Below are 72,089 nucleotides of genomic sequence, written 5' to 3'. Positions count from 1 at the left end.
AAACAACCTCACAACTGTCACAAGTTTGAGTCCAAGGTTGCTAAATCCCGATTGGTGCAAAGCAGTATGTGACATCAGAGTTTTCCAACAGAGCCCCGCCCACTCATTTTCACTGAGGAAAGCACTGAGAAAAACACAAATAAAGAAATCTGTCGTGAAATAACCACAACTGCTTTACCTTTGGCAGAATATTGTGTGTTCATGTTGGACCACATTGCTAATAGAGAAATGCTTTGAGGGGTATTTAATCAAGTCCTCTACTTAAACTTGTAGAAGATTATTTCTAAAGTGTGATATTTATGACAAACACTGTCCAAACTGTAGATGTATGAGTGCGTGTATGTGATCACACCTCCTGTGTAAAGCCTCTGTTTCCTCAGGGTTTCCATTGTGTTGACTTTATCCATTATCCAATATCAAAAGAGAGCGTTCTGACAGTCCAATTACAAGTAATCAATAGTCATTGAAAGTGTGTCAAGGTGGCAATGAGCCTCTCTGAGTTATCAATCAATTTATAGCAGAGTGCAACAATTATGCAATCATACATTTATTTGCTCTCTGAGATTTTTCATTTTCGTGTGCCACCGGAGCCCTCCGAGCGGCTGCACGGCTCAGTCAAGAGCGCAGTGATTGCAGAGCTGTCACTCGATTTGGATTTGTAAATTGTCTGCTCACACCTGTCATTTCAGGTTCACTTGCTTGTTAAAAGAAAAAAAAAAAAACCCAATCAACAGTTTTGCAATACCATAATTTGTCAACAGGCTTGAGTGCAGGCTTGCTTTGACACCAGAGGCCACTCCGATTGTTCGGCTTGACGAAAACCAGCAATTTGATAAACAAATACTTACATAAGTATAAGCTTCTCAGTGTGATGCTTTTATTGTGTGAATGCTACCTACTGTTTATGTTGTCTGAGAATTCATGAAAATGTATAACGCTTTTTAAATTTACTATAGAATAAGAGAAGTAATAGCCAGGTTATGATCGTATTTTCAAAATAAACGTGCGACTGCGCTGGGCGACATACCCTCAAAGGAAAGAATTGTGTGGACCTTCGGGGTGTTAAATTGACAATAGCCTCAGAAAGTTCCAACAAATCTCAGGGGAAGATTGACGCTCAGGCAGATGCAGGGGATCTGCCCGAGTGCCGCCCACATGGCACATTTGCAGGACAACAAATCAAGTGGCACTTGCAAGGACAAGCGCTGTGAAAATGAAAGGGACACATAAAGCCCCGTTCGAGCAGACCTGTCAGAATCCACCAGCAGAGGTTCTCTTCTTCATAAGCCTGCCTGAGATAAAGTTATTACTTCTTGGAAGGGAATTACAGTCACACCAAAAAAAAAAAAAAAACAAAACAAAGCAAAAAAAAAACCACAGAGCCCTCGGGCGGTATGGAGTTGTTTGTCTCATCTGTGCATTTGTCTAAATTCCTTCCATTTGTCTCATCTAAATTTGGCCCTGAAGCGAGAGCATGTGGTGACGGCTGCCCTGCGGACAGGTTCAGATAAAAGACTGAGGAGGAGTGAGAGGAGGAATAGCGCAAGGGTGATTGGCTTGGGATTATCTAGTCAACCAAGGTGAATTATGTGTCACGTGAAAGCAGATAAGCTAATAGGCTGGGGATTAAATAAATCTTTTCGCAATTAAACACAGTTCTCAAATAAAGAATTAAATAGCATTGATGTGTCAGACATGAATTTTCCAGTTTAATTGCTCAATACTTCCTGGTACGTGTCCTGTCAACTGTTAGCCCAGCCTCGCAATATGATGTCAAAAAAGAAGAAGAGGAAAAAAAGCCACCTTGTGAGCAGAGAAATGTCACCGCATGTTGTCCTAAAACCCGGAGTAGATGTTCATTTTCATTGCATCGCTATTAATATTGTCATTATCTGTTTTATTCCACATATTTTGCTTCCTCATTAAAAATGAGTGCCTACATTGCCCACAATGCAATGCAACTGCCGACAGTTTGGTTGGAGATTTGAGTGTGTTATGCTCGTATCGGCTAATGTAGCCCCGAGCCACTAGCCTGGAGCGAAGATGAAAAGCAGGCTACAGAGGTCTGGTAACTCCACACCTCTGGACTTTTTTCATTTCCAAACTTGAAGTCTTCACTTGAGGCAGTGTCCGATGGAGCCCAGACAGCTCTCTGGATCCACAAACGCTTTATGATGCAACTTTTTGCACATATGCAGTCGTACCTGCAAACAGCATCTGATATTTAGTTTTGGCGAAGTTGCAGTTTAATTTGCCGGTCATTTTCTCAGTGAAGCATTTGGTCAATACGATATCAGAAATTTGTGAAAGAGCTCATTGCAACCTTCCAAAAAGGTGAAGTGAAGTTGAGATTAATGTCATCTCCGACACTAACAATCAAAACTGCTACATAAACAGGTAATTAGTGAATGTAAAAGTATTGATCAACTAATTGATAAATTGACTAATCATCTGAGCTTCATTCCAGTGACCCTTATTCTTTTCTCCATGAAAACCATGACAGTAATGGCGGACTCTACCACCAACAATGAAAACTGTTGCATTAAGCTATAGGGGCTGAATGTAATTACATTATTGCTCACAAACGATCTTATCTTAAACAATAAATGAATCCATCGATCGACTCATCATTTAAGCGCAACTCACGACCAAAATCCCCAAATCTCACACACTGCTATCTTAATTAGCTTCCTGACCTGGGAACGAGCTAGCAGTGTGCACAGGTATTTTTTCACCATTACATGTAGATATTATTATTAATAATATTGATTTTACTAAAATAATGATCTGGTACTGTGCTTCACAAGCAGGGATTTTCCATAATGGCGAAAAAAAAAAAATAGATCTGAGCAGTAATGCAAGTTCCCTCCAAGAGAAAGAAGGCCAGTAAACCAAAGATTGGTCATTAGTTCCCATTTGTCATCACATACACTGTTTCTGAACTTGCAGGAGGCCGAGCCACATCAGCAGTACTAATGCAGGAAAAGAAACTTCAAGTGAGATGAATATCCTCTTATGATATTCAGTATTTCTCCTGTGACACTTCCAACCTTGTTCAAACTGAAAAGTGGTTGAAAACTTTTCTCCATCCCTTATCTTCCCAGGAGAGATTTACACTCAGACACTGAGAAAGCCTGTCCTGGCCCTGAGGCGCACACTACCAGGTAACTAATGAAAATGAAACATTTGTTCTTTAGGGCACCTCACAGGCACACAGCCGAGCCTGCTGTTGGGCTCACTCTAAAGACTGCACACCCTTTGATAGATTGGCGGGAGGGGGGTGAGAGCTAACTTTAGCCCTTAATGGTTTGAAATATGCTTGTGCTACAGTTTTTTTCGCTGTGAGGCCAAATGATATCCCCTCTCTTGATGATTTATCAAGCCCATTCAGAGCCTTCTCGTCAGGGATAAATTGGCTCCTGCCTTGTGTAATGCCCTTGATGGATAATCGTCTCATTTTTCTTGATCATCCTATCTATATGGCTGTTGCTTAAAATCAAAATGAATATCACAAACATAATGCCTTGGTCATTCTTGTTGCATATATTTTAGCTTATGTGATGGCGCTGATAATGGTCAGTGATGATGACACTCCAGTTAAGTGACAGCTTACAGAGGTTCTTGAGCAATTTGACCTCTGATCTCACGGGCTTTGCTCTGATCAAATTTATCTGCAAGATTCATACTGACGGCCACACAGCTGCCAGTTTCATCTTTGCAAGGCCAATTTTGGACTCGGTATCAGCTGCCTCGTTTCAACCTCGTGCCATGTCTCTAAACTTATTTTCCTGAAACCTGCACTTACCTTAAGATGTATATGCCAACTCGAAACGACACATTATCACTGTAAAGTACACACACAATGCATTGAAAGTGCATTTCAAGTGCATTTATTATTTTGTGAAGCCACATTCAAAACCACATTAACAAATCCAGCAATTTAATGAAGCATATTAAAGTATACATAATTTGACTGTTTTGTGAACCTACATACTCAAAACAGCTAAAACTGCTATAGATAAGTACACAGAATTATAGCACATAATAGCACACTCAGTGTTCACTTCACCGGGTGGACTTGTAGAGTCTAATATTACTGCTGTGCCGTGAAGTCGACTTTTATGATGCCTGTTATGTGCCCCCTTTACGTGCAGTTTGTAAATGGGAAGCACAAAAAAGTCAGAAACCCTGTTCAATATAATTTTACAATACCACCTTTAACCGTAACCTCAACAATAAAGATAACCGAATTTTTAAATTTTACATTATGAGCTTTGTAAAGATAGATGTTACGGCAGGGCTGTTAGATTGCAGAGGATATATATGGTATGCACTTTTCACACAGTCGAGAACTCTCCAGGAAAGCCGACAAACCTGCTTTCTATAAAATGAGATGCAAATGCAGTGACCTTTCTGAAGGTTTTCAAAATGTGTTTACAATTGTAAACATTATTACATAATTATGATCGCTTGATACCATTAGACTCACATGATCTCTGCAGCTTATCACAGTCATCTTGCTCTCTCGGAGGGTCAGCCTTCTGTTGACCTCTATCAAGACACCAAGGTGACCTCTCCTAATGAAAAATATCATTATGTCCCACCATGGGAGGCATCCAGGGACTGAATATCAAAACTAATAATAACATTTATATTAAAAAAGTGATGAAAGTGACATGAGTTTACTTTATTTGCAAAGTCATAACGCAATGTCTTTCAATTTAGAACACATTAATATCTTATTTCATGCTTTCTCTGTCTGTTCCAGTGGGCTGCTTTGTCCTTTCATATATTTGTGTTTTCGTCCCGGGCATATTCTTATTCAAAATAGGCAATTTTATTTTGACAGCTATTTGTATGTAAAGTGTGAGAGGGGGGTATGGGGGTGGGGGCCTTGTCATTGCTCCTGTACTTTGCTATTTGCTGAAGCAGCCTTTTTTGTCCCGGAATAGTTCAAGACATCCTCTCAGTGGATTAGCCGTTTTTCCTCACAATACATTCTCTGCAAGGTAAAGTTGAGAAATAGAAAAAGAGACGGGGAAGTGTTTTCGGGCAGCTGACTCACTCTCACACTATTTTTTTCTCTTGCGTTATGTCATTTCTATTTTTTTCGGCTTTGCATTCTGTGCATGTACTTGTACAGGCAGACTCACCACTCCCTCACTCTGTATGTTATCATTTTCAGCTCTTATATTTATGATGGTATTACGCTGAACGCAATACTCACCCTGCACGGCGTTTAACATACATTACTCTCTGTGGCTGGGGTTTTTATTTCACCCCCGCTGGAAAATGCATCAACTCTGGCCATCAATTAGCCTCACATTGGCCTCAGACTCCATTGCTTCTCAATCAGCCGGGCAAAGTCAATCAAGCACTTAATGAAAAGAGTCTCAATTTCAGCTCTGCAGCTTCATTTGCACTTCCAACGCAAGCCATCACAAATATGCTAACGTCAAGCGTTTTATATCAGGATTTCTAGAATATAAATTTCGACTAATCAAAATGTACACCCTCAGACTTCACATGGGATTGACTTGCGTTCGATTGAAATAAACTAAAGATGTCAGGAAACTCCACCATCACTGCTTATTGGATGGTGGAAAAGCTTCAGAGGCAATCCGGCATTCCCACCCGCTTTACACATTGATTTATGTCCCTTCATGTGTGCATATGCGAGGGCAACACTATGAATATATTGCAGAAGTGACTGTAAGCATTGACCGTTATCTCCATATTTAACCAAGTAAGACTCATCTCTTTCCATGATGACCGGCTTTTCATGTATGGAACACATATAAACACATGACAGATGACACATTGTACAAATTTCTCATTTTATCATAATTTTCCAGCATATTTGCACTTTAACTTTAACTTTACTTGTTGCCAACTTACTGACTTATTTATTAGCATATTTTAAGATTGAAACACATCGTAGTTTTAGTCTAATTATTCCATTGAACAGAAGTCATTGCCTCCGTTGCCTCAAGGCAAAAAGGTCCTGGGTTCAAATCCACAGCTGAGGCCTTTCTGGGTGGAAGTCAGACGTGGATCTCTAAAGCCACGCAGGGTGGATGAACTGGAAACTCTACATATGTTCAACCTCTACAGGGTTGTGGGATGGAGTCCAGCCCCCAGTCCTGCACAGAAAGAATTATAACAAGTAAATGGATGCACAATTTATGCAAAGAGTGTATACATTGTTCTGGTTGAGATGCTAACCCAACCTTATTTGTTCTGGGTTGATTTGTGTGCACGTTTGAGAGCTGAAACCATTGACTTCACTTGGTGCGGGATTGGTACATTTACTCTTAAACCAGTATTATCGTGTATCTTTAGAGCAACCAGCTGAAAACACATTGACATACCTGTTAGCATGGCAGATATGTTAGCAAAACAGTTGTTTACACATCCAGCAAACTTGGAGTAAGATTGGCATTCTTAAAGAGTTGTGTTTCAGGCCAGCCAATAAATATAAGTTCAATATTTACTCTCTGTTTTAGCTTTGGTCCGGTCTGCACCAACTACTGAAGAACATATCTGGCTCTTGAGTGGCTAAATGCTCCATAGTTGCTAACTTTGCCTGCTGTTTGTGCAGGAGGTCATGCACTGTGGCTTTATCGGAGCATTTTGGCTGACAGCCAGTATGTTATAGCTGGAAAAAAAAATGGATGGGAATTGTGAGCTTGAACCAAAACAGTACATTTGTGGATTCAATGAGTTGAGAGATGCTAAAACTTGCTGTCATGCTGAAGGGAATCGCAGAGTTGGGTGATCTGCGAATTCATCACTACAAGTGACTCCTTTCATATTACAGTAAAGTGATGGTAATGTATTGATTAGTGCAGCTTTAGGGCTACATCATGGTTTTGCTCTCTCATTACAAACTGCTGTGAAAAAAAATGGAGCTTTACAATCACTCAAAAGCACAAAAAATAAAACCTGCCAGCACACAAGAAATAAGCATTACCATACCGTCTGAAAAAGGTGAAGAGCGAGATATTCTCTCATTAACTTCTCTAATAATGTAATCCATCATTATATCCTGTCAGCTATGTTGGTAAGCAGGAGGATGTCCTCGTGGTAAGTGAACAGATGGCAGCCATCTTAAGGTGCAAACAACCTGCCACGGAGGAGAGACAAATCCGTGGGAGCGGCAGAACAAAAAGAAAGTGGTGGCCAATATAAAGAGGATTATACAATCTCTGGAATGCTTGTTTGCTTGTTGCTGTGATTTCACCACAGCAATTAAGTTTTCATTAATATTGCAAAGGAACAAACAGAGAAGCTGTCAGAGCACATCAGAGGCAAACTGAACTTCACTCGGAGTGATGCTGCAAACAGTTTCCGTCAGTGTCAATCAATTATTCTATCTGAGAATTGAAATGCCCCGAATGGATTCTGGTTTGATCGTGTGAAGATTATTTTTACTTGACTTTCACTTTGAAGAATTCAAGAGTCGGCTGTTTCTGATTGCTCACACTGAAGTCACTGGCAATTGCAAACTTGCATTTTTGGGACATATGCTCATTTGTTTTCTTAGATGAGTAGATTGATGTAACTCTTCCATTTGTATGAATGCGCGACTGGAGCCAGCAGCTGGTTAGCTTAGCATAGCGTAAAGCCTGAAAACAGGGGAAATAGCAAGTCTGGCAGTGTCCAAAACCAACAAAATCTGCCTACCAGCAACACATTACATCCTGTTCATCTGCACAAAAACACAAAGTTACGATGACCAGATATTCCAGTTTGTCCGAGATCTTCCTGGTTTCATGCTCTGTGAGGCAGGTCCCAACGAATATCTATAAAGCACAAAAATGTCCCATTATTCAACATTCACTCCCATATTGTCCTGGATTTCACCAAATAATAACTACATTATTCTCATCAACAATCCACATGTCTGAATTCAACACTGGTTTCTCTGTATGTGTGTCAGTCAAACAATGAGTCGTTGTCAAAGCTGTTGCTAGCTTATGAGTCATAGGCAAGCATCACATGCTGTGACGCCTGCAGCTCCTTCTGAGAACCTGTCAGTATGCAAATGGTTGAAGCCGAAGAGGAAGTCGACCTCTTCTGAAGACCTCCAGGAGGTTTACGCCTAAAGTACCTGGCAACAAAATGCTGCGTTCTTAGCATCTAGAGAGTTGAAAGGTCTGCCAAGTGCTGAAATAGCGTCGCCCATGCTGCATGCATGAAGCGCGGCACACTAAAGAGTTCATTAGTGAGCTTCATAAGTGCTGGTAGGAGATTTTGTTGCATTTTGATAGCATCAGGCTAACTGTTTCCCCTTTTTTCCAGTCTCTATGCTAAGCTACATGTGCAATACAGACCTGAGATGGTAGCAGTCTTTCACATGTAACGCTCTGCAAGACAGTGACAGTGTATTTCCCAAAATGCTACTTTAAGATCAACAAAAATGTTAAAGAAAGGTTTAATCTTTGCTTGTCTGTAGCCATGATGCCGCCTTGGCTTTCATATGCCCCTACAATCTGCAAATTGAAGGACTTGCTCAGTTCATCCAATCAGGACAATTCAGATCCTGTCAGGTGATGGTGGAGACAGAGAAGCACGCACTAAATTTCAGACACATTCTGCTGGTGGGAAAAAAAGCAAACGCTCTCCGAAACACAACCTTTACAACAGTCATTTCCCCCACACCAGCTTTCATATCACATTGACCTGTCCAAATTATCTCTCAGTATTTGTATTTCACCAGACAGTTGACTTTTTGCTCTCTGTCTTACATCTGTAGTTCATCACCATTACAGTGTTTGACTCTTGAACAAATCCCTACAGCAGAAACCCTTCAGTTTGTATTCAGCTCACGTGCTGCAATGTGCTCTTCACCCAAGACAAAAAAAGCATCTTTTGAACCTTACAACAGCCATTCAGCCAGGCACGGCTAAATAATATCCATCCATTAAATTTTCATAGGGCTTTTCTGGGCTCCCATTTTGTTCATTTTCTTGTTTATTTTTGAGGCAGTAAAAGGAGGTGCCCAGACGCAGCTGCATTGATTTTTTTTTTTTTTCCTCTCCCATGTCATGCCATTCAGTGTGTGGTTTCAATTATGCATGCGGTTCTTATCTATGAATGTATGATGTTTGACTGTGCAGAAAGCACTCAGCGCGTTTTTTTTGTGTGGGACACGGTTAGGAGTCTGAGAGCATGCGGCTGCTGACAGAGCAGCATATTAGGTGTTTAGGAATGGTCACGTTTTAGTCCATGGGTGAGGAAGTGCAACAGCCTCTCCCTTTTTTTTTTTTTTCCACAGCTGCAGTTTAGCTTATCCTTTGTACCTCAAACATCTATTCATGATATTATCCAGGAGAAAACCGGGATTATTCAGACATTAAAGGGAGGGACGACTGCAGCAGAATTATCTCTGTTTTTCGTCTCAGGTTTGCCTTTGTGTGCGCAGGAATTCATGTAAATGCATGTGCATAGTGACTCCGGTGCATGTGCTGGGCATCCTGTAAGGCTGTGCACACTGTGGGGAGATTACAAGTGAATGTTTCAGTATAAGCATGAATATTTTCAGAGTGAATACAGACGAATGTGCATGAGGGGTGGGATAGGGCTGGTGAGAGAGTGCCGAAGGGTGAAAACCAGTGCGTGTGTCTGTGTTTGTGTGTGTTTGCGGTGTCAAAGCAGTGTCCGTAGTGCATTCAGGGAAAGTGTGATGCAGGCAGGGTATGCAGCCCCCTTTCTCCTGAAGCACTTCAATGTTTTATTTATCAGGGGTGGCAAAGCAAGCGGTGTGTTTAACTCAACAACAACCGCAACAGCAGCAGAAATCTCAGCCTTTTCCTCGGCCCCCGAAGAACGGGGGAACTTTCGTTTTAGAAATAATGTGCTGGAAAATGTCCGCCCTGTGATTCATTTCCCTCAGTAAGCTGCAAATAGCTCAGCGGCAGCTGCTCCGACGTAACCTCCACCCCAGAACAAACAAAGGGAAGGGAAGAAAGGAAGAAAAAAAAATAACAATGTCCCTGGTGACATTGTAGGTAATAAATGATTGATTTAGGTTTTATTCTGCAAACAATTTGATATAATTGTTATCGAGACTGCTGAAGATGTTATACAAAGCAATTATATGCTCATGAAGTAATTGCATTTCTTTATGCGTATTTGGATCTGATGAGAATTACAGCGCTGATTGTGATTATTAACCCTATCATCCAGTTTATTAACTTCTTCTTTGATAGCCACCAGATAACCCAACTTGCATGGCAGAGAGAAGTCATTTACTTTATAATTAAAGGCAATTAGTGAATCAATTACAGCTCAATCAAACCTGATGGAAACGCAAACAAAATGGCACGAGCAGCGACAGGCTGGATTTGCAGATAGGCACCATTATGGTCCCATCAACCATAAACCCCGATAATTGAACCTGGGGTTAAAGAAAAATCAATTTCTAATCATGGATTGTCATATCCCCAGTGTCCATGCTAGCATAGAGCCTATTTTTCAAAATTTCCCTGTCATTGAGGGCAAGGCGCTGTCTTAAATTAAACTTGTAAATATTTGTCACTTTTCAGGCCTTCGAATTTCATATGACAGTGCAGCCAGGAGAGATATATGGCACCCTATAGATATGAGCCAGTTTTTTTTTTGTTTTTTTTTCAAAATCCATTACAAACAGGCCCAATCACGGAAAAAAAAAGCCCTTGAGTTTTGGTCTGTTGATATGTGACCTTTAGTTCAAAGTTATTTTTCCCTCCTCCCTGCTCTATCTATTCAATCAGAGTAATTTTCTGATTAAATGAATTAGATCCCAGTTTCACCCTTGTGGAATATGACATTTTAATGATGCAATTTTGTGCTTTTACAACCCTTGTTTATTCCCCTCTGAAAAAAAATTCTCCCTCTTGATATTAGTGTAATTAAAACTAAGAGTAAATAGAGTCACTAATCAGTGCAATTTTCCTTGATGGCAGTTGGTACAAAGGCATTCTGTTTTGGTTTCTGACAAGCTGCAGGGGTGTCGTATGACAGATGCATTAATGGAAAATGCAACCTCTCCTAACCCAAACTGTACTGTTTGTTCAGTGTTTGGTCAGCTTGGTCAGTAACACCTTTTGTTGGACACCAGCTCAAAGCTCAAGCTTGACAGACAAATATCAGCATATACACCAGTGGTGGAAGAAGCATTCAGAACCTTTTTGTAAGTAAATGTACCGATACAACACTGTAAAAATACCCTGATGCTCTGAACACAAAATTGCTTTGCTTGAGTTTTACCTTCTAGTGTCTTTCTAGTGTCTTCCCATGCATTGTCACCATTGTGTGTCCATTTCTTCACAAGGCAGTGTGCCAACTATGACTGGTCTGATGGCATCAGACAGGCTAGTGTGGTATGTCTGTTCAATAATTTAGTATGGCCTTCAAACGATGTTTGGAAAATTGAAATTTCCCTTGATAGGAAAAAGGTTCCCACCTATGGTTTGGCATTTACCTTTATCCTGTAATTGTCTCTTGTCCGGTCTCTTTACAAGAAATGATCTGATACGTTAAAAGGGGGAATCACTGCTAACGACTTGTAAGCATGTGAAACAGAAGCCAAAAGGTTTTGAAACCAGCAGTTTAATCTTAAGCATCATCACATCACTTTTTTAAGGTGAAGTTATCATCTAACTAACTCGAACTTTAAGAACAGTACAATATTTTTCTCTGAAATGCTGTGGAGTAAAAGAATAAAGGAGCATAAAATAGATTTACTCATGTAAAGTAAAAGTCCCTCAGACTTCTGCTCAAGTGCAGCGTTTGTGTAGGTGTACTGACTCTCACCACACAGATCATGATTTCAGGATCTTTCTCTGTAGCTTGACAAAATTTAACTGAATTGAGGAAAAGATTTTTTTTAATAACTTTTTGTTCACGTCCTTGTCGATGCTTTTGTCCAACATGACTTTATTCAGAATACTAACACTGAGACATCAATCGCTACACCACGTGATAAAAATGATATGTTTTAGAAGGTGCTTTTTGAAGCACAAAGGCTTGAATCATCAACAGACGATCTCATGCTAAGCAACAAGCTGCGCAAAGTTGCCTGGGTAGAAGATAATGACTATTTGCTGTTCCGACAGCTTTTGCTGACATGCCAAAAGCTCTTCGTCGAGAGTTTCAAGTAACTAATATAAGAGAAAAAGACAAGTATGGACGCTGGCTCTATATGCTGCTGCCTTGACCATGGTCGTTCAGTTCACCTGCCATTTTTGTGGCTGCTATTTCAGCCTCCTCCCTCAGCCTCTGATGATTCATGTCGTTAAGTACACACAAAAAAAAAGACTCAAAAGCTTTTCAAGAGCTTTCCTCTAATTTCTGTCCTTTGCAGTGCAGGGTCAGGCAGTGCAGGGTCACGGATAACAAACACCCCTTCCACTTTGTGCCCATCCATTTAGGGGATACTAACAGTGCAGTAAGGTCAGAGAAGAGCCAGAGAGCTCTTGTTTAGTTTTTTTGGTTTTTTGTTTTTTTTGTTTTTTTTGGGGGGGGGGGGGTTCAGGTTGTAACACATGGCCGAAGCTCTGTTAGCAAGACCCCACGACGCTGTGATCGCTACCAGTGGACAGTCGGGGGAGGCAGCTGAGCGTGGCAGCCCAACCTAGAAGAGGAGTGGGAGTGAGACACCAATCTCATTATTGGGTGTCATGAGTCATTGGCAGTTTTCAGTTTGGGGGTTGATGCAGATTATCTTGGCTCCAACTAGTTTCCATACAGCTGAAAATACTGTGGTGAGAATACAAAACGTGTACAAAACATGGAGGGTTTTTTTTTGTTGTTGTTTTTGTTAAATCAGTACTTGTTTTATGGAACCTTTTTAGTTTTGCAACCCTTTCTTAAAACATCTTGGAAATTCAAGTATGTAATTATTTTGGTTATTTTAAAGTCAAAGTGGCATTCAAGACGTTAACTCTCGCACAAGGGAATTTCTACGGTCTAATAGGGGAAATAACTATGTTGCACAGAAAAGAAAAACAAGGCTCACCAATATAATGGGATATATAAGTAGCTTTAATACATAACCTCGTGTTTTGAGCACAAGGGGTGGTCATGCTTGCACTACACTACCTGCATGTCTAAGGAGGGCCATGATTTTGCCGCAGCATATTAGCACATTCCCTCATCTGCACGCCACGCCACCATTAAAAAGCATGTTTAACATGAGTGTAACAGGGAAGCAGCGTTTTAGAAGGGGGATGAAACAAGATGATCCCAGTGTAAAATCATTCATGACTATTGCTTGTAGCAAAACATTTGCAATTACATAACTGATGATTGATGCTATACTTGCTTTTTGTAGTAATTAGCTATAGGCTAATGGGTACTCCAGAGAGGCGTGTCACAGATGTGTAAGGTAAAGCTACTTCATCTCCACCTTGTTGTAAACATTATATTCCTTTTTCTTTGCTGCATCATCACTGCAGACAATGGGGACAAAGGTGTGTTGCTGCTTCAGCTGTTCTGTTGCTTATTTATGACAAAACAAATGGTGTGAATTCAACAAAAGATCTGCAGAGACAATGTGAAGGTGGAGGCACGTGACCATGCTGGTGAAGATGCTGCTCTCCTATGGAGTCCACCACGGGTGACGCGAAGACAAAAGGAGAAACTCAGTGAAGACATGCTCTACCCTGTCCCTGCTCCGCCATGTGTACCTGCGCTCTGTTTCATCATGACTGAAGCACAGTGTGCAGGCAGCTAAATCCAGTCGTCTCATCTTTTCACCTTTGCTGATTTTTCTACAGAAAACTGACTCGGGCAAAGATCTAAATGTCAACCCGGCTCATCTATTGTGAGCAATCATTGGGATATGTCTGACATCAGATCTTAGTGTTTTGCAAGATGTGTTCACTTTGACTGCAGGTTTAACATGAGAGCTTCTGTTTTCGGTGAGTAGCTGTGAGAAGGGTATAAATGAACAAAAGACTCCACCTACAACTTCAGGAGACTCTCCTTCACTGATAAGTGGATGAACATCGTATTAATCTAACTACCTATAACCGCGTATTTTAATAGTGCTAATTATTTCTGGGTGTCACTCATTAGCTTTTTGGCTTCCACCAGCTAGTTTCTAACTTCGTCATCTGTTTGGTGCTGGGCATGATGCATACGATGGATTTGCTGGTGTTTTTTGTTGCTATGGCTGAAACTTAGGGTGAAGAATGAGACAAAACCACAACAGCAGAGTCGTGGGCCGTAAAACCAAAACATTGATCTGAAAGACACTAAAACACCCCCATAGAGCAAGATCTGGAGCACAGAAAGGTATTCATTCATGCAGCTTTAATGTTTCTCTATTGGCCTGTAGATCCCATTGGAGAATATAAAGCACATGAGGAACGTGACTAGAAGAAAACACGGCGCTCATAAAACGTTTGCTCACTTTAAGCACATTCTGGCCTTTAATGATTAATGTCGAGGACTCAACACAGATGAACCCAATAGTTTCCAACCTGCTTAATCCAGTTTTGACAAAACTGGTGCTTCCTTGAGCGTGAGGAGTGAGTAGAGTAACTCAACCTGCAGTAATGCCTCAAGCACCGCAGCACACGGTTTCTCTTTTTAATGTCCAATCTGGCCATCCAAGCATTGTTAACAAAATTATTCTTGGAAATAATGAAACATGTATGTTTCTGGATACATAATGTTGTATGCGCATATGCAAATGCCACCTCATTTAGTATTGAAAACCTCCTCTCTGGCACAATAATCTCTCCCACAGGCAACAGCAGCTATGGTGGACGGGCTCTTTCTTGCTCTCGCATGTAACAACATTGATGCAAAGCTTGTCTTCGACTGAGTCTCCGACCTACAATACCGCCTGTGGAAAAGAGGTGTTGGTGGAACAGGCTTGAGGAAAGAAAGAGCGCAGTGAACATCTCAGACGACCACTGCAACTTTCAGTTTCCTCTGCGGCCAACAGATGGCTCTTACGGCAGCGGAAAAGCCGTCGTCGGAACATTCACAGTTGGCACAGCGCATTGTGAAGAAATGGACACACCCTGGTGAAAACACATGGAAAGATGGTACACAAGAAGGTCAAACTCAAGCAAAACAAGTACGATCACTTTTATGAACAAACTGAGACTGATGTTGAAATTAATGAGGTTTGCTAGTGTGTCACAAGCATGGCTGAAGAGGAACTAGCTGGTGTCAGGAAATCATTTATGGGAGGTGTCCACTTCATGGATTAGCCTCTAACATGGTAATGGTTACTGACTGGGCGGCCTGCACGGCTCATAAAACACATCAAACCCACCCAACACATCTATTCCCTCGGCGCGTACGTGAGGATGCCATAAATCCTGTGGGGGGGTAAAGGCCATGGTTCATCACATGACCTCCAGCACCACCACAAACACCTTTACTCCCCTCCACCTCTGCCACTGCATCTCATCAAGGCAACAAGTTCACCTCCTCTTGCGCACCATCATCCTAATGTTTCTTTTCATGCATTTCATTCACTCCTTAATGGACTGCAGCCTCGTGAATGCGGCTTATCTGTGTGGTTTAAGATCAGGACTGCTCCTCTCTTCCTTGTGAATCAGGGCCTGCAGTGAAGAGGGAGCAATGACAATTATGATAAGTGATTTGCGCCCACTCGTGCAACTCCTCGAGGTAGGCCTCTTTGACGTCCCTCGCTGTGCTGCCTCGCTTGTTAAGTTCTGCTAAGCTTGCATTCTCATAAAGACACCACTTACGACTCTAATAATGCAACTTTCACTTTGAATGGATTGGCCTTTTTTTTTTTTTCACCAGTAATTGGTATTTTACAGTAAATTGGATTGTATTAGGGAGAAGCCAGTTGATCTTAAGGCAGGATGGGGAATTGAACTTGAGCTTTTGGTTTGTTTCAGCGCATTTGGAGAAATAGGGGGAGAGAATGGGGACAAATGAGAGCAGAGTCAGCCGGCAGGTGGCTATCCTAATGGTTACACTCTGCCGCCTTCTCCTCACTTCCCCTGTTGTTCTGCTTTTTTTTCAGACTCGGTTTGAAAAAGAGCCTGACAGGCAGGCATTTGATGTGTTAAAGGTAGATGGTCGGAGAGTGCTGACTTTGCATAGCACTGTAAAGATAGAGGAGGATATATGGAGGGACTGGGGGGGGGAGGGGAGGCGGAAAGGAGACGGAGCTGCTGAACTCTCTCTCCCCCTCCTCTCCTGGAAGCAGGCCAAGCTCGGGCCTTCAGCAGGGCCTGTTAATGATGCAGTGTTGCCAAGTGGCTGACTTTTAAAGGCTACCTGCCATATATCTCTCTCTATCCGAGGGTTCGGCCGGGAGGAGGTGCACCTCAGGCCCGCATGTCAGCGCAGGCACTGACAGGTGCCATGTGGCGACGAGCGCCATTGTCAGTACCCATCTCCCTCAAAGTGGCCCCCTCACTGTGTATCACACAATCCAGCGGCAAAGTACTGTATATATAAGAAACTGAGATACTGTGAGAGAACATTGTGCCGCATTTGGCTGTCAGTCTTCTAATATTGGACGGTTTTCAAAGTGTCCCTCATTGTTGGCTGAATTTCTCCACTGCTCGGGTGTCACTGATGAGGTGCATCTACGCTAGTTTGTATGGATGCAGGAGGAATCTGTATGTGTTGCTGTGTGCATGTGTGTTTGGAAAGAGCCTGAGGTACGACCAGACTGGCTCTCACCACCCGTGGGAAGAGCCATCAAGCTTGGAACACAGAGCAGTCAACTCAGTCAATATTTTAGTGCTTGTGAGAGTGGCTCACACAGGTCTGGGTTTTGGAACATTATATTTTAAGCTGGTGGAAAAGCTGTTGTACAAGTAGCTCTTCACAACAACACGCTGTGTAGTGCTGTATGACTGATCGGGTAAAGGTAAGGAAAAGGAGTGATGATGTGCTTCTTTGTAGTTTTATGGGAGTGCACTGGACACATTCAGCTCATCACTGTGGATGTTTTGTTAAAATTTTATGTTAACTGTATTCAAACCATGACCATGTGGCTTCTGAGAGTATTAACAGCAGTCTTGCAATTACAAAGTTGATTCACAAGCAATAAAACGCACCGTCGCTGCTGATTCAACCTTAGTTGCTCTGGCATGACCAGTAGCTTATGGTGGCAAATCTTAGCGACTGTTCGCTATTAGACTGTGATACTGAGTCATCACTAACTCATTTCAGTGACTTGATGACTTCTCTGTACTTGTGCTACTGTTACACAATGTTTTAGCATTGACTGTTATCCTGTAATTGTCATTTATAGAGAATCTCACTTTAAGGCTTCAGTTTTGTTTTATTTATTACCAGTTTTTCCCCAAAATGCATAGATTAAATAGTAACAATAATAAACTTCCTATGCATAAAAAAGAGGGCGCTGGCTGTTGCTTATAGTAACTTTGCTTTTTTTCTTGGCAAGGACAGTTTGCTTTTGCTGAGAGATAACAAAGGACAGATGAAAAACAAAAAAAGTTTCTGAATATGCTTTATTATCCATCATGCCTCTGGTAATGACAAAATCAAATAACATTAAATAAATGATGAAACTGCAGGATGTTTGCACTACAAATGCTGCATATTTGCATTATTTCCAGCCAGTTTCCCTCCTCTTTTATTCTTTTCTAATTAGCATCAGTGAATTACCTTGCTAAAATAAAGCTGAAAATATGAACTCTATTTCTATTCACAGCCCTGATTCCAGAAAAGTTGGTATGCTGCTTAAAAAACAAAATTACCTGTCAAGAAATAATCACAGCACAATCTAACATTTTTAAAATCCTGTTTGTGTGCAGATGAAACAAACGAAATACTTGTGAATTAGTGAGCTTTAAAAAGTGCTGCTACGCCACTTTTTTTAACTTTGGACAAAGCTGACTCAGCTGTTTCCCTCCGCTCCCAGTGTTTATGCTAAGCTAAGCTAATTGCCTCCCGTGCTCAAAGATATGAGCAGTTTAAATCTTCTCATTTAACTCTCAGCAAGAAGGTGAAGAAGCGCGATATTTGTCAAAATATTCCAAAAGAATACCTCCACATGAGCTCTGCTAATGAAATTCTATTTGACACGAAGCTAAATGTGGCTACAGCTTAGCCGCTAAGCTGCTGTTTGCTTGCTGTGGTAGTGTATGCTCTGCTAGCTCCAACTCCCATATCTTTGTGAGGCAGTTCTGGGGGTTTACGCATGCAGTTTTTCCAAGTTGCATGTATCCTTCATACATCCTATAGGACATGCAAGATGTGTTATAAGGCATTTAGCATGCAATTTACAGCAGCATGTTTTGCAAGTGGGAAAGTGCATACACACATCAGAAGCGTTTGTGTGGGTTTTGCTGATAGAGAGGCAGCTGAGAAATGGATCACTTCTTTCCCTCTCAGTCTCTCTTCAATCTCGGTAATGCAGAGAAGAGCCCTGAGCTCTTTTACGTGCAGACACAAGCAAAAAGCTGCATTAAGGGGACAGAGAGGGGATTTCATTGGAGAAGTAAGCTGATGAGGGAAACCAGAGCAGAAAAAAATAGGGACGAATTTCACTGCTTCACCTTAAGAAAGTGAGCTCTGTGGATAATGTCTGCTGACTGATGTTGGCTCACCTAATGTTACAGTCTTTTAAACGGGACATAAGGAACAGTAGCGAGGTGTAATTGAGTACTCAGGTGTTTAATATCCGTAGACATTACCCTCAGCAGTAGACACTCGCAGTGATTATCTTTCTATGATTTTTACTAGATTTGGAGCACGGCCAGGTAGGCTAGCACAATGCATCGGCTGCATGTTGGAACTGGTTATGGGGGATGGCGGTGGAGTGTGGGATCCGTACAAGTAGGCATATAGGTGAATCAGTTTCTGAGTCACTGGCCCTCTCTTGCATTGTTGGGGGACGCGTGGGAGTGATTCACCATTGTGCCTCCGTATCTCTGTTGCCAGCTTGGCTGTCCCTTCACTGCTGATCTGTGAGATTTAGAATTGCTCCCGGAGTGCTTTTCTAATCTTTTTTTCTTTCTCTTTTCAGGGGAAATGTAACCCACAGACAAAATATTTCCCTTTGGTACCTTTAGATACATTTAATGCCTGGTTTATTCCGATTCTTTTCATGCAGTTTCAGAGTAATAAATGGAGATGCACGTCCAGAGCATAAAATAGTGTGCAGTGGATCCGTCCTGCTGCTGCTTATAAACTTTATTTAAGAAGTGGAGTCCACTGCTGTGTCAGATGTCAATGCAGCACATTGTTTTAATAAGACTCTTTAGCAAAGGCTTGTTAATTTCATTAAAATAGAGCTTGGGGGATTTCTGGGAAGAGGTGCTTGACATCTCGCAAGCATCACAACCCTGGGCCATAGTCTGCTCCGCGAGGGGTCTGCCAGCTCATAAAAAATACATTTAACAATGGACAGTGTGCTGATGGGAGACACTTTCTTCTTTCTCTGTTTGCCTCTCAAAGCTGACGTCCAATTAGCTTTGAGAAACAAGCTAACCCTTAGCTGCCATTTAGCCCAAACCACCAACAGCGCCTCCAAGATATCAGGACATGACATAATGAATGCAATCAACAATAATTAGGGGGAATGATGGGCTCTCACTTTGAGGCGTCATTAAGAAGGAAAGGCTGGCGCTGCTCTGCCAGTGACCTCTCCCTCTTTAAACACTCCCTGCCATCAGGAAAACGGACCTCCCGCTGCATCACAGTCTTTCATGTAAGACGTTTCGCAGAGCTAGGAGAATCTTAAAAGGACTTACGGGGAAAAAATAAATGATCAACTTGTTATGCTACGGTTGCATGGGCTTCTTTTAACAGCACTTTTTTTTTTATTAATTCAAATTTTAAGAAACACAAAGAGGCATTAACCTGTCAACTTAAACATGAAGCAAATACATTTCTTAGTCTTGCACTCAGGTGAGTTTCAGGTGAGGGTGTTTGGTAGTCACCCATTCATAACGTGGTCTTAATAAAGATGATCTTCCTCGCTGTCCTCCTCACTCTGCTTCGGCTTCCCGCGGGTGGATGATGAAGCTGCACCTCCCAGTCCCTGGCTGAGCCTTGATTAGCTGTCTGCAACCACAGATCAGCAGCTGGCTTTGCGTCAAATGCCTCTGTGGTCATCACTGACAGGTGAATGTGCATCAGTGCTGACAGACGAGTGTGACAGATGACATCTGTACTCAGTTTTCATTATGCTGAGATGTGAGAATCCCCTCTCACATGCTGCAGCTAACCCACCTCGTCGATGTTGGAGTAAAAGTCTCGATTGCTTGTATTTACTATTTGGACCAGGTCATACACAGAGGATGCTGTCAAACATTTTTCTCCTTGCTTTAAGTGCAACCACTCTCTCACAGCGGAGTTTCTGTCAAGATCCAAGGTGATTTTTGTGATGAAAGAGCGGCCCTAAAATTCTGCAACTTTGCTCTTAACTCCACACTTTGTGCAAGGCTGAACAACCCTTCAAATCTGCTGCACCCTTGATGACCCGTTGATGCACCTGCAACCACCCAACGCTGATGTCACTCTGCACTGGCACACCCTGAAGTCCACTTCACATCAGTGCAGTGAAAGTGACAGGTTAGACCACTAGAGGTCGGCAAAATAAGATTTTCAGCAGCTGTTAAGCTGCCCAGAAAAGTGGCAAATTAGAGGAAACATTACTACATAAAATGTTTTTGCATACATAAAAGCTTCGGTGCTCCTTGACATAGTTTCTCAAAGTCTCAAGACAATATTCCCTCATTTGGTGTTTTGACGATGGTGATGAAGAGCACAGCGAAGCACGTCGCTTCAAAATCTCCCATAAGCGCTCACTTGTGACTGGTGACTGTGAGCCATTCACATAATTTTCATCGTCATCAAACCATTTATGGTCCCTCGTGTCCTGTTTTGAAGCACTTGCATTTGTTATGTTCCTTTAATTTGCCTCTCATTTATTTACTGTCAAACAGTTCATCATGGAAATAAGTCCTAAGACTGTTAAAAAATGAGCATAATTGTACTCCAGGTGCTTTCTGTAACAATTAAAACTTTATTTAGATCAGCTATTAGTCATCAGGAGGAGCTGCATTTATCTCATCTTTCTAGTTTTTTTTTTTTAGTTCAGCCTGGGTAAAAGATGAAGTAGCAATGCTTCTGTTTTTCCTCTTAATTCATATGATCCAAATGAGCAATGAGAGAAGGTCTGAATCACACCGACTGGCCGCTACCCTGGACTGACCTTAATAGACAGGGGTAGGTTGGAAGAACAGAACAAAGGGGTAGCCGGGTGAGGAAGGCCAGGACACAGCCAAACTCCAATAGAATATCAAACAGATGGCCTAACCTGTGGGTGAAAAGGAGAGAGCATGTCTGTGCTTGATGCTGCTCTATGAGGGGTTTGAGGTGGATGGAGATCAAGGAAGAAAGGGGATAAAAGGACCACGGGCAGGTCTCATGGGGCTGCAACTCCTATAGCTGCTCAATTATTAATACGTACTGTCTTAAAGCGGTTAATCTGCCACAATGTTTATATCTTAAGAATATTGATAAGGATCTGATTTTAATTTCACGGGTAATGTTTTAGATGGGAGCGTAGACGCGACCTCAACCTGTATGGAGACGAGTGACATTTGGAAAAACACCAGTGTGAGCGAAAGACGTGGGGAACGAGCTCTGATTAGAAGGCCGTGGGTGTATTCTCATGAGCCCTGAATATGAAAGATGTGCGAGGCTGTAACTGTTGTGAAAGAGGGAAAAGTCATTACTTGCTGTCTGAAGTAATTTGTATTAAAAGCAGTTTGCATCTGAATATCTGGGTATGCCAATGCAATTAATGCTAGCGGGTGTGCTATGAAATATGAACTGCGTGGCAGAAAACATTTCCACTGAGATTCAGCTCCCTGAGATTCTGTCTAATTTATGCTGAGGCTAAATTTTAAAGTCTTGCGGTTGTTAAAGTGACACACACTCAGAGGGGACGGAGAGGCTTAGTAAATGCTAAGCAGATCATTTCTTGTTAACTTGAATAACATCAAATTATTTATACTAATTAGATCAAATCAGTAGAAAAAAAAAGCTTAAGATTGAGGCTTAAATTGTTTTTTTTGTTTTTTTTTTCTAGTTTAACCTCACAGGACCACACTGCATTTACATGATGTTATAGTCAATATATATTGATTTGTGGATGCACGTGTGGATGACAGAGCCGCATATTTCAATTTATTCAAACAATCATTGACCTCCGGGGATCCTTTATAACAAAGAATTAACTGCCATGATTTCTTTTTTTTTTTTTTAATCAACAACTTATGCAGCTGCAGTTTTAAACATACGAAAACTAATGCAATTATAAAAGGCAAATTAAATGTTCCTTCCAGGCGCCCACTTGAACACAGATTAAAAAATTATCGCAAGTATAATGGCAGAGCCGTTTCTTTGCATTCAAGCACATATTTTGTAATTTAATCCAAACTGTGTTTAATATTAACATGTTGGGGGGGGTTCTTTTCTAAGGCTGCCGACTGATTTTTAATCAGTTTAATGTGCTCTTGTACATTAACTATTACACAGCACAGCTTTCTGTGCATGTGGCTGAACATGCAAGTGCAAGCTTTGCTGTGGGGAGAGTTGATTGTTGGATGGAAGGTTTGTTCTTCCATGCTTTCTTCAGCCTTTTGATATGTTATCTCTTATCTATCTTATCTGAGCGTGCTTTCGCGTGAAAATGATTCTGCCTTTTAAGTCTTGGAACAATTTTTATGTCAGTATTGCAAAATAAATCCGAAAATGTTAGCTTTCAGTTTCATTTGTGCTGAATTTTAAACCTGCAGTAACAACTTGGGGGCAGTAGCATCAAGCTGCACATAACACAGACATATTAACACCATTTCAGTCGATACGGTCAACATCTGGATTCTTTTTTTCTGGCTACCAAGCAATTGCAAGTCCAGCATTCAGTCTCCTTTAAACTCTGTTTTTGGTCTCCACCAGCTCCTGGAAGAAACATTTGGTGTTGTAGCTACTAGATGCTGGTAGTAGCGTTTTTTCAGGATTCTGATTGGCCAACCTGGCTTCAGGTTTAGGGTTATATCGCCATCTATTGGTTTGGCATGCTCTTGACCACTTCAGTTGTTTTTTTTTGCTTTTTATATGGATGGAGACTTACTATTTTCTAGGGCAGTGCTTATGAGGATAGGATTACTTCTAGAATAAAGGAGGAAAACACCTACAACAAACAACAGTGAGTGGAGAGACGCCGTGAAGTTTCATAAAGCTGAGAGGAGCTGTAGCATGAGGAGATAATTCTCTCTGGTTTTGTCTTGAGGAACAGCCTCTCTTAAACACAGACTGCTTTATTATTAATTTTTCCTACTTTAACATCAAAACCATCGTGGTGAGTTTGTTTCCATATTTTGGCTCAAACCTGAGCTATGAAACGCAAATAAATGTGACCCCTTCCATGTTCTGCCGCACAGATTCTGATTTAAGTTATAAATCCGTTCCTCCGCATGCTTTGTTAGCCATCCAAAAACATACAGCATGTCTCTTTGCCTGCCATCTGTTTGCTGAGGTAAAACAAGAAATCTGCATATTATTGAACACCAAAGACATCAATAAGACATGAAATGATGAATCACAAAAACTTCAAGGAGATTAATTAGGCAGTGCAAAGCTGTTGATTGGTCTATAAAAAATTGGAATGGTATTTAAGGGAATGTTCAGACTCTCAAGCAATCAAACCATGTCCCGCCATTTATGTGCTCAAGTTTTAAGGGATAATCAAAGGAGTTGGCGCTGCTAGAGTGCACACAGTGTGCCAAGGAATCATTTAAACGTGCTGAGCTTAACACACGCCCAGTGTATTCGAGCATTTCTGCATGGATCGGGTCTTGATCTTGATCTTGATCGGTGAGCAGTTGCGTCTTTTGAACACTCGCTGGATCACATCCCTCGCCACGTTACACAAAGTGACATTAGCCGTCGCCATGCAAGTCAATTGGCCAGACGATGAATGAATGACATCAAGGACAGATCGCCCCGTGTTGCCCAGTCGGAATACATGTGAAACACATCACATCATTCATATCTCAAGCTGCAGAAAAACCCGGTTGACTGGCACAATGAATCTTTTCTTAGTTAAGATGTGTACAAAATGTTTCCTTCCTGCACTGCAGTCAGGCCACATTCCACTTTTCTCGCAGAAAGATTTACTAAATTTTGAACAGAATTGGTATTGAAGTGTTCTCCTGTTGCATTTCATTCATTCATTCATGTGTTCATTACCTATTTTCATTCATTGTTGTACATCTGTCTTAGCTATTGATTGATATTTGCACCACCAAAGTCATTTTCAGCCTACAAAGAAGCTGTGTGAGCACTTGCTTTGAGCAGTGAACCAATTTTCACGGCATTCAGGAGAAAAAAGACAATTTCTTAGATCTTATTTCTCTAAATCAGCTGTCAACAACCTTCACAGCAGCATGTCACCATTTCTGCTGCCATTTCTCTCGAGCTGTTTCATGAATGTAGCTGGATAGCTAACTAGCCATGTGGACAGGTGACTGCAGTTTTTGTATGGGATTAATAAAGTATTCCATCAGTCTATCTTTCATTCTTAATCCCGCTGATTGGTCAACCGTCTCTCCAACCAGGGGGAAACACCAGACCACCATCATGTACGTTTCCAAACAGATTGGAGGTGTTTGTGATGTTGCAAAGATCTGGAACAAGGCTACTTCATGGGATCCAACGGAGATGCTGTAACCATGATAGTTTATGTGAGGGATCAACAAAATCTCCCATACCAAGGCTGGATTGCCAACCTGAAAAAGTAGCAAAGTCCCCAGAGCCAACGTAAGCTCCAGGCTTACTGTGTGTCAACTGGTTTAGACTAATTAATTTGCAAATTTGTTTGGAAATGCACCTTAAGCACAATGTCAACTGATGTGCAAAGGGTCTTAAAGTAGATCCTGCTTTATTACCTCATCTTGAGACCCAGGCTTGAAGAGATTCCCTGTGTCAACATCTAGTTTTAAGACATTTGTTATGTTAGGTTTGTCCTTACTGGATATGAGGCATATTGCAAAATGGATGTGTTTTATGAAAATGGTCACAACATAAATCAGAGGCATGGTTGCAGTCTAGCATTGGAAAACTATACCTATTGCACAAAAAGCAGAAGGATCAGGGGTAAGCAGAGGCCCGGGAGCTCATTTCTGCACCAGGACCCCCTGGCAGGTCAATCCAACCATGGAAATTACACATTACTCGTGTGCTGAGGTCTAAATTCACTGATTTAGATGTCCAAACGTCCAGAGGTTAGGTAAGTGCTTTCCATTTGGGATATGGCCAAACAGCCTTTTCAGTCCAGGCATGTGTGTCATATTTTTTATTTTTTTTTGGTCACGTCTGTTGCAGGATGAAACTCGCTATTATGATTCAACCGTGATATAAAAAAAAGACGCACAAGTATAAAGGAACAGCAGAAAATGATGTTGCATTCGTCTTTTTCCACCTTCCTTGCTTGTGTCTTAGGTGAATGATATAGTAATTTAAGTTATGTCAACCATGACACATCCTGATTAGATCCTTCATTTAGAAATCACATGTAGGTCTCATATCTGGGGATCAGATTTTCTACTATTTACATTCAGTCGAGTCTTGAATTACATCTTTATCCTCTGTGGAGGGGGAAAATGTCAGGCTTTAACACTTTTGCACACTTTCATCAGCAGCGTGAACAGCCATTAGTTACTCCGGTCTCTCCTGGCCTCCTGATCTTCGCTCAGTCTGCATCGCCCCGCCGCAGACACATATATCCAAATCTGCTCATGGCTGGTGGTTGCAGGCTTTTAGCTGGATGAGCCTGCATCCCTTTCCCACAGAAATCAATTAGACCTGTCAATGGCCATCGATCCACAAGGCGCGGATCGACCACGCTCATGAAGGATTAGAGATGTCGTGGGGGGAGGTTACTGTCTCAACGTTGGCGTCTCGGTGAACCTTGACATAACTGCACATCATCTCCTCCCTGCTTCCTAGAATAGGGCCTTGTTAGCCTCTGCGGTCTCCAGGAAGCAAGCTGCGCTGTAATTGAATAACAGTAAGGCGGCTACATCAGCAAGGCTCGAGAGATGTGTTCCCTCCTCTGTCAATCCACTTAGATGATAAATGGTTCACACAAAAGGGTTTTAGAGGGTAAAGCTGAAAGGTGCTGCACAGTGTGACCAATGAGAACAAATACTCTGCTTGTAAGATGAGGATTAGTGTGAAATGACGGGGACAAAAATGACAGGAAGCAATAAGAAAAGTACATACGGTCTTATCTATCCCTGTGTGCAAAAGCTGGCTTTCTAATTGCATATTACTTCCTGTGATGACTACAAAAGAAGAAAAGTAATGAATTAATAGTCTCTTATAGATGTCAGGTAACAGTGGACCACCCAAGCAAAACTGCGCTGTAGCTTTAAGTATGATTCAACCAAATGGAGCAACTTTCAAAAAACATATATCAAATTCTGTAGTGAGTCCGGTAATAGCACGCGGTCAGCGCTTGTGACAAAGTATCACCACGACTTGAATTAATCACCATGCGCTCTTGCGTGTCCAAGTATAATGCTTTAGGTTCACTGACTGATGAGATCTATTACTCTTAAAATTAGGTTTAATGTTCCTCTGGGCCTCAGGTGATTTTGACCGTCAGGGTATCCGCCCGACTGGCTCTGCAACAGAGCATCATCACCGCAACTGCAGACGTGAGCGCGGATCAGTTGCGTGCATGCGTATGTGCGCGTGCACAGTGTATTTGTGCAGGAGTGCGTGCGTGCGTCTGCGTGCCTGTTACTGCAAGCATGAGCGCTAACGCGTCTTGATTGTCAGGGTGTGAGTAGTGTTTATGAGAAACAACGCAGAAGTGAAATCCCGGCAGCGTTTAGCTGGGGCATTAATGGAGACAGAGACATTGAACCAAAATGTATTATTCAGCACTTAAAAGCACAGAGCATCTGCTCAAAGCAGTTGAAAGCCCCTGTCCAATTCCAGCGCTGCTTAATATTTCACACACTCGCTGATGGGGAGGAACGTCGCTTCAGGAGCTAATAGGAGCGCCAGATATTGTGTGCACATTGATGACCTTGAACAATAGAGTGTTCAGAGGTCAAAGGGAGCTAAAGCTGCTGTGCTGTGTGGTGCCAGTCTGAAAGGGGTTTTGTTGTACCTCAGTGCTGAGAATCTTTTGAGTGTGTGTCAAAATAGACTTCTTTCTGCCTGTGTTATAACTGCTCTCTCATCACTGCAAGTAGAAGACAGCGTGTCTTGTATTATTTTTCTACTTTCCTTCTCTCTCTCTCTCTCTCATACACACACACACACAGGCGCTCCATGTCCCTTTGTCTCTGTTTCCAATCTCCGAGCACACACAAGCCGACGTTGCTTTCATTCGAGCCGACCTATAGTATTTCTATCGGATGACACAGCGGCACCAGCCGACAGATTGCAGGCCAGGATAGATCAAATATCTCTAGGAATCTGACATTTATGGGTCTTGTTTTTCTTCCCCATTTTGCATGGAACACATTCAGCTTTCAGCGTCCTTGCATCACCCCTGATACCTGTCAGGGAAAGTTTGAGATTTTGACTGAGCTGTTGCTAGATTTTAAGAAAAGCCGGTCCGAAAAAAGACCTCAATTCTTTTTGTGGCGCTGACCGATTCTCTGCCCTCAGGGGGACTGAAGGAGAAACGTGCATTTTCACTTGTACTTGACTTGCACATCGCCTGAGGCAGACACCTATGTATGCCTCCACTCCAGGCATCATCAGACCTGCAAACTGCCAAATAACTGCGAAAAGTTGCTGTACAGCAGGAGCAAGTGTTAAGTGTTTTGCTGGAACAAGATGTCCGCGCTTCCTTTGATTCATAATCAGGTAAGACAGCAGAAGTGATGGAAGGGAATGGTTGATGAAACTGGCCCACTTATTACTGGCTGTTCATATAAGAATGAATCACTCAAGCACAGAATGGAGAGTTTAGTTTATTTCATGTTCAAAGTAACTCTCAAGTCTTTCCATTTCGCTCCGACTGCAGATTAGTGACTCATGCACAATGACTCCCTGTAAAAGAGCAGCTTGATGCTTCTCATAGAAAGACTGAGATGTTTACTGTTAAGCTGTGCATGACTACTACTCGTCCAAATGTCATTTGATCCAAAGGAAAAAACATCAGCGAGGGGTCAGCTGATTTACAGTTTGCAGTAACATTTAAAATAAAAGCATTCAACTATACATTCTTACCTCAAACCCATGGGGATTTCTTATAAATGCACAGTCGCAGACAAGCCTCAGATTGTTAATATTAAGAGCATTTCACATGTGAAAAGAGCATTTCAGGTTACTTTTCTTCTGGTTTTACAGCTTCCTCAGTTCAAATCCAGCCCACATCACTTTTGGTCTGCTTTGAATTATACTGTACTGTACGATTTAATGTGATCACACAGCGATACGTCTGCACAGTCTGCAGAAGAAGAACCCGTCTGACTGACGACAGATGTGTCCCTGCTGCAAAAAAAAATGCATTTGTGAATCGAATGCAGTGAAGTTCATACGTGACGAGTACTTTGTAAATGCAGGTTCAACAGTCTGTATTATACATGTAACAACATCCAATACGTTTTGGATGAAAATGCTTTTAAATACATCCATCTGTGGAGTTTATTTAAAACAGGAAATGTTAGTGTGTGCAGCAGAAATGCATGTGTGAGCTTGTTTTACATTTATATACAATGATAGCTGTTTTTGTGTGCATTGCAAAATATTTATGTGGAGAGAGCCATTTATACATAAATCCCAAAATACATTTGTGAATCCCGCTGTGTGCATTCATTAATACTAAGACTGATACTGCATGACTCCATAAGTACTTACCAGAGTGGCATTAAGTGTGTCAGCTTTAGTGCTCAAAGTAATGTAAATATTAAAGCCATGTGTTGCTTCCATAGAGGCGTTACATGATGATTATGCTTGAGCTTTCAGTGTCTATCTAAAGAATTTTGTTGATTAAAATGCCTCTGCAGGTGAAAAAATGGCTGCATGAAAAATGTACCAAATACTAACAAATGTTGGCGAATGTCTATGAAATGCGTCAAACCTTTGCAGTTTCAGCCTTGCTGTGGTTCTGAGTTAAACTGTCCTCCAGGAGTTAAATAAGGCAGGAAAACTTTTGTGGCCTTAATGCATCTAATGAGCTCCTCTGTAGTCGCACTGTTGGGGCTTTAAGCTATTTCAGAGGCGCCGTTTTTGAAATTGGTTTTTGCAATTGAGCATTTTATTTGTTAAACACTTCTCCGAGACGATAATGATACTGATACTTTAGGTAATGATGATTATTATCTCTTATATGCTGTTCATATGTTCAACCCCTAAAGCTTAAATTTCCTCTGATGCCATTTTGTGAGGGCACCATTGTGGTGCTTTGACTTAACTACCACTCATGAAATTGGTGTTTGGTTTAAAAAATTCAAACACCCTGAAGCCCCCCACCCAATCATGGCCGCAACATTAACAAACCAAAGATAGGCTTGGAGTCGCATGGCTTTTCCACTAATTGAAAATTCCATTTCCTCTTCCAAACACCCAGCATTGTGAATGATAGTTCGTATGATATTAAACAAAATGTTCCCAAGTCCCCGTCTCATCAGAGTTGCTCTCCTCAGGTTGATTTTTGGGAAACACAGCTCATGATTGCCATGCTAATTATTTAGCCTGAAATCCCAGAGCTTCCCTGCAAACATGCTGGTTCACTTTGAAATAGAAAAAAAAAAAAAGATTTCCATCATGTATTCTGAAATTCAAATAGTGATAATAGTGTGTTTTGTCACACTACTGAGGAAATCATTTTAATAGTTTTAATGGGCAATACAATATTTAGGTCTTTGAAATGAGTGTAAATATTTCCTGAGCTGGTGTGAGATTGCTGCAACAATGTAGTTATTGAGAAATATCGACCTCACTGTGAAATGAATGTGGAAAAAATTCCAATTTCAGCATTCAGTATCCTGATGAATGAGGGCCATTATGTGTGGCAAACTGGGTGGAAATGACAAAGAAAAAAGTAAAAAAGCCCTCGGCCTTCAAAAACTCAGCAACCCTCTCAGATGATTTCCTGTGCACAGACAAAATCAGACGCAGCCATAAAGAAGCGTGTAGACATTGGTATTAATGCCATGTAGATATTAGAGTTAAAGAATGTCCTCATCAACAGTTTTTGGAGATTGCACCATCCGCTGTGATCAAATATTAAGAGCGCCATGTGGACTGAGTGCTGGATTAGAATTCTCACCTCTACCCTCAGAGCTCTTCGTCCACTTCCAGCTGGTTCACCCAGAGGTGGGAAGAAGTTATTGTTTTGCCACTCAAAAGCCATGTTTTGGCACAGAGGTCCCAGGTCAAGTCCTTCATCGACTCAGGTAACTCCAAGTGCGACACCAGTCATTATCATCTTTTCACTCAATGCAGAATTATTTCAAATATTGGATTATTGATTCTGAAACACCAAAGATACTTAAAACCTATTAAATGTCCAAAACTTAAGTGGGACAAAACTTAATTTGTGCCTTTAAGGAAAAATGGCTCTAAGATTATGGAGATATCGTCCTCACACGATTAAATAACGGCTAATATGCTCGCCTGGTGTAACATGATATCTTAAGTTGAGAACAGCTGCTTATTGAGACATCCAGTGTTACAGAGGAACATTATCATTTGTGTCGCATGTTTGGTCTCCTGGTGAATCAACATGGTTAAAACATGGACGCAATCTCCGTGACGTCATCCGTATGTTTCCGAGGAGCCGGTGTGAAGCTCAGCGACAGTGGCTCCGGTCATCGCCATATTGGTTGACAAGAGCCATGGTTTGCAGAAACATACAATGCTAACATTTATTCTGGCTGCTTGGTTGCCTTGAAAGAGGGGGGGGGGAAGCTTTCAGAGCTAACAGGCTTGCTAACTACTTGCTAACTGTCAGGTAGCTCATTAGCCCAGCAGACTTTCTACCATTCCTGATTCCTGTTTCAGAATGATATGCAAAACATTCCTCTGATTAGCCTGAATGAAAGTATGGAGTACTACACAGCCGTAGGCTATAGACCTGCTATTTCCATTTTAGTTTCTCTTGTAAGTCAGTACTGTCAAAATGGTTTGCTATTAATAAATGCAATAAATTTGCAGGTCAAAGTTCACCCAAGTTCAACTTGACATGATAAATTTGCCGGGATTTATTTTGCCCTTCCAGTTAATCTACTAATTGAGGTGAGTCCATCATTGGAATGAACGGATTTCCACATAAAAGTTTTCCATTTTTTAAATGCTGGCATGGCCGGGTCCAATTTTGACTCAAATTCCAATGTTGTGAATATTTATGACCTAATTTTTTTGAGCTAACCAGAATACTTTTCATCAGCAACATTTTTGTCCTACTTCAGAGTTCAGAGTCAACGTGCCGCATGTGAAAATCCTCCTCAATCAAAGGGGAAAAGTTTTCTGTTTTGTCAATGTCGGCTTGCAGATCATTCAGATATTTGTCCTCTGCTCCACTTTGATCAGAACATTCCCTTCTACTCTCAGTTGGAACACAGTGCCGGTTGTCACCTTGACTGTGCATTTCATTCGCTCTAATCAACCACACCTGGCGATACACCTGGCACTCTTGTCATTAGCTGAACTCCCTGATTGCACCGAGCTACCGGCCTCTTCCTGTCTGATTCAGATCTTTCGTTCAGCGAGACGCACGCAGGATTAGAAACTGATACAGTTGCATCTTGAATCCAAGCGGGTCAAGTTTACCTTCTTCATCTGGAAGCGTCACAACTTGCTCTTTTATTTGTCTTTAAAAACAAACAAAAAAATCAATCCAGAGTCGTGTGTTGTGAGGGCGCGGTTAGGGGCAAATTAACCCCAGTGCTAACACACTTTCGGATCTCACTGAGACAGCTGCATGGCGACAAGGAGCTGTTGAGAACATGGCTGTGTGTGTCTGAACTCCTTCCCACCTTCTTTCCCCCCATTTCTTTATTTTCTCCTCTCTCCTGGATGAGCCTTCTTCCTCTCCATCAGACCTCAGAATAAGGTGACTTTACTCGAGAAAAGGTAGGACAGAAGTTACCCACTAAAGAGTCCTCAGGGAGGCGGAGGGAGAGAATAATAATTGCAAGATGCTGCTGTGTCTTAAGAGGGCTTCCCACTGAGAGAGGAGACAAAGAAAGACACGCTTCCTCCTCCTCCTCCTCACACCCCTTCACATCCAGGAGTGAAGGAAGCAGGAGAGCAAAAGCAGGGCGAAGGAAAGAGGGAGTCGCAGTGTAATTGTGAGTGTTTTGGGAGAATTGTGTGCCCTGTGCCCTCATCAACTGGTCTCCTTATTCACCGGGGTCCAACGGCTCCACTGACACAATGAATAATTCCCCATGTCCTCTGGCCCTGGCGGTGACCTGGCAGAGGTGCTATAATTAATGCATAGGCCCAGCTTGCTCTTGCAGTCACAGATGAGAGGGAGAAGATGCAGATTTGGATTATTAGATAATATTGTAAGGAGGACAAAAACTTCCTTCCACAGCTGCTCCTTTGTCTCAGTTGCAGTGCGTGCAGTACTTCGACAAAAAGCCATTGTTTGGTATGCACACCGGTAAGTGCTTGCATATGCAGACTGTGACAGTTTAACGTGCCCAATGTCATACAGATATCCAGCAATGTCAAGATTTGTATTTCTCTGTGTTTCCAATTTCATGAGACAGTGATGCGTGACAGCGGTGACAAGAACTCCAAGGTGCCGCGCTGCCCAGGTATTCACAGAGCAGTGCTGACATGGCTGTTGAATCTCGCTTTTGTCCCTCCTATTTCGCTTTTCGTAGAGCTACGGCAAATGAGATTCAACCTGTCAGAGGAGTTTTGGGATGAGAAGGTGGGGTGAAGGGGGGGGGGGGCTAATATGAAAGCCAACAAAAATCACCTTCTGTTTCCATCAGTTTAGTTGTGTAATGGAGGATTGATATTCGCAATAACGTGAAACGATTTTAGGTCCAACTTAGCGATTTCACATACTCTGACCCGGCTGCTATCATATATTTATAGGCATTAGTCAGCATTCATTAGTGAAGCGAAAAGATGTAAGTTTGAGTTATTTATTCAGTGTCGAACTGTGTGACCCTTGACCTTCCGCAGCTTAACTAATTCTCTTTCTCTCCGTCGTCTTGACACCGATCACCCCGCTTCTCCAACCAGCAGGTGAAAACAATTCTTCTTCTCTTCTCGCTCCATTTCATTCGTTATTATGTTAATTAGATTTTCCCTCCAAAGTCAGCTTTGAATTGGGTACGTCTGCCGGTGATTAGCTTCACTCCCGTCCTCAGCTGTGAGTTGAATACAGTATCGGGCTGCCGACGGTCGATACGAGGAACGTCTGCGATCCGACTTCCTCCCCCATAGGCTTGCCCTTGCACATGTCCTGAAATAAGAAAATCTTATTGATGTCTGAAATATAGCTGACCCATATCTGGAAAGAGAGATCGGGGTTGTATTTTCCTTCAATATGTTTTCCTTTCAACCCTCATGCATGCAAATGACGGCCCATTTGATACATGCTGGGAAGGAGAGAGGGGGGAAAAAAAAGAGCACTCGCTTATCTGTTCATTTAACTGCTGAACTTTGAGAGTGCAGCTGGTGTGCCCAAGAGAGTCTGGGCTATTTGATGATGTTTTGAAATGTATTCACTCAAATTAAAATGCTGGGTGAGTTTTAAAAGTTTGGAAGTATTTAAGGGAGCCAAACATTGTTTTGTTCGGTTCGTCTCTCCAACCCACCTGTGCTCAAATCAAAGCAGGAGGGCGGTTCAAATCACGTCACAAGCAGAAGCAAACAACAATTTATGCTAATAAACCAATTTTACACATAAAGGTTAGTTTACTCATCGTGGGAAGTGCTACTCAGCCTGTGAAAACTGTTTTAAAATGTCTTCTGAGGTTCTGGAGGGAGCTTTTCGAAGTCTGGGAAAATATCACGTTGGGCTTGGAGACCACAGATTGATAAGGCCCGTTTAACAAACTGGGCACAGGGAGCATGAAAGAACTGGGAATTTATCAGATTTAGAGGGTTTGACAATAAAAAAATATACACTGTGGGTTGCCTAATGGAAAATGTCGAGTCTTGCCTTATTGACCAATATCAGTGACTAAAAATCATTAAATCTAGCTGTTTTGAGTGAGTAAATAAAGGCACAGGCACTTTATTAAACCATCATTTTACCCTGGTTCCATTCTACAGCATAATATTGATTGCAATCCATTGAACTTTTCCCAGAGCAAGTAAAGTTGTGCTGCCCTCTAAACCCCCAAACATTTGAAAAAACTGAGGCGCCGACCCCCCAAACTACATCACAAACATCAGAAATTAGTGGTAGGAATACTACAACCATCGCTACTACTACTGGTAAGCTATTGGTTTGCAGTGTGGCTCAGAGAGTTTGGGACACATTTAAACCCATGCTCCTTCACTCATATTCCCCATTCTGTCAGTCTCCATTGCCTCTGAAGCACCATCTTGGCTGTCAGTGAAGCTGGAGTCACTGTGATGACTTTCAAATCAGTTTCTGAATGCATTTTTGAATTAGTGGAGGAGCTACTTGTTCAAGCTACTGTAAAATGAGATGTTAAGTTGCTCATTTGTCTTTTGTCCCACTGGAGTACCCCTCAAAGAAAAAAAAAAAACCTCCAGAAGACTCATTTTCCTCAAATCTCACTAATTTTCTGACATAGGGGGACATCTAGTGATGAGGTCTCACCCTTACTTTGTCCCCTTTCTGCTGCTGGGTAAAGACAGTCAGGTGCATGGTTATGGATGTTGCGTTATGGCTCCACCACTCGCAGGCAGCCCAGATGCTAGAAAGCTGTCAAAACTGGCTTGATCCTGGTTTGGGGTTAATTAAACTTGCAAACCCTGCGGCGGGGACGGGCTTCCAAGGCCAGGACTGAAGAGGACACAAGCTTGAGGTCAGCAGGACCTTGTTAGGTGGAGCACGGGCTTGACATAACAGCGATGGGAAATGGTTTGTAAGGTTCAGAGAAGGGGCAGAATGAGTAGGCCGCAGCTGCACTCTGGGAAGGTGAAAAATGAAACTGCTTTAGCAAAGGCGTGGGAGTGCGGTTGATCCAGCCGACGAGCGGGTAGCGACGCGAGACAGCAACCCCCTCCTTTTCAAGCTGAATGTCGGTGAGAGAAGCATGCTGGATGAGCAGCTGTACAGGAGCTTTCTGCTTCCTGCCAGCTTGTTCAGCAAGGTGACCTTAAACTAGTTTGGCGGTGGTCCCAAGGCCCAAGCTGTGAATCTCGCAGGAGGGTTTAGTGGCAACAGAAATCACTCTGCCACTCTTGCCAACAATTATGAGAGCCACGTCTGTGAACTCACCACACTTTTTACTGTCCGCGGCCTCTCGGCGAAAATGAAACAATACAGCTGAATGACAGTGAGAAATTACACCTTGGGTTTAATCTTCGTTTTGGCTGGCGGACGGTATCGCCAGCATCTACAGTATGTTTTATGACATCACAAGCCAGTCCAAGCCTGAATGAATCATCTTCAAGCAAGTGACAGGTGTCTGCAGTTTCAGGTTTCATGTGGTGATGTATCAGTTAATCTTAACAACTTAAGACTTTTAATTCTTTTTTTAATATACTACCTCCATGCATTGAATTAACACCCATGGCAGTGTTGCAACTGTGTGATTTTCTCACCTGAAGATCAAGAGGTGCTTTTCTCCCAAGTTGTCTCATTAGCACCCAGTACAGGAATATGGGTATGAAGTGACATACTGTATAGAGGCAGCCATTATCATAAGCTAATAGGTCTCTTCTGACATTTCCAAGTAACTTCAGGCATGGAGCCATAACTACTGCGAGAATAAGGACTTAAAAGTGAGCCGCTGGGACCCGGAGCCGATCAGTGCGTCTCTATGCATCAAGGACCCCTGTCTCAAGGGTACTCTATTTTTTGCCAACAGAAAGGTCTTTGTGTTCCAAGTCTCACTTAACACAGTGCATATCTTACATTTTCCGGGAAGACTGCCTACAGTAGCTGCAGTTAGTTAAAGTTGGGTATTCTTGGGTTGTATCATTATCACTTTGGGCTATATTGTGTGCCTGTGTGTGTGACATTGTACACTTTTTGAGCGTCAAATGTTCTAACGAAGATGTGAAAATGCAGGGAAATGACAGTGAATTTAGTGAAAGGTTATTCTATACATGACTTCGAAGTGTTGAGTTTGTTTTACAGTGTGAGAAAAGAGACGTGAAATCAAATGCATTTATAAAACGTGAAGGGTGACACAATGGAGGATGAGAGAAGAGACAGCATTTGAAGATGGAGGTAATGTTAGTAAGATATAAAGATGGTGTTTGTACATGTTCAAGGAGAGTTAGCTCATGTTAGCATCAGCTTGTCAACTAAAATTCTGTAGGCATTGTGACAAATGTTTATACAGTCATGCTACAGCAGTGCAGCACACAGATAACTGATACCATGTCCACATGTCATATAATCACTGGGAAAATTGGAAACATGGGAGCATTCATAAAAAAAACGGTGCGCTCTGGTACGAACAAAAGATCAGGCTTAGCTAAACGTAGCAAGTGTGGACTGATGGCTAAATTTACCAAAGCAATTCAACACACATGAAATCAAAGAGGTCACTTTGTTTGTCTGAAGTTAGCTTTGAGGTATTTGTCAGATTATTTAGCTAACATTACATTAGACAAGCAGACATATTAAGCTAAATTGTTTGATTTGTACATTGATGATACAGATAAAACTTTAAAACTTTTGGGTAAATATGGTGGTCCTGGCCTGCGTTGCTGATGTTAACAGTTAATCATTAACCTCCACTATAAATGACACGTATTCCATTTGGAGTCATGTTCTGGCGTCCTGCTGATCATAAATCCAACTTTCACTCTCTTTTAGCTCTGTTTTCGGTCTCCCCCAACTGCTAAACGCTTGACTGTGTTCACCAACCAGCGTCTGCAAACAGTGTCTGAATGTATAAACTTTTATGGTATTTCGTACAGTGCTGCTGCACCATAAAGCCATCGGCGCAGGGTTGTGTATGTGTGTGTCATGTGATTGCATGGCTTTGACGTGGATTTATGTGTCAAGAGAGGAAGTTTGAATTGCTGGAGAGGGATTATCCTCTTCCTCTCTGTTTGGCTTGCCATAGTAATGTGACCTTTAGGAGAATTCCCCATTAGCCAGAGGGAGGCACAGAGCGCATGTTGTGCAAAGGCCACTGTGCAGGAAGTGTAGAGCCTGAAGGGAGCGGAGGTGTGACAAAAACCTCACTACAGATGCCTTAAACAATTGGACTGCTGCTATTGATTGATGTGGAGTACGTTCATAGCTTTTACACCCCGTTTCTGGACTGAACGGGGTTCTCTTTGAGGAAAAAGCTTTGTGTTTTACACTGATTTAATATACTTTACTTTTGAAACTGCGTGTTGCACACCTGCGCAAGAAATCTGGAATATTGTATTTACAATTCACTCTGTAATTACTGCATTATCGCTCCTGCCAAAAAGATGTTTTGTTATTATTTTGTCTTTATTTATATATTTTCACTCATAATCTTGTCGAGGCAATAGAGTGGAAGGTCATTTTGTTTTAACACGTCGTCACCTCAGTCAAAAAGTCCTCAGCCGAAGTAGAGATAAGCAAAACAAGCCCATTCTTATAATTCAAGGTAATAGCTTTTTCAACTCATTTACATCAGAAAACAATAGGCTTTTGTGGTGGGTGGGTGTGTGTGTGTGTGTGTGTGTGTGTTTGTGCGAGCCGGCAGTTGTAGGTGGATGACGGTGAGCATGTGTGTGTGTCTGAGAGGAACAGCTACACGGTAAACAGGGAAAGGAGGGGGAAATAATTAAAACTTGAGGGAAATTTAGCTTTTATCTGTGTTTTTTTTTTCTTTCTTTCCCTTTCCGTTGATGTTGTTCGGCGGTTAAAAGCCGCCTTGTCGAGCCGAAAACAGAAATGAATGCGTGTTGAGTTAGTGTGATTTGGTTTTTTGATGTTTTTCAACAAATAAAGCAGGTGTTAACAGCAAGAGATAGACGAGCGAGAGTGCATTGGCAGTTCGGGAAAATGAATAGCCTTTCTTGTCATAATAATTATTAGCTGATGACTCATCGTCTTTTTGTAAACAGCGCAAATTCTGTTTGATCCACCTGAGAAGCAATGAATTCAATTATTCATGTTGAGTTTTGTTGTGGAGCAAGAGGTGAAACGCTCACGGCTTTGTGTGAATTCTGAATTTAAAGGTTGTTTCACATTGCATGAATTACCTCTGGTGACCATTTTCCATTTGTAGATATGTTAGCAGTATAGCTCGAGGGACAGCAACGTCAGTCACTGCACCGCTTTAGTCAAAACTGAAATATCTCAACAGCTACTGATTGACAGGAGGACAGATTGGATAGATTGACAGAAAATTTGAAGGATGGATTCTATTGACTCTATTGACTCCCCTGACTTTTCCTGCAGCACCACCATAATAATAATAATAATAATAATAATAATATCGACATGAGCTCGATATTTAAAGTGTCCTGAGACCACGCCTGTTGTGATTGGTGTTATATAAATAAAATTGAATTCAAAACTTTATTTGAAAAGCATTTTTCCAACAAGATGGTCAACATTATTGACAGCATTGTCGTCAGCATGTACACTGTAATTCCTCACATGCTGCTAGCATGGCTGTACACTCAGTCTTGTTCTGAGCAGTAATGGTAGTAGTACTAGTAGTACAAGTAAATTAGGGCATTTCAATATAAATGTGCAGTAATATATGTCACACATACAATCACAAAATACAGTATGTGCACTGTGTCTTCCAAAAGAGTGTCAGGCTGTTCCTGTGTGCATGTACTGTACTGCATGAGCGACATTTTAGTCCTTTTTTCCACCTAAACTTCGGCTGAATCACCTTAATCAAGGACTATTGTCAGATGCACAATGGCAGTCACAGGCATTCACACATAAACACATCCTCACACCTGCTCATTATCATGTAGACTTCATCTAAAATGGAACCACTTTAGCTATATCAGAACACAGTGTTAAGCACTGGTGCGAACATGCACCCTCCCTCGCTTTAAAGAGGTACCTGCCTGGAGCAGTGACTGGAATGGGTGTGTGATTGGACAGCTTGTTCCAGTCTGGAAAAGGAGGGCAAAAACAAGAAAAGTTGTGCTGGATGGAGGAACAGGATCGGAAGAAAGATACTTTCAATCAGAAAATGTGAGATGATTCCATGATGACAGACAGTGGTGAAGCCTTGATGAGTTTATTTGATATTAGCAAGATGCTTTTAAATGGGAACGATTAAATGAATGTTTTGGGTGAAGCATGGTTGGGATTAGGAGCTAATACTAAACAGTGCTGTAGCCGCCAGGTGATATCTTTTGTATTATTTCTGCAAATAGCTTGTTTGCACATGACATCACGTCACGCTTTTGTTGTGGCATGAAAATGGCTTGTTAACTGTCTGCAGTCGGGAGGAGCCGAGTGGGATACTGGTAGAAATGGTGTAACATCAGCTATTGTTTCAAATCTATGGTGATAGATGCATAGTAGTAGCTACACTTCGGCCCTCTGTCTGAATTTAACATCAGATGACTGCAAACAGCCTTATTGGGGGTTTTAACGACCTGTTTGGAGGATTTTTATTGGCTGTTTTCAATATATTTTAAACTCAGTATGTTAAATTTTGACTACTTTTAAGCCAACAAACTCATGAATATTTATGTTAGAGTTTTGTTTAGTCCAATGAAAACCATGTATCTAAAAAGTATAATTTTTTTTTTTTTCATTTCTGCCATGATCTCAGCATTTCTAAAACCATCCCTGGTAACAAATTCATTCCTCTGAATGCATGTTTACTTCCAAGTATAGTCACAGCTGCATTACAGAAATGCATGACCTCGTCTTCCATATCAACAACAATGTTCAATATTTTACAAAATCTATTATTCATTCTCTAAAGTTCATCACCACGCACACAGCTGTACACGTAACATATCATGACCTGCAAACTGTAAACGCTTTCGTTATTTTTCAATCAACATTATGCACAAATACATTTTTTCTTTCCCTTTTTTTTTTATATGCCTCCATGCGCAGGTCTCGCTCAAAGGATTGTATTTGCATTGACTCAGTCTCGGATGTTATGTTATGCACCTCCCAGGTGCAACGGAAGCCTTTTGCAGAGCTCTTATCTGGAGCAAGATTACATACAGTGACTGAAGGTGTGAGACATGCCCTTAATCTATGTTAATATTAAAAGCCTGATAAATGTGAGAAGGCCCTCAAATGGGAGTTGGGATGATTAATACTGTTTTATTTATGGCAGTCATATTCTGTGGTGTCTGAAATATTGTCCCGCATAGATCACAGCAGCTGGAGATGAAAGCGGGCCAGCTGATGCACTAACTTCAGCGGGTGTGTGTTTGTATTTGTGTTTTCTTCAATTTTCCACGCGCATTCATCCTTTCTACTCCAACCACTTTAGCTGGAGAAGAGAGGCTATCAACAACATTTGTGCACATTGCGGTAAACAAACGTGCACTGCTTCAGGCTGCCGTTGACCCCTTTGTGTCTGGGGCGATCACAGAAACTTACCAAGAGAGCTGTGCAGAAGTCTCATCATCTGCACGCCGCTTCTGTGAAAACATCTGTGCGAGCAAAGACCCTTCTCTCCGGTGTCATTTATCTTTCTTCCTTCTGCTTGCCTGTCTCTTTCCATCTTTCCTTCGGCGTATACCGTCGCCTCCGCCGCTTGATTCTACCTCACTGTAGGGGCTCATTAGGCCAAGTCATGATTGTGGCTGGAGACTGAGGCCACATCCGCACTCTTAAATCATCTGTTTGAGTTAATCCAGTTCATCTACACTTGTAAAGAAACACTCTGACACACTAATGAAAACGCTCTCCAGAGAAGGTAAATCTGAAAATGCCAGGCTTGTGTTATTATGTGGGTGGAGAAAATTGAGCTTTGTTTGGTTGGCAACAAAACAAGGAGCAACACGAGGTGAGGTTGGCAAAGTTTTAGAAAACAATCTAGTCAAGCTAGTTTTGATGTACTTTGTTCAAATTTGCCTGCGTTACTGTGGACCTGAGAGAGAGTGCTGGGTGACATGCCGGTGGAAACATCTGAGTGTTCAGACTGCAGCAACAATACTGCATCAAAGTCAAAGCCTTTTCTTCCACATCACATTGATTTAATACACTAATGGTCTAAAACATCATTAGAAATGGTACAGAGGGGGAGAACACATGAATTTACAAACGGTTTCTGCACCATAATAACATATATATCTCATAGCAATAGTTTATTAAAGCTGGGGTTAGTAACAAACCAACCTAAAAATCCCATTCAGGCCTCCCTCAAAACACATGAACCAGTCCATGAGAGAGCGCTGGGGTGAGATGCGCAGCCTCATTTTCATCGCCAAACGTATCCAACGACTTCATATCTCAACAAACATGGCGCATTCCTCTCAAAACCACCAGATAAATCACCTGTTCAACAGAAACACAGCAAGCATGGCGTCACTGTTCAGACCTTTCCGCTCCCTCAGCCACAATGATGGTTTGACCTCTTGCTTTATCCAACCTCTTTCCTTCTTCGGAGACGACAGCAGTACAATAAATACAGAATTAAAAACACGGTTTAATGTGTCTGATCTGTTAAAACACGAAGGGGTCCGTCACATGGACGCGGTCTTCATTTAAAACGCTGATTGGTCTGATCATGGCACAGTGGCTACAGAAGCTCATCTCTGAATGTCCAATCTCCTGCACTGCAATTATGACTGCTGCTGCTGATACTGTACAATCATCCCACCAAATTACACTGATTGGCCTAATGAGGCCGCTGCGTGTAAAAGTCAACATTTTCATTTTAATGTGATGCCTCAGACGTTGTCGTAAACCTGTGGCACGACTTCTTTTGGATGACTCATTTGGTGTTTGGCGACTTTTTCTCACGCCAGCATCGTTAAGTGATGAGTGGCTTCATGCCTTTATCGTTTGTCTTTTTTCCCCTTTGTCGATCTCTTTCTCACGAGTTTCTTCCTTTGTCTATGTGAGTAGGGTCCAAATACAGAATTGGCTTAGCTAGTGCGAACAGGCTGAACAAGGAATTATAATGTTCTGCAATTTAAGATCACATGTACCTGAGAAAACCTGAGAATGAATGAGTGTCCCTTGTCTTTCAGGTGCAGGTAAACTGCCGAGGAGCTGGCCCTCCTGCATTGAGCCGTGTTTAATGGTTGCTCAGTCTCCCCGACATACCAGTCTGTGCATTCCTCACTGCATCGGATGCCATTCACTGATTGCTTTTCTTGTGTTTGGTTGTGTGCTGCTGGGTTTGAAAAACACAGGAATGTGGTGTTTGTCGAAAATCCTCTCGAGTTTCTCAGACAGTCCAGACGGGTATGGAATGACGATGTTGTTGCATTTGTTCTTCTTTTCTTCACCACCCGCAGTGTTGGAGTTTTTGCTGGATCTTGTGATTGTTTTCACAAAGGTCCAGTTAGGGTGTCCACAAGCTTTAAGCATATCCCTCAGATGTTTGTGCTCCTTCTCCTGGGCACTTGTTGGTACGCTCTCGGCTCAGTGTTGCAGGGTTCTGAAGACTCCTAACTTATGCTCCAGTGGGTGGTGAGAGGCAAAGAGTAAGTAGTGGTCTGTGTGTGTGTGTGTGTGGGTTTCCTGTATTCTTCAATGTGGAGGCTCCTGTCCTCTTCAGTGTGTGCAGCACAATCCAAAAAGGCCAAGCTGTTGTTTGAAGTTGATATTATTTTCCACCAGTCAGAACTGAAGAAGCTCCTTGTATGAAGGGGCAAATGTTGCCCTTCAGGCTTCCTTGAATTATCCCAAATGTTTCCCACAATGTTCAAACCGAGAGAAATCCTCAATTTTATTCAAGGTAATGGTGTTGTTTCAGTCGGTTGCCAATCACTTGCACTACATGCCCTCTCCCCCCTCTGGTTGCGATAACCTTACTCTTAAGATGACACATCAGAGAGTGAGCACAGAAGACCACACTCCACATGAATAAAACTTTAAAACGTTACCTCATCCATGAACATTTCTGAGTCACATTGATTGATTTTCATTTAATGGTGGCTGCTGCAGCTCCTGCACCCCTTCGTGAAAACTAATGCGATGCAAGAATTAAACACAACAAGCTAAATAGCTGTCATTTAGCTTGTTTTTCATTTAATTATGACACTGACTACATGCTTAAAATGAAATACATATAACAGTGTATTGTGTCATAAATCTATGTTATTCATATTGCCGCGAGGGACATTACACCACCACAGGGTTTGAGAACACAGGCTAAAATCATGTCAAGCACCCAAATCAGATTCAGCCGATGAAGTAAACATGCTGACCCCGTGAATGATGCAAAGATGTTGGTGGGTAACGAGCAGAGGATGTTACCTCATATTTGAAAACCCTGAAAGCAAGCATAATTTATTTAAAATTCAGAAAAATCCAAACATCAATTTCTGGGTCATACCAAACAACTTACCAAACAAATTGCTCAACCTTAGTCCTCCAAGAGTCATTTGGAAAAGTCAGTAAAGTAATGTTACATATCATCAGCACACACATAGTTATACTGAAGCCTGAGCTCCAGAAACAAAACCAGATGGACTGGAAAGTTTTTACCACGTAACTCCACTGAATATGCATGCACTCACACATGATGGAAACATCACCAGTCTTCAGTCACATCACCTCTGACTGTCAAACCTGTCTTTCACGACAATCGGAAGTGCATATACAGTAATAACGCTGAAATATTTCACACTAATTTACACCTTAATAGAATATATTTTGGGAATTATGGCAGCTCCAGTCATTATGTTGCGCCTTATTGTGTGCCATCCATTTCCCAGGTGTGTGATGAATTTCCACCGTAATTTAAATGTTTCCAGTGTGGCTTATTTTAGGGATCTCTCGTCCTCCCTACAAGCAGCTGCACTTTGTGGGAAATGCTAATGTATATTATTGATTTGTGTCATTTTTCCACTTTAAGTCATGAATTTTACAGTGGTCTTCGGCCACTCTTGACGCGCACCAGAGCATTTAAATGACACTGGTAAAGGAAGAGATATTTACCTTGGAATGGTGCCTGTTGTTTCCTATGGCGGCTGCGGGGCTTATTACACACAGAATACGTTAAAAGTCTGCTCAAACTGCCGGACAAATTTCGGATGACTCCCGGCTTTGATGTGGCAGTTTTAGGAGGGGTAAATCTTGGGGATTGGAAGCTGTCAAAGTCGACAGCGAACGTGATAATGAGACGTTTTGGCAGCGTGCGCCGCTTCCTCTGCCTCCTCCAACGAGTGATCGACTGTGTGTCGCATTTACACATGCACGCACACACAGTTGCAAAGGTAAAAAGGGCAACTGGGATAACCGAAAAGATTGTTTTAGCAGCGCTGCAAACACAAACACACACACAACACAAAGTGCAATTTAGCACGCAAGCTCCTTTAGCTCAACAAGGCACATTCTTCTCTCTGTGAATGGCCTTCCTCTATCACAATGTCTATAACCACACCAGAAATATGGAGATATTCTCACTTCCTTGTTGATTATTTTAATCGAATCCCCCCCCTCCCTCTCTATGGGATTTCACAGAGGCTTATCAGGAGGCAGGCTGGCTGGGAATCCGTCTTGCTTGGTAAGGTGTAGAGTCTCGGGGACACAACACCTTTCTGAAGCGCCACACAAAAGCCCCCAAGCGCTGCTGAGAGTGGCAGATATCACTGCACCCTGCAGCTCCACAATCACAAATACATACATTTAGTCAAAAATACAAGGGACTTTGCTGTTGGGCAGATAATGACGCTGCCAATCCTGTGAAAATGCATGACTGAAGAGGAGTAAAAAATAACCAAGGTTACGGAAATGGAAAATATTGTCAACAGAAAATACACAAATATGGCTTTTCTTCCCGGCAGACGAGTGATCTTCAAATATTCCACATGATTTGTAAGAGAGCACGGTATGACTGGCTGGGCAAGGCTGCTATTTATCTATGCTGAATTGACACAGCTCAGCAAGGACACTTACATCAACCAACAACAACAACAAACATCATTTTACTGGGACAGTGAGAGTCTCTCTGCAGATTGAGAAATGGTCCAAGAGGCATAATGTACATAGACAGGGAGCTACTGTAGGCTGTCTATGGACAGTTAAAGGGAGGAGGAGAATTTCGCTGAGATGGTAAAGCAGAGAATAGGACACAGTGAGTAATTGAAAACATCCCAGACAGGATGTGGCTACAAGGGAGATAGATTACACTTTGTTGAAAAGGATGTGAAGGAAACTAATGAGTCAGTATTTCAGTAATTGTCCTCAGCTAAGAATAAGTATTGACTGAGACAAGTCTGAGACAGTGGAGCTCTCTTTAGGCGGCGTTTAGATCACTGTGTCACCACACCCTAATTGCAAGGTGACCATTCTATTTGAGAAACTAGACAATGATGCTGGACTCGAATGATGGGTGACTCTGTACCGCTTTTAATGAGCCGTGCTGCTGTAAACACACTTTCATGCTTTTCAGCGGTAATCATCATAAAAGAAGCAACCTCAAGGCATATGTTCATCCTTTTACACTCGTCTTTTACTGATACTGTTTGTTGCTGTTTGTTCCTGTGTGCCGGTTAAATCAAATAAAGTTTCTCTAAAGTGAAACACACACGTCTGTAACAGTGACATAGTTATTTTAATCCAAACCTAAATGTATGGCAACTTTGCCTTTAGGTTTGGGTTAAAATGCTTACTTACAGTAAAGTGTAGCGTACAGCAGGAGGGCGCTGAGGTCCATCAGCATCATCTAAGTTGGCGCCTAAATTCACTCATTCAGTGGCAGTTATAATCGTAACCTTTCAGTGCGGACAATGGCCATATTTTCACCGTTTTGCTATTTTTAATATATTATTCTGAGTTATTGGGGAGAGGGATCGGGGTGAGGATTCAAAGAAAATACTAATAATGCTGTAAGAGGCTTTGCTTTTTAATGAAGTTAAATATAAGATCAGGTCATTTTCATACAGGCCTTTATCATCACTCATATGGTGCATACAGTGCATTCATTTGATGCATATTTGACACTATTTCACTGTAGATTTTATACCGTAATGCCAAGGACCGCATGCGAGTGCAACCTGTTACTTTAAAGATTGATTTCTACTCTTTCTGACATTTGTAAATCTTTTGGTCCTTGTAGCACTCTGTACGCTGTCATTTTTTTCACAATGAAAAAAAAATTTGCCTCTTGAAAACCAAAAAACAACAATGGAACAAACCAGCCGTGACATACGCACACACTGTAAGTACTGTAGATATAAAGGAGGACCTGCCCTTTTTCTTATCAAGCACATAAACAATCTCTGACATATTACAACCACCCCAACGCATCTATCATGATCATAATTCTGACACCTGCAGCAGGATGTATTGTAACAGGGTTTGGCCACTGACGGCAGCCTGTTCGACAGAAATCATAAGAAACCGTGATAAAAAAAAAGAAGAAGCCGAGCACTTTGCAGGCCAAATCAATTGATTTTTATGATACCGGAGAGATAGATGAAGGGATGTGTGCGCAGAATGTGGATACTGATGAATTGCTGCTCCAAGTGGATTTTCACAACACCTGACAAGACCACGACTCAAGATTCACCACTTTCGATCCCCTGCAGGAGAAATTGGTGGGGCGAGAAAAAAAGAAATCCAATGGTCGAAATGAAGAGATAAATCAGAGAGTGAAACAGTTCTAATAATGGAGGCTGGTTAAACGTCACTGGCTGAGAGCAGTCGCCATTAAACTTATGATATCCTTACATGACAGATGAAATGGTGTGAAATACAGCTGCTACCGCCTGTCACACCCTTGTTAACGCATCCTGTCGTGAGTTAGTCTTGCACAAACAGCCGTTTTGAGAAGCTGCTGACCCCTGTAAAGTCCCAAGATTTTTTTCATCTCTTTTCTCTCAAACCACAGCTATTATGATGCTTGTTAAAGACGAATGACATGGTCTTGCTCCAAAAAGGTCAAGGACAAAGTCGAGATCCAATCATCAGCGCCATATAGACAAAATTACAGCCATGAAACGGGGCAGGCTGGACTGGCTAGCTCACCATACTGTACACTGTGATCCACCATGGCTGAATTGGTGACTTTCTGGTTGCATGTATCCTTTGTGTAAACTTCAGCAACCCCCTAAACAGTCAAAACTCATCAAAGTCACCAGGTCCTCCGAGGTGAAGCACAGAGACAACTTTGAAGCGTTAGCAAATTAGCCATTCAAGTTGTATGCAAAGGTCAACACTGGTCAAGAAGGGGGCGGTCAGCTTGTAGCATGATTCATGACTATCATTTGTGTTTGAAAAATTAATAGAGGGTGCCTGATAAATCATCACCCGGACCATCCTTTGACAAAATCACTGAACTGCCATAATCTCCTGTGCCCTTTGAATGGAGACACATGCTGACTGCAAGGTCAAGATGAATGAGAGAAACTTAAGCACTTCTCAGTGAAAAGAGGACAAGGTGGTGTGTGAATCGCTCAATAATGACATTTAATATCGACTACTTGTTGCCAATCTGAATAGGTCTCTCCTAAGGTGGACCTTGAGGAAAAGCAGAAATGTGTACATACGCGTACTCGACCCAGAAGAAAAGAGCACAGCAAACAAAGCTTGATTGTGAAATGTAAACTGTTTATTACTTGAGACTTTAAGTGGTGAGGCCTTTCCAGTGCATCCAGGCCTCCGTGTTCCAAGGAAAAAAAGATTCACATACACAGTTTTAACTGTTGAACTTTTTAGTATCTATTTTAAAGTAGATGCATAGTAGGACAACCTTAATTGTGGTCACCGTGAGCATGAAACCAGGACATCCTGAAGCCCAAAGAAGGCTTTCAAGACTTTAAAGATGCACAAATGAAATTTTTCCATGATCAATGGGGCACATGACTATGCATACTGCGAAAGGGGATGCTTATAATGATGAGCACGTGGAAAATTATGAGCCAATTGTGAACTTTTTCTTAGCTCTTCATAGTGCTTTAGCTCATTGTTTTGCTTACAGCTCTCAGCGGCACTGTTTTGGTTCCCTCTCTGGACTCAAATGAACCTTGCTTTCAGGAGTGGCAGGAAGCTGTTTTCAGGTCTGATAAACCTTGTGTATGTTACCTGCCCAGCAGCAAACAGCAGGGCAAAGTTATGGATGCGTTTATCAGTTACAGAGCCAGAGCTCCAAGAGTTCATTCATATTTGACTTGCTGTCCATCGTTCATGTGGACAAAAACACAAATCAAAACTAATGCTAATGTTGCTCGTGTCTGGTGGATATGAAAGGCGATAAAATGCCAATGGTGTACTTACACTTTGTTTCTGCTGCCCTCAAGTGGGCAAAAAACATAGTGCATTAAAGCACATTTAAAAACATAATAATAATTGTAATAACCTATGATAAGTATGAATGCACCTTTTATTTTTGGTGATATCCTTTGATGTTGAAGCAGTAACAAGGTGTTTTTGTGATCTCTTAGTTTTTCAGCAATGGTGGCAATCGCAAAGTCCGACATTTATTCCAAACAGAAAGCCTAAAAGCTCCGGGAAGAGGCTGAATCACGATGGGTTATATGTGTCACAGGCAGCGTGAAATGTGGTGCACAGCAATGACTCTTGTTGCTTTCAACAGTTTTTGAATGTGTGGCGCTCTACGGAGGACTTTAAAGACTTGTAACAGACAGCTGTTCTACATAGTCACTGACGCAGCAAACGCAGGTTTTTCAATGACAAAGATAAGCCAGAGACTTTCTGTGCCCACTGCTGCAAATCAGGTTGTGAGGGAATGCTACCTTTGTCACAAAAGGCAAGTTATGTTCCATGCAATAGCAGCCAGAGGGCAATGTCCAGCACTGAAGTCTAATATCTGCTCTGTAACATGTGATTCTCCTATCTCCCAAAGAAAAAAACTCAATTCCAAGGCTCTGCCTTCACAGCAGATTAAACTTCAGTAGTGTTGATGCTAAGCCTGGACTCAATGCAATCTTCTCAATGCCAAAAGACGTTTGATTATGGTTTAAAATATTGAAACAGCTTGAGGATTGCTTGGGTTATCTTGCTCAGCACCCGCAAAGTTGGAAACATCACTGGCAGGATAAGATAAGTAACGTGCCCCATGTGTTTTCTTCAACTATTTCAATGTAGTAAACCACTGCCTTTCTCACTCTTTTCACTGTACACTGTAGCGACCACAAGGGACGTGCTAAATCATCATTAATGAGTGCAGATACACATATACTCACTGGCTAATATGCACCTGCAGCCTCTCCAAGCCATGTACATATGCGCGCATGTGCACACATGCACATGAAAATGCTCATAATTATCTCTGTCTCTTTCTCTCTCACTCTTCCTCTGTTTCTAAAATAGGAATATCAGTGATGAGCAGTGCAGCTGGAGACAATAAACTGGTAGAAGAACCAATTACCAGCAGGTGACAAGCTGGTGGTTCGGGGCTTTCAACATGTCATTATCTGCACATCGACATTTCCAAGAGCCCTGACAGGCCATTTCTGAGGCTGCCATGGCAAGCCACCATGATAAACCCAGGAAAGAGAAAGGAGGGAAGAAAAAAACAAAAAAAAAAACAAAGCCAGAGTGAGAGAGTGTCTTTTCACACACTCTTTTACTCACTCACACGCACACTATGTAGAAGCATGCAGGAGCACACACATCGACAAAGAGGAGAGCTTATTTTCTGCTTCCAACCAGTTTTTGAGCATACGCACATACAGCTACACACACAAACAGCGCCCATCTCCTTCCACCTCCCCACAGTTGTAGAGCTGCTCAAAGATTATTCCCTTTACATGTGAAATGGTAATTGTATTTCTCTAATCTAATCCCATTAGAACCCCATACCTCCTCTGCAAACTGCCCCGAGGCAATTACACAAAATGTCAATGAATTAAGTAATAGCTTGGTGGCCGGCCAGGGGCCCTCACCGTTGATCACGGCTGTCAGCAGAAAAACACATCTGTCAACAGCAGCGCGCACGCCGGCGTGGGTACACGCCCTGCACACACAGACACTTAGTCAGTGGTGTTGTTCCACGAACCATTTAACCTCGCTGTAGGACACACAGTCACACATTGTTGGCACCCTCCAACCTATTTAACTCCTGTCCACGACACACAACACACACACAAAAGAGAAGACGACGCAGCTGGTGAGGACGAGCGTGTTGCTCTTTGTGGTGGAATGTGTGCCAGAGTTGTGCCGCCTTCGCCCATGTTACAGATCAGATGCCGAAGAGGGCAAAATATTCTCTGCATTTGTTCAGTTGCAGGTTTGGAATGTGAATGCAGGTAATGTGTTGTGTAACCACCGTATACAATAAGGCATGACAGTTATTGAGGCTACTTTACACAAACATTTGCACATAGATCACACTTTACTAAGCGCTCGGCTGGATAGAGGAGGCTTTCTGTAAATGATAGAGGTGATGGGGAGGCCTGAGCAGAGTCTGATTGAAAGTGTTTGTGTGACAGTGAACAACAGAACTATTACGACTTATGCTGGATGGGCAAAGTGATCTGAAGCTCTGGAAACAAAACCAAAATTAAAATATGTGTGTGTAATAAGTAATATGGCTTTAATGTAGTTTGTGCAATATTTAAAGCTGCTGTTAGGTGATTTGTGACCACTAGAGGTCAGAAATGGAGCATAAGCATTTTCTGTTGGTCAGAATCCGAATGGCCTGGACACTGAATGCTGCGGTGATTGCTGTGCCTTTATCACCCTACATGTTGTAAGCTAGTTGTTAGCTGTGTAGCCAATCCTCTGTTAACATGGAGTTAAGTTAGCAACCTAGCTAACGTCAATCTGAAATAAAACCCACCGCACAAATACTTCATCCCAGCACTTCCCAGCACCCTGCTAGCGCCCTAAAGCTTGCAAAATGTTTGTATTTCCACCACTAGCAGAGCAATTGAAAAGCACACAGAGCACAGATCCATACATACCCCAGAAAAACTTGTGTACAATAGTTTAAAAACACCCACCAACCACTCAGCTCTCCACCATTTCTGCCCTGACACATGGCATCCAAACAAGTGACCACTGCATTGTGCCATTTAATGAGTGTGCTTGCTTGGCAATGCACACTACTATTATCTCGCATGCTTATTATTTTTCCTCAATTTGAAGGTTTCACGCTTGCAGAGATACAGAAAGAGAGGCCGGACTATATTGTGTCAGGGCCATGAAGGGAGACAGAAGGACGATAGATATTATGAGTAGCCTTACTACTGATACAATCAGCAGATGCTGAGACACCCCATCTTGCTCAGGCGACAAGCACACTTATAGCAAGCACACTGTAATTTTTTTTGTAGTTAAAGGTTTAAATCAAAAATGTTGCTTTGAATTTAACTAACATAATGAGCACAACAACAAACTAAACATAGATTGCTGCCATAGGATTCCTGAGAGCCGATGCTCTTGTTTCTGGCAATGTAGTCTCTCGTTGTTCATGGATAAATATGAGTTGATGCAAATATATGGATTTGCGGTGGATATCTGCACTGAAAACTGCCAAATAGTTCCAAATGGAAGCAAAGAGGGGCTTGTGGAGACATACAGTACAAGCAGAGACATGCCAGAGGCATGAGATGCCCAGTGTTGCCATTGGCTACTAAAGAATGCTTCCTCTGAGCGTTATCATGCATGCAAATGGAACTTCTCTGCTTCTCTACAAGGAATAATCTACATGCATTTTGGCAGAACTGTTGTTATTTTAAAAAGTACAACTACTGAAGATGAGTTTTGGGCCAAATTAGGTTTTTAAATGCATTTCAGAAGCTCACAGCAGAGCAAAAGGGTTCAGATTTGAATGATGCATTCCTGTCAGTCTCCCAAAAACACAAGCAAATTAAGAAAACATCTTCACCACTTTGACAACATTTGTGCTGCATTTAGAAAAAAAAAAGGCTGCAAATAGAGAAAACACAACCAAATATGTGTCTTTACATGCGCTTTCTTGCAAGGTGTTGTGCATTGAGCTCTCAGGGCCACCGTACATTTGATACAACATGCTCTTATTGAAATTCACACTTGCATCGTACATTTAAAATGCCTGTCACAATGCCAACCAGCTCCTGGACGCCCCCCCCCCCGCCGTGCACTAACTCTCATCATTTTAGATGCTGCCATTCCCTCCTGCACTGCAGTCACGCCCACCACTCCCCATCACCTGACCTTCCCCGCCTACATACTCACCTGTATCCACTTTTGCCCTGAGCCCTGTAGTACGTATACACCAGCTCACTTCCATTCATCCTCCACCACACCGTCTATCCTGCCTCTGCCTTTACTTTCCAGCCATCTGTTCTGCCTGCATGACCCTCTGCCTGCCCGCCTTTTTGACCCCTTCTGGATACCTTTGCCTGTTTTTTCTTTAACTTAGACAAAAGGGCTTATCCTGCTCGTCTTTCAGTCATTTACAAGTATACCATAATCTCAGTACAGAGGCTCAGATGAAATGTGCTCAGGTGTTAATCTGGAAGCATCCATTCAACTCTGCAGGTGCGGCGAATGTCTATAAATCTCAGAGTTTCTGCTGGGCTCCAGGTATGAAATTGAGTTAGTGGCTCTGTAGTTGTGAACCGCTGAAGTGGAGAAAAAGAAATAGCCATTCTTAGGCAGCAGGACGCCTTTACTTGAGCACAGAAGCTGTCACTATTCATGAAGGACCAATTTGGGCAAAGAGAAACAGAGGTAAAAGGAAAGCAGCAAGCACATCAGATTCAAATGACAAACTTTAGAAATTACTTTTTTGTCCTTAGGAGGTGAGAGAGGAGCATCCGCTCGCCACTTGTTGTTTACCTATGAATGCTTGCACTCACTGAAGTTCTCTTTTATACACCTTTTACACCTTATGTAATCTCTGTTTAACTTTGATTCTTGTTTTCAGGGCCTTGAAATGCAAGGTGATGCATCCACAGCAGCAAAGCGGAGAGCAATGCAATAAATAACATAGAGAAGCTGAACATGTAGCAGATTCTTATTCTCCTCAGTCTGTCTGCCTATAGGTGCCGGTTTCTTTTCCCTGAGACTACTGCAGCTGCTGTGTTAAAACAGAAAACTCATCAGGATGAGTGACAGCTGTTTGGGCAGAACTTTGGCCAACTAAGGTAACGGTAGGTGGGTATACTCAAACAAACCTCGCCTCCAGGCAAAAAGTTGCATCCTGTAGCTATTAATAGGTAATACCGTAGGGGATAAATCAAATCCCAGCCAATAAAAGCCTTGCAACACCTTCTAATTGTTTTGTGGGGACAACATCAAAGTCAAGGTTACTCACCAGGGCTAGATTACCTCACTTGTCACGACAAAGCTGCCATTTCATTTCCAATCTGCAGGAAATAATGATGAACGCACAGCGTACCTTCCTGACGAGCAAGAAAGTTTTAATTTTGTCTCTCAGCTGGACCGCCCATGTCCAGGATGCGTGTTTCATTCTGCCTTTCTGGCTCATTTGTTCCATTTCCTGGACGTCAGCTAATTTTTGGCACCGGCCTCAGCAAGAGGATTTGCTGTTTAACACACATTGTTTATCATGTCTGCATATGCATCTTCGCCTCGTTTTTTTAATCACAGCAAAAGCGCAACGGAGCGCAGATGACGCCGTTTCCTGCCCAGTGGCACCATCTGGCTGTAGAGGATTCTCTTAATTCTGGTTCTTATCCTCCCTGCTTACCTCCTGCTCATTTCTCTCACCGCTCTCAGAGAGCTTCCTCCCTGGTCATTTCTCTGGCTTCATAAACATCCTCAGACAGCTCTCACAGTGTGCGTCTTCGTCCATCTTCTCCCTCTCCCACTTTCTTCCTCATACTTTCTCTGCATGCCTCTCCCTCAGCGTTCCTCTCCCTCCCTCGCTTCTCACTTTTTCACCCCATCTCTGTGTTCGTCGCTGACAGCTCCGCTCCTCAGGAGCACTGAGGGGAGCAGAGAAAACAAAGATTTGGTTCAGTGGCTCTGATCTTGATTTTCTGCAGATTGGATGGAAGATTAGGAGGAGCTTTTATTCATACACCACACAATCACTTCCCCTGCAACTGCAGACCACAGGGGTTGCAGTTATCAGCACAAATGTGCCATCTGTGACTAGGCGTCTCTATGTTTACCACCTAAAACCATGACTAGTCGGGGAACACAATGTACTGAACATAGGTCCCAGAGAAACTAATGTGAAATGCAGGGTGGGAAAGAGAGTGAAACAAAGGCACAATGCAATGCACATAAGCCTGAAGTAAACACATCACAACAGGAAGGAAGAAATGAATCAATTCTTGTGTAACATCTTTGTGTTTGCACAGTTTAGGCCCCTGTAATAGACACAACAATTCAGACTTTTACAAATCCAGCTGTTTGTTAAGATTTTGCGAGTTGTAATGTCATGAATTAAAATTTTTTAACATCACTCGTCATCCGAGATCAGACTTAAACTGCTGCCACGGCCTTCAAAGGCAAATAAATGGTTTGCGGGGATCTGGAAGCCCTCTTTCTCCTCCAGAGAGCTCCACACTAAGACGAACTGGAGGAATAAAGGGGAGCTCACAGAAGTCAGGAGTAATCTGGAGGTTTAAGGGGGAAAAGGCAAGAGAGGACGTTGTGGTGACAAAGAGGGGTCGCAGGACTTGGTGTGAAGCAGATAGATGCTTCAGTATGAAAAAGTTTTACCAGGTCGGTGGCTTATTTTGCATGATTTTTCAAGCAGCTCCGGTGTTCCATGCTGCTCTCAGGTGATGGGCAAAGGCTTGAGCGGGCACAGCGAGCACAAAACGGCGAGCCCGGCAGGTTTCCGGTGAGCCTCATTTCAATTAGGCGCTCTGTGACGCCTGCCATCTCTGCAGTCATTGATCATGTCTCTGCATGAGCCCTGCTTCACTCGCCACATTTACCGGAATAGACGTAGGGAAGTTTTACTTTATACTTTCGTAGGTGGCAAGAAAATCACATCATGACAATTTTTCCCTTCTCTTTTCTGGAAAAATAGTGAGAGTGAGGGGAAGAGAAGACAAGGCGAGAAACCTGGCACGCACTCATCAGGCAGGGCTCTCAGCCTCTTTCATCTTTCTGGCTTTATTTCTGTTTTTATTTTAGATTTTTTTGCAGCCTCTCACATTGTCAAGAGGAGCTGATTCCACAGCCTTGGTGGGCGAGATTACAGCAGTAAAATTGTGTCTTGTAACACTGGCAATATAACACCTCGCTCGCCTAAAAGGTTAAAAACAAAAAGAGAGGCTGGAAGTCAAAAGAGCTTGAAACAAATGAGTTGATTTGCAGCTTTGCATTCAGTGGGTGGTGTGAAGAAAAGCATGCATCACAAGTAATTTCACAAATTTATTTTGCATTTTCAGCCATGCTAGCAACAGCCATTCATACTTTGATTTATGACCAAACGCCTGCAAAGTGATGACATTCCCTTCAGTCTCAGAGGGTTTGCTTAGTGCTAATTAGCAAATATTAGCATGGTAATAAGATAAACTAAGATGGTGAACATGGTAAACACAATACTTGCTGAACATCAGCATGTTAGCATTACCATTGTAAGTTTCTAGCATGCTGACATTAGCCGCATACAGCTGCTAGCATGGCTGTAAAATGTCATTTTTCTCCCCAACTTTGTTCACCTCGTGTGCCTCCTCTGTCCCACCTGGAGCCACTAAACACTTGTTCCACTCCAGCAGCTACCTTAACCATCACCTACAAACCTGTTGTAATAGTGACATGGGCAGCTTAATATTGGCATAAGTAATAAAGTGAAAAAGGGACTGAATGCTCCAGCCTTGTCAAGCCAGCAGCTACCTGCTGTGTTTTTGGGGAGCGCCCAGCGTGGCGCCTTCCTGAAAAGCCAAAATCCGTCTCTAAAGCACTTGAGAAGTTGAACCCCTCCAATTGTGAGGCGAGGCACACGCCGCACGGTAATCTCGGTGTTGTAACAAAGAAAATGGACAGACAGTTTCTGATCCAGACGGAAAACGCTGCAGGCATTTACAGATAGATGAAAAATAAATGGAATGAAGTCAAAGCAACGGTGTAGCAAATACGTGCCAGCTGCCTTCCTACTGTAGCACCACGTGAGGAGAAAAATAATGATAATGCTCAAATTTGATGCTTAATTCTTTTTTCAAGGCCTTGGCATGTGTTGCCCCCTGTATCTCCGTTTTTCATCATTTCTGAATCACAGAAAAGGTGTCTAACTTTTAATTTAACTTTCTGCGCTCAGGCTTGCTGACTTGGGTATGCACATAAAAATACATCCAACTTGTTATCCCCCTTGGGTCCTCAGTAGTGACGTGACCTTAACAATACAATATATTTCACTTTGAAAATCAAATTATATATGACTCACATAAATATACATTCACATCAGTGGCAGTTTGGAGGAAAAGAAATGGGTCATTTACATTGTCTGTATTGATTTCCCCAAAAGTGCCATGACAGCAAATCAACCTCCCCTGCTCTTAGTCTTCCTGCCCTGTGTCGCCACTTACTGAAAAAAAAAGAGCTGGACTGTTTTTCACTCTCGCTTTTATTTAATTATGAATTCAGCATTTTTATCCAGTTGGGAAAAAGACATTTCAATAGTTCAGAAGTCATTCTTGGAAGTCAGTCATCTCCCAGTCCTCCCTCCTTCCGCCCTCCTCTCTCTCCTTCCTGGCAGTAATTGTGTCCAGGGCTAATAGGTGCTTACATTAGCACATTAATACATTATTCATGCAACTTTTTTGGAATGCACTGTACACAGCCTCATGAACTCAACATAACATATGCCTCTAAATTGTACCTGTGTTTGATTAACAGATGGTTAGGGCTAGGTACGGCTAAAACCGTATGCTAGCTGTCAAGAAATAAATGATCAGGCAGTTAAATCGGAAATAAATCAATTGTACACAAGCAAGATCGCCATTGAAGCGCCCTGCCAGACCTGCTTGACAGTCAGTGTCAAACCTTTCACTGTGAGTGTATTTACATTAAGCACATACATGTGTACACACCCATTCGTGCAGCATCCCTGTCCAGGCCTGCTCATTTCGGTAAGACACGTCTGACCTCGGTGTCCTCTCTGCTTGGCAATGAAATGAGAACCCTGTCTAATCACACTGAGCCATGCTTCAGCTCCTGCAGGATTTGGCTCACCACCACACCGACAATTTTTGACTCCACATGGCCCTTCTGTGGCCTGACAGCTAAATACCAACACATGCTGCTATCAATAGCGTTAAATGCCAATTACATGCTCTCCTCCAGACTTTACTGGCAATTAATGGCACTGGAGCAAAGCTGTCCTGTTACAACTTTAATTGATGTATGCACTGTCCCGTTGTTGTTGTTGTTGTTGTTTGTAACCTTGTGGCAGTCAAGTGGAAGTTGAAGTCATAGTCTGGAGTCTAGAGAGACACACTTAGCAACTAGCTGGTGAACATAGTGGAGCATTTTGGGCCAGATTGTTCCCTCAGGAGTTGATAGAGACCAAAAACAGAGCTAAAAGTGAATATTGGCCTTGCATTCACCAGATGGTCAGCATCACAATTCCAAATGAATGATAATGGTGCTCCATAACTGCTGGATATGTAAATAAGTTAGTCATTTTTTGCCAATATTAACCAAAAGGGTGATACCAGTGTCAATGTTGTGTTCATAAGTTGTTTCTGCTGCCCCCAAGTGGCCAAAAAAAGACGCTGACAAGAAAGAAAATTAATACTACACGAATACTCCACTTTCAGAAAAAAAAACAAAACAAAAAAACATAACCCGGCCCCAACCTACTCTAATAATTTTTGCACAGCCCCTAAATAAAGTTTAGTTTTAATGCTTTTGCTTTTTTAAAGTTCCCTCTTTGAGATTGATACTGAAAGGCCAGTCCAGTGCAAAACCCATTCAGGTACCACTATTATTCCAAACTAATGGCATCGGTGGTATTTAAATGAAATAAAAAAACATGACCCTGCTGCAGCATGTACCCAGAACCGGCCCCTCTACTGCACCCAAGAGGGATTAAATGGAAAGAGATGCTTTTGTTTCACTCCAAAACAAAGCAATCATTCAGAGATTGATCTAATGCTTGAATAACTGCTGGCACTGCAAATGTATGATGGCTTATTTCCCCACTTCATCACTCCATGGTCAGTAAAGATTGCCTCAGACCAGCAGCGTCCTCCTAAGGACATGTTGGTGTAATTGGCTGATTGGTTGCCTTGATTGAATTCTACTGTAGATGTTTCCATTGGTTAAGACGAGTCTAATGTGAGCATGCAGGAAGGCAGTGGAGTACAGCTGACACAGCTAGAACAGCTAAGCTAATACAGTGGTAGGAAGAGGCAGAGCAGACAGAATTATGCCGTGCTGGATGAAAAATACAGTAGGTGAAGCGGTGCATTTTACCTATGCTTCACTGGTCAATGGAGAAGAGCATGATGGTAAATAGAACAAAGCTGAAAAGTACTGACCAATTTGCCTGGAAATGTTTTCTCTGCACTCGCAGTTTCATAAATTTATTACAAAATATCTTTCATCCATGCATGATTTAACAGTGCATTGATTCATCTGCACCTTCTTTTCAACTGTGCAATCTGGGAAACTAACCAAAGCTAAGCCGAGCCTTGATGCAAAGCATACAGTCTATCATTCAGTCAGAACTGGCTTGATCCAGACATTCACATAACAATGCCTAACACGGTATTGTGAGGGAAGAAAAGAGAGCTGGAGACAGCTTGGAGAGAGCCGATGAAAAATATGGGCAGTAATAAGGAACAATAACAAATGCTGGAAGGTGATGCAGACTACACCGTCAGCCAACCTCCACTATTTGCTCTGGGGCCTGGCTGGTCTTCATGCCAATTTCTTTTCTGTCTGTGTTTGGGAGAGAGTATCATGTCAAACTTTAGGCCAGAATTTGATGATTTAACGTGTCCTCAGTTAGCAGCAAATATTGTTACCTTGTAAAGCAATGAGCGTTGTTTGACTTTCTGTCTCGTACAAAAACAGGGATAAATGAACAGCGTGTGTTGGTGCTGAGACAGAACTCATTTTATCATATTTTAACTGGAGCTGTGCTCAGCATAGAAACAAGAATAAGCATCTGCAGCCATGTTCGCGGCTCTGTGAGGCTTACATACAGTGATACTTAAAGCTACAGGCTAACTTGCTCACAATGGTAATGCTAACATGCTGATGGTTTAGCAGCTGCAATGATGTTCACCATCTTGGTTTAGCATCACCATGCTAACAATTGCTAATTGATAGTGGATCTGAGGCTAATGGGAATGGTTGGCATCCATGTAGCCTTGCAGCTAGCATGTCTCCAAATGTCATCGCTGTCTACATGTGGTGGTAAGTAAAATATCAAGCCTCATAGTTTGGGGTACCTTCCCACCTTTAGGCTGCAGTTTGGACTCGACAGAATCATTGAACAACCGAAAGTAACTTTTCCTTTTTCTGACACCATGTTATTGTCCTCCAGACAAAGTGTTAGTAATAGCTGGAACAATGCAGAGCTCAGCATTTACAGAAAGAATTGTATTTTTCGGCACGGCACTGTCTGCAGGAGGTTGTTTGTGAATGTGTGGAATTGGTGCTCCATTTTCATCACACGAGTCCCCCCAAAACAGCGGTGTCACCTGTCTTATTAGCACATGTGCGAGATGGGTCTGGATTCAGAGGAGAATCCACTCAGCAAGAAAATAATAGGGATCGCAGGCTGTCTTCTTGGATGCGTTAAACAGGGGGTGAAAATATGGAAATGCTGTACAGTTACAGTGTGTCATTCCTAAAAAGCCAAGACCACAAAAAAGAAAGACAAAAAACTGCATGCTATTAGGGCATCAACCGCATCCCGAATACATGGATTTGACCTACAATGCAAATTTGCCAACTTCAAAACTAAACCATTTACAGCTGGAGGCTCACAGACATAACTCATATTTGTTCTTAGGACAACAATGACGTGAGGGGAACAAGATAAGGAGAGGGAGTTAAAAGGCGAATCCGGATTGTGCTTTTCCACTCGGTGAGGGTAAATTATGGAAAATCAGCTTACAGTAATCCCGGCACTCGTTGAAGGGGGGATCATCCCAGGCGACTTGACACCATTGTGCACTTTTGAAAATGATGTGCTTGTTAGTGAGGAGGCATGAAACACACTCAGGCTCATATTTGCAGCTTCATAACCATTAGTGGAGCCTATTTCTTGCCCTTTCTGCTTCACTGGCGTTTATTATGAACTTTGCATTCATTCGCTGTGGCTTTGTCATCTGATTTAGCACACACAGCGGATAGAAACAAATGACAATTAACAGCAGTGATTGTTTGTGTTAGTTACCATCCAGCCTAAACGCAGCAAACATCTGAATTCATTAGCTTTTGTTGCGATGAATGGACAGCATGTGCAAAGATGGCTGCCTCCCGAGCCTCCCCACGGTGCCGCCAATGTTTCTATGCCCCCGTAAAATCTTCTGCCAGATGTTCATGCTTGCTTTATGGAAGGCAAGTCATGTTGTCAATTTAGAGGGCCACCATATGTCTACACCTTGGGCTCATTCTCACCAAGTGTGTTTACAGCATTTTATTCAAACTCTGCAACGTGAGCTGGAACAATTTAGTGTTGGTTCATTTAGAGAGGTGAGAACAATGCTTTTCAAGCTGGGATTTGCAGAAAATAACCCTGCTGACATCCCAGAAACTTGGAAAATCCTTTCCAGCCAAAGTGCAATGCAGTTTATTTTGAATGAGAACATAATTTTACCAACTGAAGAAAAGTTACCAAACTTGCAAGCAAGGTTTTGAAAAACTCCCTGAACACCCACTGTCTCAGAAAAGCCTAAAGAGCAACTCATGTGTCTGTTTTCATAAGAAAGCCAGATGATATTTGTTTTTGTTTTTTTTTCATTGCACATGAACCGAAACAGATTTGCTGTCAAAAAGACAAAGAAAGAAAATTAGCTTTTCTTTGTTTTGTAGATGCAACATTTGCAGTTGGTGCTAATTGGTGACAAATACATCGGTAGTTGTGAGGCAGCAGGAAATGTTCAGTTTACAATAGCATTAACTTAATGCAGCTCTAGTAGGGCATTTAGAGTGGGAGCAGTAAACAGTGAGAGTGACATCAATGAGAAATATATACAAATAGTAACACTGAATTGCATGAATCTTCCATTTCCTGCGATCCATACGTGAGAAGGAAATATTGAATCGTCTACGGGGATGGCAGACTCCACCACTATCAATAAAGACTAGCAGAGGTAATTACAGAATGTAAATACGTTAAATGGGTATTGCAGAAATGCAAAATATATGTATATGTATACACACACACATAAATACATATATATATATACACATATGGCATTCACTGATGTAAATCATAACTGTATTATGCTTCAGCTTGAAATTCGGGTGATCCTATCAGATCATTTTCAGTATTTCCAAAGCTTCAAAGCTATAATGGGTGATTAGGTAAACATATATTTATGTTGCACTAATTCCTGTGCTACAATGTGCAAGGATCTAAAACTAGAATCTTTAAATCAGCAGTTGTCTATCCCTTGATCATTTAAGTGCATGCTTGATTTCCCCTGCACCTGCTTAATGTGTGCGCGCGCGGCATATTTCTGCAAGCTCTGGTCTTATTTTCCATATGTGATAAAAGCCGTACAGCATCAGCATTAACACGCGGGAAGCCTTTCCCCCTGGGCTGTTTAATCTAGCTGCAGAGTTTGGAGATAACGGAAGCCATTCCAAACCACTACATCCATATCGAGCCATGCTCTTAAACAACTGCTTCTGTTGTTGATTTGGACTCTGTAACTACATGTTGTGTGTCTAAAATTCTCCACATCTGCAGTCTCATAAAGACGCAGATTACTTGTTTTATCAGAGGCATGGCCCGCTTTGATTCAATAAATTGAACAGAGATTAACATTGATTTTAAGTGAAAAGTGAGCTCTTGGACAGTCCTCCTTTTTTTAAAAGTGTGAACTAAGTTGTTCGCAATTTTATTTTCCCCTCCAAGACAGAGTTTTAATCAAGAAAATGTCTCCAAGCAATTCAGCCAAAAAACAACCAAAGAAAGCTGAGGGGATGTTATAGAAGGATAATAATCCACTCTCTGCGGAAAGGTGGGAGGTGTCACCTGTCCAAGTCCAAGAGCGGCATGGCTCAGTAAAATCGCTTGATACAACCACGCACTTAAGCCAGAGCTAAAGAAACCAACAAAGCATAGAAAATTATGTGTTTTTTTTCCAATGGATGATAGAAATCTTGTTGTCTACAAATTTATTTATAATTCAAAGTTCACCTCCAACATCATCAGCACGAACTGAAGCTACTGTTTACTTTTTTTTCTTTTTTTTTCAGTTAGCGTTACCACGGAACAGTTAAGCTGGTATAAAAGCAAAAACAGTAATGCAGGATTACATGCTGCACTGTTTGAATCTCTTGTACGCAGAATGGCGGACTCCGCCACTAACAACAAAAAATACTACATGTTGAGGTAATTACATAATGTAATGGCATTTAATGGTTATATCTGAATAAATGTCAACCATAACAGTGTCAAAAATAGGGTTTGATTCAATGAAAAGTTGTTGGATTGTAACTTTAAACTGCTGGAGAATGCACATCAGTAGCATTATGAATCAGGTGCTGGTTTATAAGCGTTTATGAGGTGTGCTTCACTCTTATCGATATATTTCAGACTGAGCTTCTGTCTGTCAGTCCCCAACTGAGCTGCTCGGTGTCGCTCGCTGAAAACTACAATCACGGTTTTTATAAAAAAAAAAAAAAAATGTGATTTCTCCACAAAGCTAATTAAAAGGAGAACAGATTCCTGGAATGCTTCTTGGGGATCGGGGAGCAGTGAGCGTGGGCTGGGTGGGAATAGGAACAGGGATTTCCAGCGGGTATGCAGTCTGTTCTCCTGAAGCCCCAAGACGCACACTTGACATTGAAGTTCTGACCTTCTTCAGGATGCTTTGGAGGCAGTGTGGGTGAACAGCGCTCCATGGATAATGGTATGAGGTGGTCGATGAAAATGGTGATGATGGCTCAGCTGATGCTTTTGGTAATTGCAGGTGGTGGTGATGATGAAAGATGATAATGTTTTGAGGGTGGAGGTGATGATCTTGGCTTGACTAGCGGTTCAGGAAATACTCCTCACATGTTTACAGATAACCTGGCTTTTTATAATCTGTAAGATAAATGAGAGGAATTCTGTAACCTCTGACCAGCTGCAAGAAGTTCGCAGGCATTGTCCAAAATTAACTTTGGGGTGTAAAATACATGTGCAAAATTATTTTTTTATTTAAATTACTTAGAATTTAATTTCATGTATAGCCCATTTTTTACAGCATGCACTAATTTAAACATTAAGTACAGTGACAGGAGCAAATTTAGATTTTAATTTTAAACTTAGTTATGCACTGGCTCAAGTCTGTAATTAATCATTAAGCCACTCACCACATGGGAATGTCTCCACTTTCCTAATGGCCGTCAATGCAGCAAAGAATTTGATGCTTGGATGCTACTGTGTCACGCATAGAGGACAGGAACCGGCAAAGACTCACAGCCATGTGTTTCCTTTGTTGTGATTGGCTGACGGTCAGGTAGATTTTACAGTTGCCAGTAAGAACAAACAACAAGCTAAACCCAAAGTGAGGGATATCTGAGGCAGTCAAATGTTAATACCTCAAAAAGTTACAGGTGACTTTGATCGTTTTCATCCACCAAAGATAAATTTTATCGGCATTTGGCACCTGATGGGGGTAATGTCAGACTGGCTTGTAAGTGGCAGATGGGTGGGCTTCCAGTTTGTCAGATGACCACATCCTCTGCCTCTCTGTGGCTCAGTGAGGCGTTATGTGTTATTCCTTCCCCCCTACCTTCCTTCCCACTGATAATGCTTTCCTTCCTCCTCCTCTCTGCCCTGTCTCCTCTCCCTTCTCCTCTCTCTGATCTCCCCTCTCCTCTTTATCCTCCTCTTCCTGCATTTTTTTTTTTTTTTAAACTCCAATTCCTATTTCCAGGCCCAGATCTGCTCGTGCACAGGTCAAGCCAGTCAGTATGGAAAGTGGGAACTGACAGATAGCTTGTGCTTGTAAAGCTCGTCAAGCTGCCGCTTTTGGTTCAAGACAGCTCTGCAGTGCCCTTCACTTCCACTAGGGGCTGCCATAGCAGGTGTGGAAGGATACACACAGGCTGTTTGAATCCACTTACCCCTCAACATTTACTCAGAGACTCAAACAAAGAAAGTCAAGAGGCTTCGCTTGTCCTTGCTCTCGTTCTTCCCCATAACTCCTTCACTCTTTCTGTGGATGTTATTTTCATATCGCAAAGCAGCGAGTGCGCAGTTTCTCAGCTCACTAGCACATTACCTGAGAGTGTAAAACGTTTCTATATTTACAGCATCTGTTCAGCACAATATCATCACACCTTCCCCTCCTGTTTTCCAAAAGAGGAAAGTGTGTGCGGGAGAAAGCGCGAGCAATCAAGTTGCGTGCGAGAGATAAGACCCCTCTTAATTCCTTTACATTTGTCAGATTGTCAGAGTTTTGTTTTGTTTTGTTTTTTTTTAAAGACGCGCCCGATGACACTCGATATTCCACTTTCCAAATCTCTGTTCATTTCCACAAGAAAGTGGCAGAAAGGCATCTGATCCACGCACTTTGCTTCCTCAGATGGGCCTCTTACACCTCATGAATTGCTGATGCGCTGCAGGTTTAACAGACCAGCTCCAGTTCTTCCAGTTATAATACCTTTCAAATGCTGATCCGGGATGCCCTTGCCACAACAGAACGGGCAAAGCCGAGAAAGCCTCAGGACAGAGTGGGCTGCATAAGACACTAACAGAGAGCAGAGAGGAGAGCAAAGCTCTATTGGATAACTGCCTAGCTTTTTCCACAGCACTTGACCCTGGCACATACACCTCCCCCCCTCCCTCCTCCTCCTCAACCTGCTTCTCCTCCTCAGCACCGGCAAATGAAGTGTCCCCGCTCTCAGCTCTGATCCTGAGAACCTATGACAGCCAAAGCCTTCCTGCTCTCTGAAGTAAGCCCTGGCAGCGATAGGCTAGTTTACTATTCCCCACTCCAGCCCAAGCTGCAAGGCATGAACACGGCGAGACAAACCCTGTGTGACTGCGCTGAATAGAAAGACTGAGGGAAATAAGAGGAACGGAAAAAGGGTGCTTGACCTTACCTGTCAATGCCTGAGTGTAACTTTGAGTATATTTTATGTGAGGAAAGCTCTCTCTCATCCACTCACATGCTGTGACTTTAGAAAAGAAACGAAAAGAGAGGAAACAAGGAACTTTTAGTTTTCACGTTTCAGAAAGTTCATAGTAAGTAACAGTTTCTTTATAACGTGTAGCTGCAATTTTTGCCATGTTAATAAATAACTTAATAATGCTTTATGGATCAGTGATAAGCCGTTAATATGAAGAAGATTTGCTATATTATGAAAAAAAACCTGAGGCTGGTGCATCTTTAAACTCGTCAATTCCTCTTGAAGGCTTGAAGTCAGAAACCTTATTGACTTTGGTGTCGATGGTAAGTGTTATTAAAACTAATTATTAGGGTTAATGTTAAGTAAATGTTAATTAAACACACTTTTTTCTCAAAAATCTGGCAACCGAAGATTTCTTAATAACAAATTAGTACCCATCTAAATCTTGAAACTGCTTTTTTATTTACTAAAATGTTGATTCATTTATTAATGCTTTATTGATCAGTAATAAGCCGTGTTGTCAAAAGTCCCTGTGGCTACTTCTTCAACCTGTAACTGTTCTTGGAGGCTCACCGGAAAGTGAACAACTTGTTATTATATGAGTTATTGACATTATTATTCATATTAATTCAATGTTTAATGTTAACTCTCTCAACGTCATCGGTTAGCACAGGCTACCATTAGCTTCTCAGCCCCCTTTAAAGTCCGTATTGGACAATGGTGCTGAATTTGTAAGTTTGTTTTTTAATGTGCTCCACAGGTGATCCATCCAGGGGCCAGAGCTCAGGGCCTCCACACACTCCAGCCCCGGTAGCCTTTACAAGACCCCTTACAAACAGATTATCATCAATCCACAGCGGTAAGGCAATCATGTCTCTCTAAGACAGATTGCTCTGTTAAGGTGCTCCATAATTTAATATCCTTCTCGTTCTTCATCTCCCCTCTCTCTCTCTCTCCCCCCTCCCCTCCCTCCGTCAGCCTGGCAAAGTCATGCTGAGTTCCTTAAAATGCATTAAATTATGACGTGTCATGAAACTAATTCCTTCCTCGGAGTATGAATCACATGACGGATCCCTCTCCGGCCTTACCTTTGACACACTGTATGCACATAGCAGGGTAATAGATTAAAATTAGCCTCAAGTTTCTTAAATTATTGACCCTGGCCCCAGTTTTTTGCCTCCTGTCAGCAATCAGTTTACAGGGAGGTGTGAGTCCTAATGCGAAATGGAGCAGGGGTGGGGGCGCCTTACTTCACCTCGCTGTCACACTGGCCCCGTTAGTCTTTCCTAAAGACTTTTGTTGAGCATGTGGGAAATGAATGGATGAGCAGTAGGTGGGACTTAAGTTTCAGCGTTACAACACTACATCAATGAAATGGCTTGTTGGTGCACTCTTAATAATGTACGTTTAAAAATTCATGGACGGAATTTGAATTAATTCAATTTTTAATACCCACCATTTATTATTAAGCCTTTTCCACTGAATATTTCACATTCTAATCTTATTAACAGGAGAGTGTTAAGACCTTTTTTTTTTGCCACACAACAGATTCTCCTTAACTCGTGTTTACCCACGATAAACCTGAAGAGATTAGTGTGTGTGTGTGTGTGTGTGTGTGGTGCTCAAGTTAAAAAAAGGATATTTGTGTGCTTTTATATTGGAATTCAAAGTCAGCAGCTGCATGCAATCGTGAGAAATCGCACAGTTGACCTTCAGTGTGGCTGTACAGGTGATGTATTTGTCACTTGAGAGTAACTTGCACGATCCAGAATGGGATTAATTAGGATCTAAATGTCTCCTTAGCCATACATACATTCAGGTCTGGTACTTGTGCAGCTAACTGGCCACCAGGCTCATTTTATGTGCCAGCGTTTTATTAATTCCTAACAACCTGCAGCGGAAACAGAGAAGCGCTGTTTTCTCTTCGCCTTCCTCTTCCTTGCCTCAGTGTACAGACCTCGCTCATCCCACAGGCTGTTTTTATGGATCTCGGAGTGTTTCTGCTCATTTTTTCCCCCCCCTCCTCCTCCTCCTCCTCTCGAGCAAGAGAATATCTTTGTTTACGTGGTGATATCCTCCTGGAGGGTCAGATCACCTGCGTTTGTGTACACAGGTCAGATCCGTGGGGAGTTGTCAGCGGCTCTCAGTGTCTCTAATGAACTCCAGCCGTTTGACTGACAGACGGGTTATAGGCTGGGAGTAAACTGCGGCGCGACATGCCGAGCCGCTGTGTGTGTGACTGATTGGATACATGCTTAATGAAGCGACACATGCACACACACACACTCACACACACACACACACAGTGCCACGGATCTGTTTGGGGGCATGTTGGGGGGTGGGGGGGGGGGTTGTGGAGAGTGTGAACATTTGTGTGTGTCATGAAAATGTTTGTGTAGTGTATTTGCAAGTGCAGAGGAGAGAGAGAGGAAATTATTTGCAACTGTGTGTGTACTGTGAACTGTACTCACAGCCAGCTCACACTTCTGCAGCGGGTGCGTGGAAAGATTGTAGAGTAGCTCTGCAAGTCTGAGGAAATACAAATTACTGTTTACTTTAAAAAAAAAAAAAAGAATATATCCACACATCGAATCGGCTTTAACACTCGAACGTTATGTGAAAGTCTATGAAAACCTGCTTGAGCACCTGCAGAGAGGAGTAAAAGTAATGGTTGAAGGGTTGAATTAGACAGCTTTGAAATGGGTAACTCAAGTGTGAATACGAGAAATAGTTAGATAAAAGTCAAGTAATGCCTGAACAGGTGAAATAGCTACAAGCCGTTCTCATGGTTAAAAGTTAAAATGAGCTGAACTGATGACTTACAGGTGAAATAAATAGCTAAAAACAGTGGATGAATGCTTGAAACATCTGTTTTCTTCCACTCCGAGTCTTGAATGCAAACTTCACCAAACTGACCGAAACATTTCAAAACTGGACGACCTCCCAGGTGGTTCATGCATCAGGTGACGCATAACCAGTGGTTGAATTTCAGGAAAACTGGGCTATTTATTGCTAGTCTGACACAAATCTAGCACAGACTTGCCTTAATTATTGACTTATTTCACTGTGCTTGAAATCATTGTTTTATCTGACGGTCTTGCTGTTTGGCCTCAGAAAACTGACAACATCAAAGTGGCCTGATTGTGACAAAAGCCACTTTCATATAATTAGTAGCGCAAAATAACAGCAGTTTCAAATCAGTTCAAATGAACACATTTGGAAGATGATGGGTGGCGTGTCAGTGTTGTGGAAGAGAGGTTAGAAACCACTGATCTATGATATTTTCACAGCTTTTCATGCAGCTACCACACTGATGTGTGCTATCTGTGAAGATTTATTCAGTTTTAAATGAGAATTAAGGCTGTCCGGCCACTGAAAGGCCTCAGACTATGGCACTGTAACTTTACAGTATGTGTGTTTTACAGCGTGAACTTTGTCCTCACCGTTTAAATGCACCGTGGACGGACGCAGAGGACTGTCCTTGAAAAAGCATCACTCATATTCTTCATCAAAACAACTCTTTTGGCAGCCGACTCAGGGGAATCCAGGGCAATATAACAGAAAATAGTCAACATCTAATACTAGCTGTCCTTCCGCGATGCTTTTTTTCTTTTTTTTTTTTTGGTTTGTTTTTCATTTTTCTTCTTTAATGACGAATACTCGAACCTCAGGTGTGTAGTACCTCGATCCATGTGGCTTTGTTGTCTTGTCAGTGTCGTGACTTTGAAGTCATATTTTACGTTGAACCGATGCTCATTTCCTTTTCTTTTTGTGCTTATTTATTTATTTATTTGCCCGTGGCAGTCCAATATCATTATTTTCTCCCCCTCCCCTGAACGAAAAAGAGTGAAATGACGATGATAAAAGGAGAAAAAGAAAGAAACCCTGCCTGTGCCAACTTTTCCACCCGTTCTTGACTCGTCTGAAAACACAGTTACTCTTTCAATTATTCTAAACTAGAAAGATCTCTCCAAAGAGGTGACAACACTGACAAAGCCAGTGTAACATCTATCGGCTTGGAAATAATTTGATGTCAGTCACTTTTTATTTGTTGCATATCGAGGACATTGGTGGCAGAATTGATTCACAGTGACACCTTTTTTAAGGGGGGGGGGGGGGCAAAGAGAGGAAATGAGAAAAGGTTGTGATTTACCATGCAGCGATCCCTTTATTCTGTCCCTCAACGTAATTGGGGCGGCCCAGCTAGCACCTTACATAGAATATCAGATTGTTAGCAATGACAGCAGCGACTTCCTGTGTTGTTTCATTAAGGAGCCTAAAGGTGTTCACGTGTTGCCCCTCAGATCAACATCACATTTCGGTCGAACAAAATGGCAGCTCGCGAGCGCAGGGGTTCCTCGTTCCGGGTCCGACAGACGCGGCATTGCAGCCGGTTTGTTAACAGCGAGCTCCCAGTTTTATTTGATGTAATCCAGTCCCAGTTCGTTGTGGGGATCTGAAGCTCGAGCCGGAGCCGGAGCCGGAGAGCTTATCTCTGTGTCTGCGTGCTGCAAGCTCAGCTGGCACGAGAGCATGCGGCGTGATATTCAGCCGCCGAGTCGCACTGTGCCAGAGATCACTCCTGTCACCCCGCAAAGCAAACAGACATTAGCGCACATGCACGCCAGCACAGCAGACGCCTGGTCTGGCCTCTCGCACACGCACACGTACGCACATGCACGCACTCCTTCTCGCCACCATACAGTATATTCAGCGCTCTAATGGCTCTGTTTCATTCTCTGTCCGTGGCTGTCCGGCTCCGACTGCTGCTAATGCTGCCACTGCTGTGTTAACAGCAGATAAATGGCACTGCTCATAGTCTAGATTACATTAGGTCTCCAATCAAGAGGTAATGGGTGTTGTCATGGCAACCATATCCAACAGGCAGGAGAGGACGGGCGACGGGGGAGACGTGCTCAGCACTGTATTTTTGTCTCTGTTTTCCCATTTAAAATTAGAGGAATTTCACTTTAAGTGTACCCTCGGAGGCCTTTCAATTGATTAGAAGCATTGAGTGTGATTTCAACAATACGTCCTGTTTAGTTTCACTTGAGTGTGGCTAAAAGTGCAGAAACAAGGCCTCGGTTGGAATATTTCTTTTCCCGTATCTTGAGCTGACATCTTTTTTGGTGGCTGGTCTTTACATTTCCTCACTGGGCATGTACAGGCCACACCAACACGCTCACACACATGCAGACTCTTGTATCTGGGGCAAGCTGTTTAGCACGAAGTGTTGAGTCTCATTTCTTTTCATACTTTTTAATTCTTTTGACAAACTTCCAACCCTCTGGATATACTTCACTGACAAACAAAACACAAGCGAATACCTCCTTTCAGGACGAGCTTCTTTTATTTCTGCACTTGCTCTAACCCTCTCAGATTGACTCCAGGACAAAGATCCAGCACGCATTGAACTGACAGCATGAAAGGCTTGATAATTTTTGCCCCAGAAGATGCTGATAAGTTTTGCTGGATTGCTTTGTCTCACGTGACCTGATGTAATGTGACAGGAAAGTGTGTGTTGAAGCAAGAAATGCGTTTGTAATACAAATGAGATGTCTTTCTGTCTTTTCTCGGGTGTCTGGTGTGATTTAAAAGAACCGGTGGGGGAAAAAAAGGCAACATGAAACATCTACTGTCTTAGTGACACATCACATTAGAGCATAGAGGTCCGTGGTGGTTTCCTCCGCTGTAGCATCACATTACGTTCACAACCTTTCCTGTGATTTACACCTGGCATTAGCACGTGTATCCTGACACATTATCTGGGTAAGGACATCCGATAGTGAGCTGAAAGTGAAGTTTAGAAGAAAAAAATGGTATGTTTTCACGCTGGGCAGGAAACTGTGACAGAGAGAAAAGCTGAAACTGCAATGAGCCTGCTAGTGCTATGCTAAGCTAGTTAGCTGTGTTTTGTTCATCCGCTCTGTTGGATTTAGCTGCTGCTTTATTCAGTTATGTAGAACAACACACTGAAGATGCTGATATGTCAAAATAGGCATTTTTAAAAGAAGAATAAATAAATAAATTTAGTTTAAGCTAATGCTAGCCCACTGGTTAGCTTTAACTTGAACTAGCTCTCACTTTAGCTGTTTGCATGTGACAATTTTCGATGCTGTTTCCACAGAAATTATATGGATGCCAAAGAGTTGCTAGCAGTCTTCTTCATCACCACATTTACTGAGCATTGCTAAGTTTCTTTGCATGCTGCTGCCACCAAGTGTTGATCAGTTGAATAGCATGAAATGATCGTCAGGAGTTTGCAGTGCGGCAAAGCGGTGTCCTCTTGAGAGGACCCATTTCTTGTGAAAAACACCAGGTACCTTTAATATCAGGTGTGAGTTTGGGTGTTTTTCATTGGTGGGTATTCATCCCTCAGCAACTTTGTCTCATCAAGGTCAGAAGTAAACATAAATACAGTGTAGTATGAGTGATTCATTAGTCATCTCTGGAGCTATTAAGCTGAAAAAGTAGCATTTCAAAGTAAAGTTGACAGAGTTAGAGGCCTTGTGCTTTACCAGCGATTGTTCTCATTTCCTCTCATGTTTGTTATGGTCAACACAGCAAATGCTGCATCACACATGACTCAGACAGCTTTATCCATGTCTTTGTGTAATTTCTAAAGGTGTTTTTCAGTTCAAGCAATCTACAACAACAACGTCATTTACAAAACTGCAGCAGCTGGGCAGCATTTCTTTGATAAAACACCATTTTCAGACTTAAAAACCTT

Source organism: Chaetodon auriga, chromosome 24 (assembly GCF_051107435.1).
Source record: "Chaetodon auriga isolate fChaAug3 chromosome 24, fChaAug3.hap1, whole genome shotgun sequence".
Taxonomy (NCBI): domain Eukaryota; kingdom Metazoa; phylum Chordata; class Actinopteri; order Chaetodontiformes; family Chaetodontidae; genus Chaetodon; species Chaetodon auriga.
The sequence above is the reverse complement of the archived record's forward strand: the minus strand, read 5'-3'. Positions refer to the sequence as shown.